This window comes from Coccinella septempunctata, chromosome 5, assembly GCF_907165205.1.
Source record: "Coccinella septempunctata chromosome 5, icCocSept1.1, whole genome shotgun sequence".
NCBI lineage: Eukaryota > Metazoa > Arthropoda > Insecta > Coleoptera > Coccinellidae > Coccinella > Coccinella septempunctata.
This window is the reverse complement of record NC_058193.1, coordinates 15,636,432-15,708,520: the sequence shown is the minus strand read 5'-3', so window position 1 is coordinate 15,708,520 and position 72,089 is coordinate 15,636,432. Positions and strand designations below refer to the sequence as shown.

The 72,089-nt window shown below is 39.1% G+C and overlaps 4 protein-coding genes across 4 annotated transcripts; 3 read left to right on the top strand and 1 right to left on the bottom strand.

Annotated features, from left to right (window-relative positions):
• The first annotated feature begins 27,889 nt into the window (after positions 1-27,889).
• Positions 27,890-30,178, top strand: LOC123314042. The gene is made up of 2 exons (XM_044899154.1): positions 27,890-28,335; positions 29,475-30,178. Exons 1-2 carry the CDS (start codon positions 28,203-28,205, stop codon positions 30,176-30,178), a joined length of 837 nt encoding a protein of 278 aa, XP_044755089.1. The 5' UTR covers positions 27,890-28,202.
• A 2,301-nt stretch (positions 30,179-32,479) lies between these two features.
• On the top strand, positions 32,480-46,556 carry LOC123314040. The gene is made up of 2 exons (XM_044899153.1): positions 32,480-32,802; positions 46,402-46,556. The coding sequence occupies exons 1-2, from the start codon at positions 32,562-32,564 to the stop codon at positions 46,554-46,556; spliced, it is 396 nt and encodes a 131-aa protein (XP_044755088.1). The 5' UTR covers positions 32,480-32,561.
• LOC123313143 (protein ANTAGONIST OF LIKE HETEROCHROMATIN PROTEIN 1-like) lies at positions 43,243-45,613 on the top strand. The gene is made up of 2 exons (XM_044897882.1): positions 43,243-43,690; positions 44,750-45,613. Exons 1-2 carry the CDS (start codon positions 43,253-43,255, stop codon positions 45,566-45,568), a joined length of 1,257 nt encoding a protein of 418 aa, XP_044753817.1. The 5' UTR covers positions 43,243-43,252; the 3' UTR covers positions 45,569-45,613.
• A 2,985-nt stretch (positions 46,557-49,541) lies between the features above and the next one.
• On the bottom strand, positions 49,542-61,897 carry LOC123314039. The gene is made up of 4 exons (XM_044899152.1): positions 61,553-61,897; positions 61,388-61,471; positions 61,079-61,211; positions 49,542-49,867 (listed from the first exon to the last, which is right to left on the bottom strand). The coding sequence occupies exons 1-4, from the start codon at positions 61,895-61,897 to the stop codon at positions 49,542-49,544; spliced, it is 888 nt and encodes a 295-aa protein (XP_044755087.1).
• Between the last annotated feature and the right edge of the window lie 10,192 nt (positions 61,898-72,089).

The window sequence follows — 72,089 nt, the reverse complement described above, 5'->3', positions numbered from 1 at the left end:
TAATGAAGAATTCTGTACACCTCCAGAAATAAGACAAGCTGCTGATGTTGCCATATAAATTATTGCCCGAAAATTTAAACTAAAATTTTTATAGCATTGTTATGGGTAAGTATTGAGATTTGTCAATAAAGTTCTTTCTCTGTACTTGTATCTTAGTATTTATTGTTAAAGTCGTAGATAAAGTATAGTATTCAACTTGCAGCACTCGCATACGGCTCGCGCTGCAAACTTTATCTGCGTGAGTTATGACCTACATTACCGCTCGTTAAATAATATTATATTCTATTTCAAAATTTCAAGTGAAGATGGGTCACTTGTCAATTTTCAGATTTTTCCGACCACTTCAACCGCCTGACTGACGACTATGTAGTCCATTCAAGAATGAATGAAAGTCCAGATACAGCTTAATATCTGTTCACAAAAAATCTTCAACAATTTCTGTAGTTTCATTCACAGAACTGAAATATATAAATTCAACCCAGAAAGGTATATGAAAATATTCGAATTCAAAGTATATCAATCAGCATTCAAAATTGATTCAATTATATTTCCAATTTGTTCCATTTAAGTAAGGATATAAAATGCGGTAACAATTAAAATTATCTTCAGTCGGTGCATAGATTCACATACAGGCTGTTTCCTAATTATGTCAATATTTATGGGGGTGGTTCTTGAACCAACGGGCTTTAGCCCGTTTCAAGAAAAAAACTTCATATGAACATATGTCCTAAAATCTTACCTTTTGAGATACCGGCTGGTAAAGTTTTCAAAAATAAATCATTTGTTTCAATATACAAAAGTTGTCCAACTCTATGTCATCAGTCAATAAATACGAAATTTTCAATACATTTTGTTATGTGACAATATAATATGGAAGTCTTTAATCCTTTTGATGTATCCACTCGATTTAAATTACATGCCCTAACAACTAATTGGTGAAATAATATATAGTCCATCCAAGAATAATTGACATCCCAATAGCATTTGAAAGTCCAGACGTTGTTGTGTCCTGTTCCATCACACGGACCTCGGACGCTCTACTTTTTCTCTCTCACCTATCAAACAGCTAAAATTCTGAAACTTTGTAGCTTGGCAAGAATATTTTATGAACGATTTTTTGCGGGCAAGCCTATATGATTAGTTTAGTAATTAAAATATGCTACCTATGACATCAATTTCGGTTGGTTATCAGATCAATGTAGTTACCTATATTGACTCACCTGTTCACATCCACTTGCCAGGTAGCCATGAACAGAAATGAGTAGGCAAGCCTATCTAGGCATATTCTGTGTGTTAAAAACTATCAATTGAGAAAAACTCATTCGGTTATCAAAAGAGTGAAGGTGATGAAAAAAAATTGATTAAAATTAAAAATAGCTATGAACACTTTTAGATAGGCAAGTTATCATAGGCATATTTGTTTTTAAATTATATTTGATAGAAAATATGTCTCACCGAGTTATCAGATCGGTGAAAATCGATCTCCCACGGTCTCCTCTACTACTTGAGTTGACATCAAAACTTCTGTATCATAACATTTCACAAAATTATTTGACAGAATATATAGAAAGTTGTTTCTAAAACCTAAACGATGTATATAAAGAGATTTTCACTCGTATAGAATAGCAGGTACTGCTACTATATATTAATATGCTTATACTTGTACTTATAACTTTCTGCCTATAAAATATACAATATACAAAGGATGACGGAAATAAGTATGTTTCAATTTGAATATTATGTATAAGATATTAGCATAGCGGAGGTTTCGTCCCCCAGGCCTGATTTTATTGATATCCACGTAATTAAATACATCAGTTAAATGCAAAGTGGTTTAAAATATAAGTATACTTATGTATATCGTCGCTCAGATGTGACAGCCATGTATCTCAAAAAAGCACAATTTTCAGGAAATGAAGAAAACTTCTCATATTTAAATCAATTATCTGTTTTAGTTCAAATTTTGATATGTGGTTTTATATGTATTACCAAAGGTACCTTGAATAATTGGGTGTGCATATTGTGATAAAAACGGAAATATTTTGAAAAAAAGTTGAGATACGAGGTTTTCAAAATAAATCTTGATGGTTTTAATGAGATACGTGTTTATTGAATGAAAACTAGCGAAACTTCATTTGGAATTAATGTGTATTAACTCGTGAACAGTCTTGTAACAAACTAAAAAATAAAATTAAAATAAAATATACTTCTCTCTTTCAACTAAACATGGAAAAAAACATCATTCGTGTTTCAATGAATCATAAAAATGATAATGATAGTTTTAGTGTCTGGAAATATAATGCAAGGAAGGTTTTAGCGGCATGCAGACAGGAATTGAATTCTCTGGGTGGTACTTTTTTTTCAGAATTCAATTCCTGTCTGCATGCCGCTAAAACCTTCCTTCATAAAAATGATGATTGTCCCTATGAATGAGAGATTTGAGTGTTTGTAAGTTATTATACTTGTCACGAGATATAGGCAAGGCATTATCATAATATAATTTTTCTACAAGCGTGCGCGTTCAACCTTTTTCCCGCACGCATTCCAAGTTGCAAAGAGTCACTTTCCCAAAACGTGCGGGAAAAACGCCTGCTATTTCTTTCCCGCACGCATTTGCGTGCGGGAATGGATTAGCAGGGGTTTTTCCCGCACGCAAATATTATAGAGTAAATTAAATTCTATCATGTTTCTATGCACAGAACGTCAACGATGAGAAACCCGTAGTAACGACATGCAGAATAATTACGTCTGTCATTATAAATATATGAATTAATCAAATGAGATATGACCTGTTTCGTGAAATGGATATATTTATATATTTCAAGCGCTTGTAGAAAAAATAATGTTCCTAACTCTTGCGTAAAGTGTCTTGCCCGCACGAAACTGCCGTTGCCCGAACTCTGCTTCGCATCGTTCGGGCAACGGCAGTTTCGTGCGGGCAAGTATCACTTTCCGCACTTGATAGGAAAATAACTATTCTTGCTGGTTCCCATATTACTCAATAACAACTTTCGCGATGGATATGGAGTCCAGTTATCATCAAAGTCTAATTTATATTGAATACCATCAGTTCTCTGATAGCTGTAACGCAAGGGTCGCCTGTCCTTTTTCCAGGGCATATGGAGTTGAAGTACTTCAGACTAGAGAAATTTAGGAAAAATGTGTGATCGACGTATTTGACCTTGTATGGACCCTGTTCATAGAGCGCTGTTGGATAATCTTTGGTAATACAAGCTTGTGTCCCCTTTATTTGACCACTGATATTGGATGCTCCATCATATCCCTGTCCTCTCAAGTTTGAAACATCAATATTGCAGTTTTATACTGATCGAATGGAGACGATCAGTTAGCTTTTCAAAGCTTAAGGGGCCCTGAGTTTTTTGCTCTGAGCATTTGCGATTTGTCATGATCACCCTTCACAGCAATTTCTTTTTTCAATCATGAATATGGCCAATGGGATAGATAAATGAGGATACTGAAGATGCTGACATACAAAACCAAAAACATTCGTAATTTCACAAAAATTTTTTCTTCTTCCCGTGAAGTACCTTCCCATAAACATTTCCGGTCTTTCAGAAATATCTTCTTCTTCTTCATCTTTCAGTAGGTTAGTGTTGGTGTTCGTGGACTGTATTAACTTTATGAAAACAAAACAACTCTTTTCACTTAAAGGGTAACTTTATTGTTTTTCGAACTGAACGCTTTTTTACAATCTGGACTTGCTCTTTAACATCGAGAGAGTAAGTGAATGAATGTGTAGTAACTGTGAACACTGACTAGTGATTAAGTTCGTAAATGACTAAGACTAAAGTAAAGGGAAGATTCCTTCCGAGTGGATGTTCCATAGCTCTAAGAAAGCAAATGATGCGGTAGATGGCAGGTCCAGCTCATCACGGTAGCGCTGTGGCGTGAACAGTTAGGTTTACCTGTTTAAACACTCTAATTCCTCATTCTGGAACTTCCCGAGATATAGAGGTCCAGCTGTCTGACCATTGGGTTTATTGTCCCTTGCTATTTTCGAAAATCTGTTATCTTCCATACATGATGAATGTGCGTTCCATCCTTCTCCGTCTTCGTTGTCTTGTCCAGCTAACCACGTCCGGTGTGTCACAGATCTCTCGTATCAAACTATTCCTTTTCCTATCCACCAGTGCGTAGCCAGCTATCATTTTCAGGGTCTTCATTTCGGATGTTCTTAATAATCTCTTTGTGATGGACGTGTCAGCTCTGATTTCGACGGAGTATGTCATTACTGGGCGGACGCAGGTTTTATAGATTCGAGTTTCTGCCTCAGTAGACATGAATTTTTTCTTCCATACAATTTCTTCGAGAGCTCCTGATATTCAATTGCCCTTGGTTACTTGTGTTTTTACCTCCTTGGTTACATTTCTATCGCTCGTGATGTCTACTTTCATTTTGAGGTTGAGATTCACCTCCTATACTTCGTAACTTAGTTACAAAAACTACCATACTATGAGGACAAGATAAATAGATATGTCCTTAAACATTGACTCAACGTTCATTTCATCGTGGAAAATAATGAAAACTGACACCTTTACGAGAAAGTCGTATACGGACATTTGCTCAAATGATTCTAATTATAAACACTTCACTAACCTTTCCTTATTATCACGAGATACATGAAGATATTTTCAACAGATCTCATATTCGAACACCAAAATATTCTCCGTTCCTCGTTGTAAACAAACAAGAATACATAAATTTTTTATTTACAAAAATTTATACCAGGGGGCGTACCGCTTGATAGGAATTCCCAATATGCCTGTTATGGGAAACGATTATGGGTCAGCCAATAGGTGAAGGTGAAGTACAACCACTGTTAGTCCGAGAGCTGGCAGCAAAAAAAACTACCTCATAAGTTACCAAAGGTTTGGATTGGCATTTTGGTTCAACTTTATAATGCTAACTTGAAACCGTCCGTCTGCCGTGCGTGAGTGGTCGCCTTATTGGATAAAAAAAATTTTAAAGACGAGAAAACATCGATTAGAACCTTCTAATTGAATGATTGGATATTCGTGCGAATAATGGCGGGCGAAGATGACGCGTTGGAGAGTGACTCCGTCGGAGTTAGCAAAGAAAACTTATTTAAAGGCGCTCAGTGCAAAGGAAAGGTAGTGGAACCGGTGGAGTGTTATAGATGCTCGGATATTTTCCACCCAAAATGCATGGATCGGGCCGCAAACCAAAGATCTACAAGCTGCAAGCATGAAGAGGGCAACATAAAAAAACTCGTAAGAGAAATCAGCGAACTTCAAAAACAGAACAGCATTATGAATATTGAGGTAATATACCTCAGAGAACTACTTAAAGAATCCCAGGAAAAGAATAAAATTCTCATGGAAAATAACGCTCTTCTGAAAAACCAAAGTGAAGAAGTTAAAAAACACCATAAATCTGTCAATGTTGAAAATGTAAACAAAGACGAAAAAAACACTTATCAAAGACGAGGTAAAGAGGATGAACAGAAAGAGAACACAAAGAATGACAGAAACAACTAAATGTCATATGCCGATAAGACAGAACATAGAACAATATCTTGTAATGAACCCCAGTTTTCTGAGGAAAATTGGAGTTCATCTTAGTGCATTTTTTCGTTTTAAATTTCTGTCTTTGAAAATATTTCAATTCTCGAATATTCCGTACGTTCATTCCGACAGGCAGAGTAAATGTAAAAAACCGCTTATCTGTATTTCACGTTGTTTTTCTTACATGCCGCTGAAGATTTCGACGTTTTTCATCTGTTGATATGCGATAAACCGGAGCTGACGACGTTTTTCAGTCTTGTCGCATTCTGGAATTTTCAGATTTTTACCGTGAGAGGGGATATGCCTATAAAAGCAAATTTTCCCCCCGCGACGGTCACTTTTCAACTTTTCGACTGTTACTTCAGTTCTTCGGCTGACTTTTGAATTTTACTTCAGTGCTTTCCTTTCGCTTAAGTATTTTTTCGCTTTCTAACTTCGGTTATAAATTCAGTTGATTTTCCGTATTCTTTCGCCGTTGAAGAATAATCATTTTGTGTTATTTACATCAGTGCTTAGAGTTAATTTTTTTAGTTTTTTCTTTTAAATCCTTTGAGTTTCGAGTGCTTGAAACAAAGGAGGTAGGTCCCCGTCTGTACCGTTCAGTTTCTTTGTTAGACCTACGCCGTTACTTCTTTAACTTTGACACTGCTGTACTGTATCGTTTCCTGTTGTATTTTATCGTTCTTTACCCTGTCCGCGTTCCGCGTCATAAGTGTTAAATCCGAAATCTCTTCTTTTCTGTCAATCATGGTGTGCTATAACCCTTGGGGCAGAGAATAAGAGATACCGCACGTAGTCAGTGAGATCCCGTAGTTGCGTTAAAAATAGACATTTTCTTCGCTGTCAATCATGGTGTGCTACAACCCTTGGGGCAGCGAATAAAAGTCTCGAACAGGTCCGCCCTAGCCCTTGGGGTACTGAAGGGAAAGTTCCGTCAACCCCCTGTCCGCGTTCCGCGTCATAAGTGTTAAATCCGAAATCTCTTCTTTTCTGTCAATCATGGCGTGCTATAACCCTTGGGGCAGAGAATAAGAGATACCGCACGTAGTCAGTGAAATCCCGTAGTTGCGTTAAAAATAGACATTTTCTTCGCTGTCAATCATGGTGTGCTACAACCCTTGGGGCAGCGAATAAAAGTCTCGAACAGACCCGCCCTTATTGTGTTTCATTCCCGGAGAAATACAACTACACACCGATACCGTATAGCAAGTCCTTAGCATTCGTCAGTTCTGGTTGGCGCATTTTTATTGAACCGTTAATTTTTCACTACACCCGGTATAAATTTCATAAAGTGCTCGTGACCGGATAAGATTTCCCGAATGTATTTTCACTGATAGAATCACTCATATTTTATATCTCACGTATCTCCCTTGTACATATAACTAGTTTCCGAAGGTGTGAATAAACTTTTACATAATTCGATTTTGACTTCTTCGTTGTCGCTACTACCCTAGACAACACCGAGCTCTGTCTCCGGCTAGCAGCTACTCTGGTAGGTTTGCTATTCTTCCTATTGAAAAGAATAGCTGGCGCTCGAGATTAAGGCTTCTCCGAGAAACGCACGTTACAAAAATGGCGCCCGAGCAGGGACTGTGCAAAATCTAGAAGGAAACAACAGAGGTGAGAAACATTAACCGGACAGTGAGTGAATTCCCGAAACAGTGAGTAAAATCTAAGAACAGTGAGTAACTATTTCTTGAACCGAGAACTGTGAAAAATAAACTTGAACTGTGTTTTATTACCTGCCACTCTGTATTGAACTGTTATACTGTGAATTGAATTGGACTATATTCTGAAAATTTTCCTATTGTTGAAACCTATTGGAAATTGTTTAATTATTCTTTTTGCCGATAACTTTATTGAGTTATTGAAAACTGAACTGTTGTTGCGCCTTAATATCAGTGAAAATTATTTCCGATTTCTTATGATTTCTGATTTATTGAATTGAACTGTTTTAATTTCGTATTGAAGGTGAGTGAATTTCCGAACATTGGAAATTTATTGTCACAATTGGTAAAATTTAATAGGTTTTATTCACCTATCAGTTTAATAGTGAATCACCTATTACCCTGTTGATAACTTGTTTACCTGCAATTATTTTCTTTTGACTTGTACTGTTGAAACTTACCAATTATTTCTGATTTTTCTGAAAACTGAAATTCGATTATTGCGATTTATTTTCTGGATATTGAACTTGAAAAACTGTTTGGAAATTAACCTGTGCGTTCTGGTGCGGTTCGAATTTCGGGAAATTTTCCGGACTATACGAAACGACTTGCGAGTGTGTACGGTATTTCGCGAATATTTTCGGACTTTAGTGGGACTGATTGACATTTTTTTTTCGAGTAACATTGGACTTGTAAAATTTTTAGTGTGATACATCGGGACTTAAATTATTTTAGTGCGCCGGGACTTGAACTTAGATTTTTTTTTTCTGATACGCCGGGACTTAGACTTTAATTTTTTTTTTTTTTTTTGGGGTTACACCGATACCCACTTCGAACTTAAGTGAATAGGTTGGCTAACGATTAACTCACCGGGTTGGACTTAGAACTTAAACAGATTGTGAAAGACATACCGAGTGTGAAAGATTGGTGCGTTCTGAATCGGACTTAGTTGAAAATAATATGTCGAACATGGATGTAAACCGGTTACTCAGTGATGAACTTACATACGAATTACAACTGAGAGGACAATCGATACCGGGTACCGTGATGACTAAACGGAGTCTGTTACGACAAGTACTTCAATCTAATGAACCTCTATTACCCCCAACATCGTTGAATCCCGCCTCCGAAATTGAGATTTGCCAAAATAAACTCACCGATTTGGTGGAATCCCTTCAGAACTTCAATCATGAGAATGCAGCTAACGAATTTTCGCGAATTTACACCCGATTAATACACATACAAGGAAGGCTGGACTTTATTGTTACTGCAGACACAACACAGTTACAACTAGTTGGACAAATGAAGGCAACTACAGCTAAGGCGTTGGAAACACTAGAGGAGCTACGTCAGAAGAGTAATCGTGAACAGCCGCAGCCATCTAACCGACATCAGAGGTCTCTCTTAGATGTGGAGGTGCCCAGTTCACCTGGAGTGTCACCGATCCAACCGGAACGGATTTCAGGGCTCCGAGAGCCATCGCTTATCGACTTGGGAGATGGTGTCGATCCTCCTGTAGCGGTCGATGTCTCACATACTAGAACACCTGTAAGGAACCCAACATTAGAACAGGTCATGAATGAGACAAGACAGACATGTACAGCGTTACTGCGACAGTTACCAGCGATACCTCTCACGCAGTCACAGTACTGTAGAACAACAACACCTGAGGGTCTGACACAGGGTAGATGGATTAATTCTACCCGAAGGGTGTCTTTTCCACACTTACCTGCACCGTGGATAAGTCCTGACCGACCAATTGTCACTACACCTGCCAGATCAGAACCGGAGTCCCGATCAACAATACCAACTATCCCGGTACACAAATGGAACATTTCCTTTGATGGCACTGGAAGTGTGACCGGATTTCTTGAAGAGGTGGAGAGGCTGGCTGAATCCCGTAAAGTGTCCCTGGAACAAGTTTTCGAATCAGTTTATGAATTACTACGAAAAGATGCAAGGGATTGGTTTATTCCCAGGAGAGGTACTTTCGAGGACTGGGAGGATTTCAGCAACCAACTGAAAGAAGCGTTTCTGCCTGTTAACTATGAGGAGAATTTGTTGGAGGAAATAAAAAGACGAACACAAGGTCCTGAAGAAAAGCTGCTTCTGTATGTTACCCGGATGCAGAACTTATTCCAGAAACTCACCTATACAAAACCATCCGAGGTGGAGCAGATCCGACTCATCCGACAGAGGTTGATTCCGCCCTTACAGCAGGCCTTGGCCTTCCAGGAGACCAAGACGTATGATGAACTTCTCCGTAAAGGAAAAGTTTTTGAACTGGTCCAATGGCAGATGAGCCAGTACACCCGGCCACCCTCAAAACCAGGTTTCGTGGAGGAACCTCACTTAACGTACACTCCCCGCCAACTGAACCGATATCAGGCGAGTTTTTCTGTGGATACCGGAGAACAGGTACAAACAACTGATCATAGGAAATCAATCCCGCTTTCTCCGCAGGGGGAAAGCCGTCCAAAGTCACACCGATCCAGAGAGTCAATAGTCCGGCAACAGGAATCACACCGTCCAACTTCTGGAGACAGGTCCGAAGGTAGATCCGGAAATTCAACACCGCCACCCCGTCGTCGAGCCGAAAATAGCCACGCTGACCGGACCCAATCATCATCAGGGAGGAGAGTGTCCTTCCAGACACAGTGTTTCCGATGTGGTGGATATGGCCACATGCGTCGAGAATGTCGCAGGCCACCGAAGATATTCTGTTCTCGATGTCAGAGGGAGAACATTCTCTCACGAGACTGCCCGTGTTCGGAAAACTAAAGGGGAGATTGGAGACGGAGTCGACCACATCTCCCGGAATCTTGACTCCACTGACACCGACCACCTGTAATGATAACCGACCGTTAATAGAAGTCAAAATAGCCGGCGAACACTTCCGAGCACTGATAGATACAGGAGCGACCAGGAGTTTTTGCAGTCAGGCCGTATCCGATCAGTGTGAAAGTAAGGGAATCACAGGACAAACAATGCACAACAGTTTTGCAGTAATAGCGAACGGAAAAACCACCGTCACGCCGAAACTGTACACCACCACCGTGCAAATTTCCGATTATACACTGCCTGATTTGAAATTCTTACTGGTGCCAAGCTTACCGGTAGACATTATTCTGGGGATGGATGTTCTGTCGACTTTCAAGTTTTCCGTGAATCTCAGTACCGCCGAGTGCTTCCTGGAGGGCCGACTGATCTCGAAGCCGATGGCCCCCGTCGAAACCGCCGCAGAGGTTCACACCGCCGAAGAACACCTATTGGAACTGACAGAATCTCAGAAACAAGAACTGGAGGCATTTCTGACCGAGGAATTAAAGAAGTTCGAAGACCTGTATGGTACAACCGACCTGATTGAACACAAGATCAAACTGAAACCGGGCACCGAACCGATCAAACAACGGTACAGACCCCTAAATCCGAAAATGCAGGAGATCTTCAATCAGGAAGTGGACCGTATGTTGGCTGAGGGAGTGATTGAACCCTCCAAGTCACCGTGGAGTTCACCTGTTGTATTGGTCAAGAAGAAAGACGGAAAATACCGTTTCTGCATCGACTTCCGTGCTGTTAACCAAGTGTCTGTGAAAGATGCATACCCGTTGCCGTACATTTCTGGGATTCTGGACAAACTCCGAAAAGCGAAGTACATCTCCACACTGGACCTGAAACAAGGATACTGGCAGATACCATTAGCAAAGGAGAGCCGTCCGATTACTGCATTTACCGTCCCCGGAAGAGGTCTGTTCCAATTCACCGTGATGCCGTTCGGTTTACATGCAAGCCCAGCCACCTTCCAGAGGTTCCTAGACACCGTCATTGGCCCAGAAATGGAACCGGAAGCGTTCGCTTACCTGGACGATATAGTTGTCCTGGGGGAAACTTTCGAGGAGCACCTGGAGAACTTGAGAGAAGTATTCCGACGGTTGAGAGAAGCTAATCTTCGTCTCAACCCCGACAAGTGTGACTTTGTGCGAAAATCCCTAAAATACCTTGGACATGTCGTCACCTCCGATGGCATCTGTACCGATCCCGACAAAGTGTCTTCGATAGTGTCTTTACCAATACCGAAAACCGTCCGAGAACTTCGTCGATTCCTTGGAGTTGCCAGCTGGTACCGTCGTTTCATAGAGAACTTCTCCGATTTAGTTTCTCCGTTGACTCGATTACTGCAGAAGAAACACCGTTGGAAATGGGGAGAAGACCAGCAGAAGGCCTTCGAGCTTCTGAAACAAAAACTCACAGAATCTCCGATACTGGCTTGTCCAGACTTCACCCAACCGTTCGTTCTGCAAACCGACGCCAGTGACATGGGCCTTGGAGGTGCCCTAACACAAGTGATCGATGGAGAGGAGAGAGTAATCGCCTATGTGAGCCGAACACTAAACCCCGCAGAGAAAAATTACTCCGTGTCAGAAAAGGAATGTCTCGCCATAGTATTTTCCATAGAGAAACTGCGACCGTACCTAGAAGGATTCCATTTCACAGTAATTTCCGATCACATGAGCCTGAAATGGCTAAACTCCATCAAGTCACCGTCCGGAAGAATTGCTCGATGGGCCGTTTTCCTTCAGCAATTCGACTTCGAAGTCCAGTACCGTAAAGGATCGATGAACAATGTAGCCGACAGCCTGTCCCGAAACCCGTTGCCGTCCCTAGATTCCGTATGTTTGTCCGAGATGGAAACAACCCAGTGCAAATGGTACAACAAAAAGTTACAGGAGGTGGAAAAAGACCCAGCAAATTTTCCTGACTACGCCGTTGAAAATGGAAAACTGTTGCGACATTTCTGGGACTCATCCGACTTCACAGAAGATGGAACCGGCCAACCCTGGAAACTCTGTGTACCATCCGAACAGCGAACAGAAGTACTGCAGGAAAACCACGACTCAGAACTAGCAGGTCACATGGGGATTGCTAAAACGATTGCACGGATAGCCAGAAATTATTACTGGCCAGGGATGTTTAGAGACATTGCGAAATACGTGAGGAACTGCACATCGTGCCAAAAGTACAAAGTCTCGCAACAGAAAACCCCTGGTAAGATGCAACCACACCGAATGGCGGATGCGCCGTTCCAAGAAGTATCCACGGACATAGTTGGACCATTGCCACGGTCAAAAAAGGGAAACTCCTACATCGTGGTAATGCAAGACCGGTTCACAAAGTGGGTAGAGTGTCGTCCGTTGCGGAAAGCTACCGCCAAAACTGTTTATTCGGCCCTCTACGAACAAGTCATACTGAAATACGGTTGCCCAAAACTAGTAATATCCGACAATGGAGTACAATTCGACAGCAGACTATTCAAGAACAGTCCCCGAGAGCTGAATATCGCTCACCGTTTCACACCACCGTATACTCCTCAGTGCAACCCTGTAGAAAGAGCTAACCGTACCCTAAAGACCATGATAGCACAGTTTTGTGAAGCCGATCAACGAACCTGGGATGAAAAGATAGGAGAGTTAACGTTTGCCATCAATACCGCTAAACAGGAGTCTACTGGATTTACACCGGCATTTTTAAATTATGGGAGGGAACTAGAAGTCCCGAGGGCGATTTATTCGACAAACCCCCACAATGAAGGAATGAACGGAGAATCCAACCGTACAGAAGAAGAAAATAGAGACATGACTTACCGTACTCAACAGATCAAACATCTCCAGGAGGCTTATGAGTTCGTCCGTACCAAACTGTACCGTGCCTTCCAACAACAGGCTCACCACTACAATCTTCGACGAAGAGAAATCCGATACCATGTGGGAGATACAGTTCTACGCCGGGACCGTCCTTTATCCTCTGCCGTTGACAGTTTCGCCGCCAAGTTGGCTCCGAAGTTTTCCGGTCCGTTCACCGTTGTTAAAGTCGTTTCACCTGTCGTCTATGACCTGAAAGATACAGAGGGTAGAAAAATCACTAACATACACATTAAAGATTTAAAACCATTTCATGCATAATAATATTATTGACATAATCCGTTAACCGTTCTATAGAAATAACCTCTGAAAGGAGGAAATCCGTTATTTTTTTTTTTGTTACCGAATATATATTATTTTTCCGTTACCGAATATACATATGTATATAATTTTTCCGTTACCAATTATATTATTATTTTCCGTTTACCTGTTTATCTGAATAACTGCAGTTGCTCAACTAACCAGAACCAGTGCATCCAGACAATCTGTCTCCAAGAATCAACGGATAGAACCACCCCGGAAGAAGTTGAACAAGTTCCGCATGTCAACCAGTAGGGAGTTAGCCCTCCGTGCCTGTCCAAGAAGCCAAGGCCGCCTGCAAGGAGAAATCACGTAAATTTGAAGCACGTTATTCAGCATAATTATAACCGATTACACCGTAACAATTCCGTTCAAATTCCGTACATGCACCACCGTTGACCGAAATACTGTATCTACAGATTTTCATCCGTTCAGCATGCAATTACAAATCAAACCTGTTAAAACTGTCCGAAAAATCTGTTACTTATGTAAGAAATACCAATAAAGGATACTGTTTCACCTTGCAACTGAGTATATCCGTCTATTAATCCAATAGATCTAACCAATTTCTATTCTGAACCGAACCGAAATTATTGTACCGTCAATTTAACACTGTCTACCTGAAGAAAATACCGTCTACCTGAAAACAGAAAGCAGAGGAAAACCGCTCCAGGAAGAAAAGTGGACCACGAGGAACGATGAAGATCGGAGAATTATTGTTAGAAATTACCCACCTGCAAGTCTCCTGCCGGCTCCGAGAGTCCCAACGTCCGTATAGCCAGGTCGAAAGGGGTGAACCGGTCCATTCAGTCCATTGAGCCCCACGTACCGGAGGTTTTCCACCTGTTGCAGATCCCACGAATCCTGGGTAACCTACAAAACCACGATGGAATTCAAACACCCGCCAAACACAGTTAAATTAGGTACTCACCGGAGGGATGAAGCATGGCACGCTTCCGACCAGCGATGAAGATGAATTTCCACATAGAGAGGGAGGATTTTCCACGGTTATACACCATTTATCCACGGAACGCTGAACAAAGTTCTTTGACAAGATGGCGGAGACCTGCGCCGAAATGACTGACGCTGACGTTTCTGCGTGCGCATTGGAACTACCATTCCAACCATAGAGAAGATAAGTACTATCGAATACAGCTATTGTAAACTGGTCACGAGTATATAGGTGGCGCGCGCGAAAGTAAGGTACTAGGGGTAGATAGAGTCGTGAAATTAAGCTCACAATTTCATCGTAAGTTAATTTCTTCCGAGATGGAGGGGGTGTAATGAACCCCAGTTTTCTGAGGAAAATTGGAGTTCATCTTAGTGCATTTTTTCGTTTTAAATTTCTGTCTTTGAAAATATTTCAACTCTCGAATATTCCGTACGTTCATTCCGACAGGCAGAGTAAATGTAAAAAACCGCTTATCTGTATTTCACGTTGTTTTTCTTACATGCCGCTGAAGATTTCGACGTTTTTCATCTGTTGATATGCGATAAACCGGAGCTGACGACGTTTTTCAGTCTTGTCGCATTCTGGAATTTTCAGATTTTTACCGTGAGAGGGGATATGCCTATAAAAGCAAATTTTCCCCCCGCGACGGTCACTTTTCAACTTTTCGACTGTTACTTCAGTTCTTCGGCTGACTTTTGAATTTTACTTCAGTGCTTTCCTTTCGCTTGAGTATTTTTTCGCTTTCTAACTTCGGTTATAAATTCAGTTGATTTTCCGTATTCTTTCGCCGTTGAAGAATAATCATTTTGTGTTATTTACATCAGTGCTTAGAGTTAATTTTTTTAGTTTTTTCTTTTAAATCCTTTGAGTTTCGAGTGCTTGAAACAAAGGAGGTAGGTCCCCGTCTGTACCGTTCAGTTTCTTTGTTAGACCTACGCCGTTACTTCTTTAACTTTGACACTGCTGTACTGTATCGTTTCCTGTTGTATTTTATCGTTCTTTACCCTGTCCGCGTTCCGCGTCATAAGTGTTAAATCCGAAATCTCTTCTTTTCTGTCAATCATGGTGTGCTATAACCCTTGGGGCAGAGAATAAGAGATACCGCACGTAGTCAGTGAGATCCCGTAGTTGCGTTAAAAATAGACATTTTCTTCGCTGTCAATCATGGTGTGCTACAACCCTTGGGGCAGCGAATAAAAGTCTCGAACAGGTCCGCCCTAGCCCTTGGGGTACTGAAGGGAAAGTTCCGTCAACCCCCTGTCCGCGTTCCGCGTCATAAGTGTTAAATCCGAAATCTCTTCTTTTCTGTCAATCATGGCGTGCTATAACCCTTGGGGCAGAGAATAAGAGATACCGCACGTAGTCAGTGAAATCCCGTAGTTGCGTTAAAAATAGACATTTTCTTCGCTGTCAATCATGGTGTGCTACAACCCTTGGGGCAGCGAATAAAAGTCTCGAACAGACCCGCCCTTATTGTGTTTCATTCCCGGAGAAATACAACTACACACCGATACCGTATAGCAAGTCCTTAGCATTCGTCAGTTCTGGTTGGCGCATTTTTATTGAACCGTTAATTTTTCACTACACCCGGTATAAATTTCATAAAGTGCTCGTGACCGGATAAGATTTCCCGAATGTATTTTCACTGATAGAATCACTCATATTTTATATCTCACGTATCTCCCTTGTACATATAACTAGTTTCCGAAGGTGTGAATAAACTTTTACATAATTCGATTTTGACTTCTTCGTTGTCGCTACTACCCTAGACAACACCGAGCTCTGTCTCCGGCTAGCAGCTACTCTGGTAGGTTTGCTATTCTTCCTATTGAAAAGAATAGCTGGCGCTCGAGATTAAGGCTTCTCCGAGAAACGCACGTTACAAAAATGGCGCCCGAGCAGGGACTGTGCAAAATCTAGAAGGAAACAACAGAGGTGAGAAACATTAACCGGACAGTGAGTGAATTCCCGAAACAGTGAGTAAAATCTAAGAACAGTGAGTAACTATTTCTTGAACCGAGAACTGTGAAAAATAAACTTGAACTGTGTTTTATTACCTGCCACTCTGTATTGAACTGTTATACTGTGAATTGAATTGGACTATATTCTGAAAATTTTCCTATTGTTGAAACCTATTGGAAATTGTTTAATTATTCTTTTTGCCGATTACTTTATTGAGTTATTGAAAACTGAACTGTTGTTGCGCCTTAATATCAGTGAAAATTATTTCCGATTTCTTATGATTTCTGATTTATTGAATTGAACTGTTTTAATTTCGTATTGAAGGTGAGTGAATTTCCGAACATTGGAAATTTATTGTCACAATTGGTAAAATTTAATAGGTTTTATTCACCTATCAGTTTAATAGTGAATCACCTATTACCCTGTTGATAACTTGTTTACCTGCAATTATTTTCTTTTGACTTGTACTGTTGAAACTTACCAATTATTTCTGATTTTTCTGAAAACTGAAATTCGATTATTGCGATTTATTTTCTGGATATTGAACTTGAAAAACTGTTTGGAAATTAACCTGTGCGTTCTGGTGCGGTTCGAATTTCGGGAAATTTTCCGGACTATACGAAACGACTTGCGAGTGTGTACGGTATTTCGCGAATATTTTCGGACTTTAGTGGGACTGATTGACATTTTTTTTTCGAGTAACATTGGACTTGTAAAATTTTTAGTGTGATACATCGGGACTTAAATTATTTTAGTGCGCCGGGACTTGAACTTAGATTTTTTTTTCTGATACGCCGGGACTTAGACTTTAATTTTTTTTTTTTTTTTTTTGGGGTTACACCGATACCCACTTCGAACTTAAGTGAATAGGTTGGCTAACGATTAACTCACCGGGTTGGACTTAGAACTTAAACAGATTGTGAAAGACATACCGAGTGTGAAAGATTGGTGCGTTCTGAATCGGACTTAGTTGAAAATAATATGTCGAACATGGATGTAAACCGGTTACTCAGTGATGAACTTACATACGAATTACAACTGAGAGGACAATCGATACCGGGTACCGTGATGACTAAACGGAGTCTGTTACGACAAGTACTTCAATCTAATGAACCTCTATTACCCCCAACATCGTTGAATCCCGCCTCCGAAATTGAGATTTGCCAAAATAAACTCACCGATTTGGTGGAATCCCTTCAGAACTTCAATCATGAGAATGCAGCTAACGAATTTTCGCGAATTTACACCCGATTAATACACATACAAGGAAGGCTGGACTTTATTGTTACTGCAGACACAACACAGTTACAACTAGTTGGACAAATGAAGGCAACTACAGCTAAGGCGTTGGAAACACTAGAGGAGCTACGTCAGAAGAGTAATCGTGAACAGCCGCAGCCATCTAACCGACATCAGAGGTCTCTCTTAGATGTGGAGGTGCCCAGTTCACCTGGAGTGTCACCGATCCAACCGGAACGGATTTCAGGGCTCCGAGAGCCATCGCTTATCGACTTGGGAGATGGTGTCGATCCTCCTGTAGCGGTCGATGTCTCACATACTGGAACACCTGTAAGGAACCCAACATTAGAACAGGTCATGAATGAGACAAGACAGACATGTACAGCGTTACTGCGACAGTTACCAGCGATACCTCTCACGCAGTCACAGGACTGTAGAACAACAACACCTGAGGGTCTGACACAGGGTAGATGGATTAATTCTACCCGAAGGGTGTCTTTTCCACACTTACCTGCACCGTGGATAAGTCCTGACCGACCAATTGTCACTGCACCTGCCAGATCAGAACCGGAGTCCCGATCAACAATACCAACTATCCCGGTACACAAATGGAACATTTCCTTTGATGGCACTGGAAGTGTGACCGGATTTCTTGAAGAGGTGGAGAGGCTGGCTGAATCCCGTAAAGTGTCCCTGGAACAAGTTTTCGAATCAGTTTATGAATTACTACGAAAAGATGCAAGGGATTGGTTTATTCCCAGGAGAGGTACTTTCGAGGACTGGGAGGATTTCAGCAACCAACTGAAAGAAGCGTTTCTGCCTGTTAACTATGAGGAGAATTTGTTGGAGGAAATAAAAAGACGAACACAAGGTCCTGAAGAAAAGCTGCTTCTGTATGTTACCCGGATGCAGAACTTATTCCAGAAACTCACCTATACAAAACCATCCGAGGTGGAGCAGATCCGACTCATCCGACAGAGGTTGATTCCGCCCTTACAGCAGGCCTTGGCCTTCCAGGAGACCAAGACGTATGATGAACTTCTCCGTAAAGGAAAAGTTTTTGAACTGGTCCAATGGCAGATGAGCCAGTACACCCGGCCACCCTCAAAACCAGGTTTCGTGGAGGAACCTCACTTAACGTACACTCCCCGCCAACTGAACCGATATCAGGCGAGTTTTTCTGTGGATACCGGAGAACAGGTACAAACAACTGATCATAGGAAATCAATCCCGCCGACACCAGTCGACCAGACACGACTTTCTCCGCAGGGGGAAAGCCGTCCAAAGTCACACCGATCCAGAGAGTCAATAGTCCGGCAACAGGAATCACACCGTCCAACTTCTGGAGACAGGTCCGAAGGTAGATCCGGAAATTCAACACCGCCACCCCGTCGTCGAGCCGAAAATAGCCACGCTGACCGGACCCAATCATCATCAGGGAGGAGAGTGTCCTTCCAGACACAGTGTTTCCGATGTGGTGGATATGGCCACATGCGTCGAGAATGTCGCAGGCCACCGAAGATATTCTGTTCTCGATGTCAGAGGGAGAACATTCTCTCACGAGACTGCCCGTGTTCGGAAAACTAAAGGGGAGATTGGAGACGGAGTCGACCACATCTCCCGGAATCTTGACTCCACTGACACCGACCACCTGTAATGATAACCGACCGTTAATAGAAGTCAAAATAGCCGGCGAACACTTCCGAGCACTGATAGATACAGGAGCGACCAGGAGTTTTTGCAGTCAGGCCGTATCCGATCAGTGTGAAAGTAAGGGAATCACAGGACAAACAATGCACAACAGTTTTGCAGTAATAGCGAACGGAAAAACCACCGTCACGCCGAAACTGTACACCACCACCGTGCAAATTTCCGATTATACACTGCCTGATTTGAAATTCTTACTGGTGCCAAGCTTACCGGTAGACATTATTCTGGGGATGGATGTTCTGTCGACTTTCAAGTTTTCCGTGAATCTCAGTACCGCCGAGTGCTTCCTGGAGGGCCGACTGATCTCGAAGCCGATGGCCCCCGTCGAAACCGCCGCAGAGGTTCACACCGCCGAAGAACACCTATTGGAACTGACAGAATCTCAGAAACAAGAACTGGAGGCATTTCTGACCGAGGAATTAAAGAAGTTCGAAGACCTGTATGGTACAACCGACCTGATTGAACACAAGATCAAACTGAAACCGGGCACCGAACCGATCAAACAACGGTACAGACCCCTAAATCCGAAAATGCAGGAGATCTTCAATCAGGAAGTGGACCGTATGTTGGCTGAGGGAGTGATTGAACCCTCCAAGTCACCGTGGAGTTCACCTGTTGTATTGGTCAAGAAGAAAGACGGAAAATACCGTTTCTGCATCGACTTCCGTGCTGTTAACCAAGTGTCTGTGAAAGATGCATACCCGTTGCCGTACATTTCTGGGATTCTGGACAAACTCCGAAAAGCGAAGTACATCTCCACACTGGACCTGAAACAAGGATACTGGCAGATACCATTAGCAAAGGAGAGCCGTCCGATTACTGCATTTACCGTCCCCGGAAGAGGTCTGTTCCAATTCACCGTGATGCCGTTCGGTTTACATGCAAGCCCAGCCACCTTCCAGAGGTTCCTAGACACCGTCATTGGCCCAGAAATGGAACCGGAAGCGTTCGCTTACCTGGACGATATAGTTGTCCTGGGGGAAACTTTCGAGGAGCACCTGGAGAACTTGAGAGAAGTATTCCGACGGTTGAGAGAAGCTAATCTTCGTCTCAACCCCGACAAGTGTGACTTTGTGCGAAAATCCCTAAAATACCTTGGACATGTCGTCACCTCCGATGGCATCTGTACCGATCCCGACAAAGTGTCTTCGATAGTGTCTTTACCAATACCGAAAACCGTCCGAGAACTTCGTCGATTCCTTGGAGTTGCCAGCTGGTACCGTCGTTTCATAGAGAACTTCTCCGATTTAGTTTCTCCGTTGACTCGATTACTGCAGAAGAAACACCGTTGGAAATGGGGAGAAGACCAGCAGAAGGCCTTCGAGCTTCTGAAACAAAAACTCACAGAATCTCCGATACTGGCTTGTCCAGACTTCACCCAACCGTTCGTTCTGCAAACCGACGCCAGTGACATGGGCCTTGGAGGTGCCCTAACACAAGTGATCGATGGAGAGGAGAGAGTAATCGCCTATGTGAGCCGAACACTAAACCCCGCAGAGAAAAATTACTCCGTGTCAGAAAAGGAATGTCTCGCCATAGTATTTTCCATAGAGAAACTGCGACCGTACCTAGAAGGATTCCATTTCACAGTAATTTCCGATCACATGAGCCTGAAATGGCTAAACTCCATCAAGTCACCGTCCGGAAGAATTGCTCGATGGGCCGTTTTCCTTCAGCAATTCGACTTCGAAGTCCAGTACCGTAAAGGATCGATGAACAATGTAGCCGACAGCCTGTCCCGAAACCCGTTGCCGTCCCTAGATTCCGTATGTTTGTCCGAGATGGAAACAACCCAGTGCAAATGGTACAACAAAAAGTTACAGGAGGTGGAAAAAGACCCAGCAAATTTTCCTGACTACGCCGTTGAAAATGGAAAACTGTTGCGACATTTCTGGGACTCATCCGACTTCACAGAAGATGGAACCGGCCAACCCTGGAAACTCTGTGTACCATCCGAACAGCGAACAGAAGTACTGCAGGAAAACCACGACTCAGAACTAGCAGGTCACATGGGGATTGCTAAAACGATTGCACGGATAGCCAGAAATTATTACTGGCCAGGGATGTTTAGAGACATTGCGAAATACGTGAGGAACTGCACATCGTGCCAAAAGTACAAAGTTTCGCAACAGAAAACCCCTGGTAAGATGCAACCACACCGAATGGCGGATGCGCCGTTCCAAGAAGTATCCACGGACATAGTTGGACCATTGCCACGGTCAAAAAAGGGAAACTCCTACATCGTGGTAATGCAAGACCGGTTCACAAAGTGGGTAGAGTGTCGTCCGTTGCGGAAAGCTACCGCCAAAACTGTTTATTCGGCCCTCTACGAACAAGTCATACTGAAATACGGTTGCCCAAAACTAGTAATATCCGACAATGGAGTACAATTCGACAGCAGACTATTCAAGAACAGTCCCCGAGAGCTGAATATCGCTCACCGTTTCACACCACCGTATACTCCTCAGTGCAACCCTGTAGAAAGAGCTAACCGTACCCTAAAGACCATGATAGCACAGTTTTGTGAAGCCGATCAACGAACCTGGGATGAAAAGATAGGAGAGTTAACGTTTGCCATCAATACCGCTAAACAGGAGTCTACTGGATTTACACCGGCATTTTTAAATTATGGGAGGGAACTAGAAGTCCCGAGGGCGATTTATTCGACAAACCCCCACAATGAAGGAATGAACGGAGAATCCAACCGTACAGAAGAAGAAAATAGAGACATGACTTACCGTACTCAACAGATCAAACATCTCCAGGAGGCTTATGAGTTCGTCCGTACCAAACTGTACCGTGCCTTCCAACAACAGGCTCACCACTACAATCTTCGACGAAGAGAAATCCGATACCATGTGGGAGATACAGTTCTACGCCGGGACCGTCCTTTATCCTCTGCCGTTGACAGTTTCGCCGCCAAGTTGGCTCCGAAGTTTTCCGGTCCGTTCACCGTTGTTAAAGTCGTTTCACCTGTCGTCTATGACCTGAAAGATACAGAGGGTAGAAAAATCACTAACATACACATTAAAGATTTAAAACCATTTCATGCATAATAATATTATTGACATAATCCGTTAACCGTTCTATAGAAATAACCTCTGAAAGGAGGAAATCCGTTATTTTTTTTTTTGTTACCGAATATATATTATTTTTCCGTTACCGAATATACATATGTATATAATTTTTCCGTTACCAATTATATTATTATTTTCCGTTTACCTGTTTATCTGAATAACTGCAGTTGCTCAACTAACCAGAACCAGTGCATCCAGACAATCTGTCTCCAAGAATCAACGGATAGAACCACCCCGGAAGAAGTTGAACAAGTTCCGCATGTCAACCAGTAGGGAGTTAGCCCTCCGTGCCTGTCCAAGAAGCCAAGGCCGCCTGCAAGGAGAAATCACGTAAATTTGAAGCACGTTATTCAGCATAATTATAACCGATTACACCGTAACAATTCCGTTCAAATTCCGTACATGCACCACCGTTGACCGAAATACTGTATCTACAGATTTTCATCCGTTCAGCATGCAATTACAAATCAAACCTGTTAAAACTGTCCGAAAAATCTGTTACTTATGTAAGAAATACCAATAAAGGATACTGTTTCACCTTGCAACTGAGTATATCCGTCTATTAATCCAATAGATCTAACCAATTTCTATTCTGAACCGAACCGAAATTATTGTACCGTCAATTTAACACTGTCTACCTGAAGAAAATACCGTCTACCTGAAAACAGAAAGCAGAGGAAAACCGCTCCAGGAAGAAAAGTGGACCACGAGGAACGATGAAGATCGGAGAATTATTGTTAGAAATTACCCACCTGCAAGTCTCCTGCCGGCTCCGAGAGTCCCAACGTCCGTATAGCCAGGTCGAAAGGGGTGAACCGGTCCATTCAGTCCATTGAGCCCCACGTACCGGAGGTTTTCCACCTGTTGCAGATCCCACGAATCCTGGGTAACCTACAAAACCACGATGGAATTCAAACACCCGCCAAACACAGTTAAATTAGGTACTCACCGGAGGGATGAAGCATGGCACGCTTCCGACCAGCGATGAAGATGAATTTCCACATAGAGAGGGAGGATTTTCCACGGTTATACACCATTTATCCACGGAACGCTGAACAAAGTTCTTTGACAAGATGGCGGAGACCTGCGCCGAAATGACTGACGCTGACGTTTCTGCGTGCGCATTGGAACTACCATTCCAACCATAGAGAAGATAAGTACTATCGAATACAGCTATTGTAAACTGGTCACGAGTATATAGGTGGCGCGCGCGAAAGTAAGGTACTAGGGGTAGATAGAGTCGTGAAATTAAGCTCACAATTTCATCGTAAGTTAATTTCTTCCGAGATGGAGGGGGTGTAATGAACCCCAGTTTTCTGAGGAAAATTGGAGTTCATCTTAGTGCATTTTTTCGTTTTAAATTTCTGTCTTTGAAAATATTTCAACTCTCGAATATTCCGTACGTTCATTCCGACAGGCAGAGTAAATGTAAAAAACCGCTTATCTGTATTTCACGTTGTTTTTCTTACATGCCGCTGAAGATTTCGACGTTTTTCATCTGTTGATATGCGATAAACCGGAGCTGACGACGTTTTTCAGTCTTGTCGCATTCTGGAATTTTCAGATTTTTACCGTGAGAGGGGATATGCCTATAAAAGCAAATTTTCCCCCCGCGACGGTCACTTTTCAACTTTTCGACTGTTACTTCAGTTCTTCGGCTGACTTTTGAATTTTACTTCAGTGCTTTCCTTTCGCTTGAGTATTTTTTCGCTTTCTAACTTCGGTTATAAATTCAGTTGATTTTCCGTATTCTTTCGCCGTTGAAGAATAATCATTTTGTGTTATTTACATCAGTGCTTAGAGTTAATTTTTTTAGTTTTTTCTTTTAAATCCTTTGAGTTTCGAGTGCTTGAAACAAAGGAGGTAGGTCCCCGTCTGTACCGTTCAGTTTCTTTGTTAGACCTACGCCGTTACTTCTTTAACTTTGACACTGCTGTACTGTATCGTTTCCTGTTGTATTTTATCGTTCTTTACCCTGTCCGCGTTCCGCGTCATAAGTGTTAAATCCGAAATCTCTTCTTTTCTGTCAATCATGGTGTGCTATAACCCTTGGGGCAGAGAATAAGAGATACCGCACGTAGTCAGTGAGATCCCGTAGTTGCGTTAAAAATAGACATTTTCTTCGCTGTCAATCATGGTGTGCTACAACCCTTGGGGCAGCGAATAAAAGTCTCGAACAGGTCCGCCCTAGCCCTTGGGGTACTGAAGGGAAAGTTCCGTCAACCCCCTGTCCGCGTTCCGCGTCATAAGTGTTAAATCCGAAATCTCTTCTTTTCTGTCAATCATGGCGTGCTATAACCCTTGGGGCAGAGAATAAGAGATACCGCACGTAGTCAGTGAAATCCCGTAGTTGCGTTAAAAATAGACATTTTCTTCGCTGTCAATCATGGTGTGCTACAACCCTTGGGGCAGCGAATAAAAGTCTCGAACAGACCCGCCCTTATTGTGTTTCATTCCCGGAGAAATACAACTACACACCGATACCGTATAGCAAGTCCTTAGCATTCGTCAGTTCTGGTTGGCGCATTTTTATTGAACCGTTAATTTTTCACTACACCCGGTATAAATTTCATAAAGTGCTCGTGACCGGATAAGATTTCCCGAATGTATTTTCACTGATAGAATCACTCATATTTTATATCTCACGTATCTCCCTTGTACATATAACTAGTTTCCGAAGGTGTGAATAAACTTTTACATAATTCGATTTTGACTTCTTCGTTGTCGCTACTACCCTAGACAACACCGAGCTCTGTCTCCGGCTAGCAGCTACTCTGGTAGGTTTGCTATTCTTCCTATTGAAAAGAATCGCTGGCGCTCGAGATTAAGGCTTCTCCGAGAAACGCACGTTACAATCTATTCAGAAAACTGATACGTCAAATGGCGCTGAAATAGGTTATATTATATATAATATTATATTATATATAATATATATATAATATATATATATAATATATATATAATATTATATTATATATAATATAATTATATAAACATAAAACATCAACAAAACAATGAACACAAACAAGCTTCAAAGTCTCAGGACACTGAATGGAAGACAGTTGTCCGCAATAAAAATAAAATAAAATCTAAAAGCAATAAAGTTGAATCGCAGGAATGTGGACAGAATGAATGACTAATCAGTTATGGTTTTGCCAACGTTTCGGAACTATTTTGTTCCTTTCTCAAGGCTAGAAAAAGTATTTTATTAATCATACATAAAAGAAACAAAACAATGTGTATACCTCATCATACAACTAATAAAACTTGTGTTTAAAATTAATAATTAGGAATCAAGAACGAACAACGGTTCTAACATATGACAGTCAATTGAATAAAAACAAACAATGAAAACGAAGTTACATATTCTGTGGTACGATAAAAATATGTTGACACATCTCCACATATTCAGTCTCAGCCAAATTAATTTAATTTAAGGAATTATACAGTGTGGAATAAAAATATAAAGGTTAATACACATACCATGACAAACACGAAACAACATGTGGAGAAAAACAATTCAGAATTGTTATCTATTAGGTGTTTTCATCCTCGATATCAAGTAATCATAAACAGTACTCAAATTATTTGTATCCTCCCTGTAATTCACTGTATCATTTCTTCTTATATGTATCATTTCACTCAAAATTCGTCTGGAATAATGTTGTTCATAATCCAGAATAGATACATTTTCAAAATCAAATCTATGTCCCTCTCTGTGTGTGTTGTGTAAGGGCAGTTTTATTTTCGGCTTCTAATTGTCTGCCATCATTCTTGTGTTGTCGTATTCTGTCCTTCAAATATTGTTTTGTTTGGCCCACGTACACTTTGTTACACATGGAGAAATATAAGACAATTCACAGAACAGAAATTCGAGTTTTCTTTCCAAAGAATGAAAAACATCAACAAACAAAAACTAACTAGACTACAACACATGCAGAACCAACCCATTACAATTAAAGAATGTGAAAAGTTCCTCGTTAATTACACTGGAGTAGAAATCCCTGAAGAAGCTCGTATCATATTAGGCATGGGACCAAAACATGGCATAGTCCCAAAAAATGTTCCGATACCAGAACTAATCAAGGATGTTGAATGTTTTATACAGGCAATACCACTCGAAGAAAATGAGAAGAATGGAGCCAGATCAAGATGTGCCAGAATAATTCAAAATTTTATTGATAAACCAAAAGCTCCAGACCCCCTCAAAATGTATTATCATATAACATCAAAATTTATCAAAGACAACCCTGACATTTTGGTAAGTAAATCAGATAAAGGTAATACAACAGTAGTTATGTACAGGGAAGAATATACTCGAGAAGTGAACAATTTACTAAGTGACAACCATACATACAGTATCTTAAACAAGGATCCAACAAAGAAAACCCAAGACAACATCAACAAATTTCTGAAAACACTCAAAGATGAGAAAATGATAACAGAAACACAATATAAAGAACTAATCAGACACAACAGTACACCTCCAAAATTATACTGCTTGAGAAAAACTCACAAACCAGTTATCAGTTTCAGACCTATTGTAAGTTGCATAGGTTCGCCAGGTTATAATGTAGGCTCATTTTTACACGGAATTTTAAGTAACGTCTTCGAAATTTAAAGTAAAGAACTCGTTCTCCTTTGTTGAAGAACTGAAAAACATCCATGTCCCAGATAATTACAAGATGGTGTCTCTCGATGTTGTATCCTTATTTACAAACATCCCAAAGTCGTTGGTTGTCCAGAGCATTAAAAAAAGATGGCAATATATAAGTTGCTTCACTGAATTGGATAAAAACAGTTTCATCAAATTGGTTGATATTATATTCGATAGCAGCTACTTTATTTTCAACAATATTTTTTATAAATAGTTAGATGGAACAGCGATGGGATCCCCTGTCAGTCCTGATATTGCTGAGTTGGTTATGTTGGAGGCATTTGAGTATGTTGTCAGTAAGCTGAATTTTTATATCCCTATCGTTGACGACACATTTCTACTCTTACCGGAAGACCACATAGAGTCAACACTTACTCTGTTCAACTCATTTCACGAAAAACTAAAATTCACTATTGAAGTAGAAAATAATAACAGCCTACCTTTCCTAGATGTTATGGTGATGAGAGAAAATAACAAAATTATTACAGATTGGTACGCTAAACCATCTAATTCTGGCAGATGTCTTAACTTTCTTTCTAATCACAGCTTCCAACAAAAGAAAAATGTAGCTACCAATTTGACTCATAGAGTTCTTTCACTAAGTCACAAAAAGTTTGAGAAGAAGAATATTATAAAGATAACAAACATACTTTTAAGCAACAACTACCCCCCTTACTATATCAAAAAAGTGATTAACAACTACAAACAAAAACGAGATCAAGTTTGTCTTACCAATAATGATAGGAACGTGAATACAGTAGTTAATGCAACAAACAACATGCACATTGGTTCACAACCTGAGATGAATGTAAAACTAAAATATTTCAAGCTCGCGTTCGTCCCTGGATTATCTTAGGGTACGTTCATACCGAAGATGCCTGGATGAGCGCGGTAGAGGTCGCGGTCGCGATCTTTACATCGATTTCAAAACAAACCTTCATATTCTAATGAGACCGTACATACCAAGGAGGTTTCACCCGTTCACCCTCGCCGCTTATCATCGCGGTTTACAGCGATGTCGATCGCTCATCCATATATCTGGATGAGAGATGCCTGGATGAGCGCGGTGGAGGTCGCGGTCGCGATCTTTACATCGATGTCGAAACAAACCTTCATATTCTAATGGGACCGTACATACCAAGGATGTTTCACCCGTTCACCCTCGCCGCTTATCATCGCGGTTTACAGCGATGTCGATCGCAGAACAAAATAATTTGATTTTATATGGCGATCGAGCTATTGCCGCGAGGTACATTGCACGCTTATTGGCGCTCTTCAAATCACGTGACATTCACCAGGGTAACGTATTTATTTTTCAGTTCGTTTGTCAGCCGTTTGGTTCATTTCGGTTATTTCGATTTGTCTTCAGTTACGTTATTTGTCTTCAGTTACAATGAATAAGGATGAACTAATAGATTTGGTCTTTAGTATTCCTGCTATATGGGATAAGCGACATAAACAACATCACAACAGGCATGTTCTGGCAAGGGAGTGGAAGAAAATAGCAGCAACATTTAAAGTGACAGGTAAGTATATTGAATAACATAGAATATTTTATGTAACTATAACATTTTTTATAATATTCAAATCATTTTCAAACTCTGTACAGTGTTATGTATTATTATCATGCTTACATATTATTAATGTGAATTTAAAGGATTGACGTCAAAATACTCGGTAAATTTTTGCCGAATTATTTTTGCTCTGTTAGTTGAAGCATTATGCGATCTAGACCTTTGTAAATTACACCTTTCTGGGATTGGTGGATAGTCTGAAATATTCATAAGATATGACTCTTTATCAATAATGATGTTATGTAGTATACAGATTGCTTTAATAATACTATCCGCAGTATCTTCGTGTGTTTCAATTACACAACTCAAAATTCTCCATTTCGCAAATAATATTCCAAATGCACACTCAACACATTTTCGAGCGCGAGATAATCGCCTATTGAAATTTTCTTGTGAGGGGTTCAACATTTGTCCGGAATAGGGTTTCATTAAGTTTTCTTTTAGGGGATAAGCTTCATCGGCAATAAAAACATGAGGTAGTTTATGGTTAGAATGAGGTATTTTTTTTTCCTCTGGGATTCCTAATTTGTTTTTTTCTAACAATTTGGAAAGTTTTGAAGCCTGGAATGTTCCTCCGTCACTCTGCTTCCCGTAGCCACCGACGTCAATAGAAATAAATCTATAGTGGTCATCAACTAGCCCTTGTAAAACTATGGAGAAGTAATGTTTGTAGTTGAAAAACATGGAACCTGAGTGAGAAGGACACTTTATTCGAACGTGTTTGCCATCTAACGATCCAATGCAGTTTGGAAAATCCCAAAGTCTTTCATATTCTTCAGATATCCGTAAAAAGTCAGCCGTTGTGGGTTGTTTCATGTGAAGTGGCTGGAACACTTCCCATAGAGCTGCGCATACTTCCTTAATAATTTTTCCCACTGTCGAGATTCCCATCCTAAACGAGAAGGCCAATGATCTGAAACTGCATCCTGTTGCAAGATATCTGTAACAAAAAATAAGTTTAAACAATAAAAAACTTTACGAAGCGAGTATAATTAATATTTTTTGCACTCTCATAAATTAATGCTCCATCTAATTATGATATTTTTTGTTGTCGTGAAAACACGGACTTTCAATATTGTTTCTTGTTACAGAAGCAGAAGCACGAAAATATTGGAAAAATATAAGACAAGAATATGGGAAACAAATAAAGAAAATTCAGGGTCGGTCAGGAGATGGGGCGGAAAATGAAATTGTTTGCCAGTGGCCTTATTTTGAAAAATTACATTTTCTGCGCGATCAGTTCACGCCTCGTCACTCATCTACAAATTTAATGCACGAAACACAGGATTCAGAGTATTCAAATGTGGAGGAATCTAATAGTGACGCTGAACAGACAAATGTGATGAGTCCTAGTTCAGAATCACATCAAGATGTGGTTGCACCTGTAAATCAGGCTTCTTCAGGTTCAAAATACTCTATATCTCGAACAGGTTATAAACGGCGACTAACGCCACAAATAGAAATTGGGAGACAGCTAGTTGATATTGAAAAAGAAAAACTAGCCTTACGGACGAATAAAATATCCCGGGACCCCAATGATGAAGATATAGGCTTTTTCAATTCCCTTCTCCCTTACGTGAAAAAATTGGCTCCTCGAGATAAATTAAAATTCCGGATGGATATGCAGAACCATTTATTTGGAATACTCTATCCTTCGAATCAGGCCCATACTACAACTCAGATAGAACACGCCCCACATACCCAATCTGGTCTTTCTCGGTGTGAACCACACTGGAATACGCAGTCTTTCCTGCCGTATGAATTACCCTCCTCCATACCCACGGATCAGACCTGAGCAGATTTAGAATCTTCGAATAACTATACACGTTTAATTTAAACTAAATTGCAATAATTAATAATGTTAATCAAAAATGTTAATTAAAAATATATTTTCACTTACCTTATTGTCACTACTAGTTTTTCTTCAGCTAAAATCGGGTTCGTATGATAGTTATTATAATTGCAACGTTCAATTTTCATTTTTATGTTGTCATATATATACTGGAATGAATCTAGACTCATTCTCATATAGGCATGAAATCTGCCAGAATGATTTCGAAGCTCTTTAAACAAGTGATGGTATTCCCCCAGGTATTGTCTTCTTTGGTTTATAGGATGGGCACTAAACCTGCGATTTGAAGAATTACATATCATCCACCACTTTTCTCCTGCAGACATGCAATCACTATCATCACTACTGTTGCTTCTGTACATTATTAAATATTCAATGAAAAAACTTCCGGATTACGTCAGCCTCTTCTAAAACCTCAAATAATACTAAAAAGCTGAAAGCTTTGACTGAAAGGAAAGCATCTTTGACATGTACAGCCAGGCATCGATGTAAACCTCGACCGCGACCGCGACCTCCACCGCGCTCATCCAGGCATCTTCGGTATGAACGTACCCTTAGGGTACGTTCATACCGAAGATGCATGGATGAGCGCGGTGGAGGTCGCGATCGCGGTCGAGGTTTACACCGATGTCTGGCAGTACATGTCGAAGATGCTTTCCTTTCAGTCAAAGCTCACAAACGAACTGAAAAATAAATACGTTACCCTGGTGAATTTCACGTGATTTGAAGAGCGCCAATAAGCGTGCAAGGTACCTCGCGGCAACAGCTCGATCGCTTATAAAATCAAACTATTTTGTTCTGCGATTGACATCGCTGTAAACCGCGATGATAAGCGGTGAGGGTGAACGGGTGAAACATCCTTGGTATGTACGGTCTCATTAGAATATGAAGGTTTGTTTTGACATCGATGTAAAAATCGCGACCGCGACCTCCACCGCGCTCATCCAGGCATCTTCGGTATGAACGTACCCTTACAGATTACATAATATATTCAAAGATTTTGGTTGCATGACATCATTCTATAACATCCTTGATAATAATAAAAAATTCTTCACCAACATAAAAAATAAAACCCCTCCTAATATGCAGTCCAATCTGGTGTATAAGATCCCTTGCCAAGATTGTAACAAAGTGTACGTGGGCCAAACAAAACAATATTTGAAGGACAGAATACGACAACACAAGAATGATGGCAGACAATTAGAAGCCGAAAATAAAACTGCCCTTACACAACACACACACAGAGAGGGACATAGATTTGATTTTAAAAATGTATCTATTCTGGATTATGAACAACATTATTCCAGACGAATTTTGAGTGAAATGATACATATAAGAAGAAATGATACAGTGAATTACAGGGAGGATACAAATAATTTGAGTACTGTTTATGATTACTTGATATCGAGGATGAAAACACCTAATAGATAACAATTCTGAATTGTTTTTCTCCACATGTTGTTTCGTGTTTGTCATCGTATATGTATTAACCTTTATATTTTTATTCCACACTGTATAATTCCTTAAATTAAATTAATTTGGCTGAGACTGAATATGTGGAGATGTGTCAACATATTTTTATCGTACCACAGAATATGTAACTTCGTTTTCATTGTTTGTTTTTATTCAATTGACTGTCATATGTTAGAACCGTTGTTCGTTCTTGACTCCTAATTATTAATTTTAAACACAAGTTTTATTAGTTGTATGATGAGGTATACACCTTGTTTTGTTTCTTTTATGTATGATTAATAAAATACTTTTTCTAGCCTTGAGAAAGGAACAAAATAGTTCCGAAACGTTGGCAAAATCATAACTGATTAGTCATTCATTCTGTCCACATTCCTGCGATTCAACTTTATTTAAAACATGGACGTGAATATTACAGAATCTAAGAGCAATGTAATATGTACAGGCATTAAAAAAATAAGCAATTCTATAATAAAAGGAGCTGCAAAAAGAAAATGGATCTATGTGGGCAGGATTCAAGGAAAGGATGTTTCGGAAAAGCAAATAAAAGACTACCTTGAAGAGATAAATGACAAGGATGAAGAAATAGAAGTAAAAAAGCTAAATACACAAGGCAACAACTCGGCTTTCAGTGTTGGGGTGCAAACAGACGAATTATTTAAATTAATCTGCAGTCCTGAAAATTGGCCTGAAGGTATTGTGGTGAGGGAATTTTCGTTTCGGAACTTATTTCAAAGGCCCGGAATCAGAAAAGAAGAACTTGTCTCCTCCCAGTGCAACTAAACGTACAGGTCCTGTTTCGGTCCTCCACCAAAATGTCCAGTCTTTAACTAATGCCATCGATAACTTAGAAGATATGGCACAATTATATAACTTGACAGCAATATGTTTGACGGAACATTGGAAAGAATATGAACAGTTAAAGAACCACAATATAGAAGGTTTTTGTATAGCCAGTGCGTATTGTCGTAGTGTATACAAACATGGAGGAAGCGCCATTTATATAAAAGAAGGTATCCAATATCAGGAAAGAAGGGATCTTGTTAAACTGTCAATTGAAAAGATCCTGGAAATCTCTTCCATCGACGTGAAGATAGGTAATAAACATCTTACTATATTATCAGTGTATACTACTCCAGGAGAAACAAAAACATTTCTCAAAAAATTCGAAGAACTTCTCTCCAAATGATCTGTTTGGAAAACAAAACTGTGATCATAGCAGGTGATTTCAATATAAATTTACTCGACAAATGTAACAGAAACACAATCCATTTTATTGACCTATTGGATTCATATGGAATGAAAGCTAGCATTAACGAACCAACAAGAACTACCTTATTCAGTAAAACCTGCATAGATAACGATGAAAGTATTGTAGCGGGTTGCTAGGACAGGTGTAGCAGGTAAGTATATACTAGGAGTTCACCTAACGTTTCGCCAACTTTATTTTGGCTTCATCAGAGGCTGAAAATACGGAAATTACAAATTTGCAGAAATTCAACATGTACAACATTAAAATTTAAGTCATTAAAGCATACAATATTAAAATACACGACAACACAATTACACAATTATATCAAAATAACATCTTCACAGGCACAACGGTATTACAAGGTTTTATTGGGAAACACTTACAGTCTCTTATTTTTCACCTTTGTCAAAATTCTTAATCTCGGAATCATGAATCGAGTACACGGAGTAAGTTTTATATTAATTTAAATTAAGGATTAATTTTTCATCACTATGCAGTCAGACTACGTTCTACCTAATGAAATGTCATTATTAGGTCGTTATTTAAACAGTTGGCTGTTGTCATACGATCAGTACACCGTCGCTTCCACTTCCGCCCGCTGGATGCCGCCCACGTATGTTCGATCAACCCCTCACTATCTTTTTCTATTTAACACACTTTTCTCTTCTTTATATTTTACTATATGAAATGTCAACTCAGTAGGACTTTATACAATGTGTTCAACTTCGCTGTGTCTGTTTTGAAGTTGCAGCTGTTTTTGTCTTTGTGAATCTCCAATATTTCCAAGATTTCTCTCTTTTCTAGGACGTGTTCCGATGCCATTACCTTCACGTTCTCGAAATCAAACTCGTGTTGGAAGTCCTTAGCGTGCTTTGCGAGTGCTGTGGTTTCTTTATTGTTTTTAATGTCATTAGCGTGTTGTTTCGCTCGCATGTAGCAGTATTGGCTTGTGTTACCTGTGTATGTTATAGGGCATTGCTTACAGGATATTTTGTAAACTACATCTGATTTGTGCCTGTTATCTGTTTTAGATTTTAGCTTTGTGTATATTTGATTGTAGTTATTCTTCTGGTTATATAAGCCTAGTTTTATTTTATGTCCCTTCAAAGCTGTTTGTATTTTCTTGTCAACTGTGCCCACTGCAGGAAATTTATAATATTTGACATCATCATCTTTGTACTTTATCTGATTGCTGGAGTAAAAGATCTTGTTAATGAGCTGTTCTGGGTAATTATTCATTTTCAGTAATTTCTTGATTTTATTAAAATTATTATGGTGGAATTTTTTGTCACTGAGTTTAAGGATTCTGTATTTTGCGCTGGTAATGATAGAGACCTTGTGAGACATCGGGCAAGTGGAATGGAAATTCAGAACTCTGCCGGAACTGGTAGGTTTCATATATAGGTCAGTAACGACTTTATTATCCTCTCTTATCAGCAACAGGTCTAGAAAAGGTAAACTGTTGTTTTCTTCCAGCTCCATTGTGAATTGAATTTTGGCATGAATGGAGTTGAACAAGTCCACTGTCTTTTGGATGTCATCTTTGTGAACTATAAGGACTGTGTCATCTACATAGTATCTGATCCATTCAATTCTGATGTCCTCTTTGTTTTCCAAGGCTTTGTGCACTATGTAGTCCATTATGAGATTACCCAGGCTTGGACTACTTGGACTTCCCATACTGCATCCATCCAGTTGCTGGAAGTGTTCACCCTCATATTGAAAGAAGCTATTCTCAAAAATATGTTTTATAAGTTGTCGGAACATACTTTTTGAGGAAATGGTTGTATACGCTTTTAATGTACTCCATTTTATGTTAATTATTTCAATTATTAGATCTTTGCAAATTGATGGAAAGAGGCTCACAACATCTAGAGACATCAATATAAAGTTGTCAGGTATGTTGACTCGTGTTATTTGATCTCTGACATCACAGCTGTTCTTCAGATTATAGGGTAATGTGCTGCCTACTTGTACAAGGATGTCATGTATATATTTAGAGATGTTATATGTTGGAGATCCTATTGCTGACACGATCGGACGGAACCTTAAGGGACCTTTTTTGTGTGTCTTCGGCAGGGCGTAGATTTTAGCTGGAATGCTATTGTACCTTTTCAGTTTTTTGGACTTGTATTCACTTATGTGTCCTTGTATGTGCAACTGAGATATTAAGTTGTTAGTTAATCTTTGTGTTTTCAGAGTAGGATCGTTATTTAGTCTTCTATATGTTGCAGGGTCATTCAAGATGTCATGCATGTTGTTTTTGTACATAGTTGTTGTCAATATAACGCTGGTTTTATCCTTGTCCGAGTTGGTAATTATTATTTCTGGGTGTTGTTTCAAGAATTGTCTGGTTTTTTTCAATTCTCTATTGATTGGGATTATTTTATTTTTATTGTTATTATTTTAATGCTTCTGATTATTGATGGCCGTGATTAGTTTAGCTCGGATTTTGTTTTGTTCCGTGTACTCTATGTCTGACCTCAGCAGTATGTACTCAGTATCCTTGATTATAGTTGGGATCATCTGTTCAAACTCTGTTTTAGTCAGAGGATATGCAAATTTGGGACCGAAACTTATGATGTTCAATACATCTTTTGGTATTTTAATGTCGGTCATGTTTTTGACACAGTTATTCAGTTCTTGTTTTGTAAATGGTTTTTGCATTTCTATTAGGTTCTTGAGTTTTTTTTGATTACTAATTTTTATTCTTTTAAAGATCTTATCTGCATGGGTGTCTATGGTCAGGTGCCAACTTTGCAATAAGTTGGAAGGCAAGATGTTTTTCAATTCATGTGATAATTTGTTTATTTCCTTGTTAATTTGTGTGTGTTCTCAGTGTGATATTTTTATTTCAATGTTTAACAATGATTTTCTGAAACTATTGTAAGTTTTATCTATGATATGATGGAAATGTCTTGTAAACGAATTCAGGTTAAAAATACATTTAATGTTACTAACTATATGTTTCGGATAGACACCGTTCTGTCTGCACTTCATAAGCAATATTTTCTGATTAGTGATGTGTGCACCTTTGTTCTTAAGGTTAGTAAGGCTCTTCATCATTCCACAAACTTCCTCTCCATATAGTCTTCTAAGATCCGGATATGTCGCCATAGGGGTGTAAGGGGGAAGGATGCGTTTTATAGCCTCTCCTCTCAAATGCCAACCTCACCTACTCGCGGTGCACCCTGTTCTTACGAACGAGGCTCTGGCGACCGAACATGAGCGGTATAACTCTGTTTCCCACAATTACGTAGCCTAAACATTGGCTTGAGCAGGAAATGGCTCTCTGCGTTGCTCAAGTTACGTCTCAGACCTTGTCGTCTCAGGATACCTGTGCCACAAGATAATCTAGTCGTAGCCGCAACCAAAGTTGCACTGACAGCGTTACCAGTGCAGCTTTTGAACACCTTCTAACGCAGCTCCTACAAAAAGATGGATCAGTCGAACAGGACAAAATTCGTATCCGGAGGTAAAATACCCTCCCATTCGGGTCTCCGGGGGAGGGCGCCTGAGCGAGTGAATCATCGAATAAACACCAATGAAAAGCACATAGCTTTTGCAGCATGGAACGTCAGAACCTTGCTAGACAACCCCAAGGCCGACCGACCAGAGAGGCGTACTGCCCTAATCGATAAGGAACTGCAACGAACATCCATTGCAATAGTTGCTTTAAGCGAAACACGCTTTTCGGACGAAGGTAGCTTGGTAGAACAAGCGTATACTTTTTTCTGGAAAGGCTTGCCGGAAGGCGAAATCAGACAACATGGCGTAGGCTTTGCCATTAGAAACGACCTGGCCGCCAAACTTACCGAAAATCCAGTTGGTATCTCAGAACGTTTAATGACCCTACGTTTTCCTGCAGCGAATAACACGTTTGTGAACATCATTGCAGTATACGCACCCACTTTGAACTCCTCTGACAACTTAAAGGACACTTTTTACGAAACACTCGTTGATGCATTAAGTAAAATCCCAAAACGGGAACGAATTATTCTCCTTGGAGACTTCAACGCTAGAGTGGGCAGAGGTCAAGACTCAGAACTATGGCCGGGAATAATAGGGAAACACGGCACAGACAGCATCAATTCGAATGGAGAACGTCTGCTGGCTCTTTGTGCAGAACACAATCTGTGTATAACGAACACCTATTTTATTACGAGACCCAATTCAAGGGGGACCTGGCGCCACCCGCGCTCAGGGCATTGGCATACCCTCGACTATGTGATCGTGAGAAGGAAAGATCTGAAAGAGGTGTTGGTCACTAAACCCAGAGCAGATCTGGAGTGCTGGACTGATCATAGGCTGGTAATCTCGAGAATGAAAATCTCAATGCGCCCAAAATACCAACGCAAGCCGAAGTATCTAAGAGAGCGCCTTCAAATATCCAAACTACAAAACCCTTCTACAAAGGACAGATTCGCAGCTGCCGTCAAAGATAGCCTAACACCATCGGAGTATAACGACGACATTGAGACTCATTGGCTCCGTTTCAAGTCATCCCTTACAAATACAGCGAAAGAAATACTGGGCACAGAACGCTCCCGAAAATCCCCAGACTGGTTTGCCGACAGCGAAACTCATATCGCACCCCTTTTGGACGCAAAACACAAAGCGATGAAAACCGCAATTAACAAGCCTGGCGATGTTGCAGCCCAAATAGGTTTCATAAACATAAAACGCGAGGTCCGTCAAGAAATAAGAAAAATCAAGGACAGCTGGTGGAAAGAAAAAGCTAGGGAAATACAAGCTTACGCCGATAACCATGACTACAGGCGTTTTTTCGAAGCTATTAAAACTGTTTACGGTCCAAGCAGAAAAGCTAGCTTTCCTATAAGAGATGCTCATGGAGCTATTCTAACTGATGATAGAAAAATTCTCGAAAGATGGAAGGAGCATTACTCACAGGTCTTGAATCAAAATAACGACTCGGATTTATCCATTTTAGACCTGCGTCCCGCGTATAGTCCGATGACATCGCTTGATGACGAAATTTCAATGTCGGAAATCATAAGCGCGATTAAAAATATGAAAAATGATAAGTCACCTGGTCTAGACGGCATTCCGGCGGAGATATTCAAAGCCTTGGATGAGGACATTGTCAATAGTCTCCTAATACTATTCCGCAAGATCTGGGAACAGGGAGATGTGCCACAAGACTTCAGAGACGCTTTAGTTATCAACCTCTATAAGAACAAAGGCGATACGTCGAATTGCAACAATTACAGGGGCATATCGTTGCTTAATGTGGCCGGTGAAATTCTCTCGAAGATTATGGCTAATCGTCTGGTTCCACTCTTAGAGAGGCTTTTACCTGAATCCCAGTGCGGCTTTCGACCAAATCGAGGTACGGTGGACCTAATTTTTACACTGCGACAGCTACAAGAAAAGGCCCGTGAACAACAATCAAGGATTTATACAGCCTTCATCGATTTAAGCAAGGCATTCGACTCGGTGAATCGGAGAGCGCTCTGGAAAATCATCGCGCGTCTAGGAGTACCCGAAAAATTCCTAGCAGTGTGTAAAAGCCTTCATACCAACAACACCGCTAGAATACAGCATAATGGCTCTACAACCGACCATTTCTCAACCAACTCTGGAATAAAACAAGGCTGCGTATTAGCGCCTTTACTGTTCAATATTTTCGCCATAGCTGTGTCGATAATTGCTGACATGAGCATGCCCGTAAGAGGTGTTGGGATAAGATTCAGATTTGATGGAGGCCTGTTTAACCTGAAGCGCCTCAGAGCAAAAACCCGTACCAAGTTTATCACGGAACTTCAATATGCAGACGACTGTTCACTCATCGCTAGCAGCTCAGAGGATCTACAGATAATGATGGACACTTATAAACATATATACGAAGCTTTAGGCCTTAGACTCAATATTGACAAGACCAAAATCCTGGTTAGTCCGCCAGAAAGCCTTCAAACAGATATCAGCCTGGACAATGAAACTCTAGAACAGGTCGAGCAGTTCAAATACTTGGGAAGCTTCATAAATACTAGGGCTAACCTTGACACGGAAATACACAACCGTATCAATTCGGCATCACGGGTATTCTGGAAGCTGTAGGACAGAGTGTTCCAAAATCACGACCTCAATCTGAAGACCAAGACAGCTGTTTACAGAGCAGTGGTCCTCCCAACGCTTCTTTACGGAAGCGAAAGCTGGACTTCCTACAGGCGACATATTGAACAGCTTGAACAGACGCAGCAACGTCATCTAAGACAGATAATGCACATCAGATGGTTCCACAAAGTTTCGAATGCAGAAGTCTTGCAGCGCGCGAGTTGTACAACAATTGAGACTCAAGTAACGAGGGCCCGACTCAGATGGAGCGGCCACATTCTGAGGATGCAAGACACAAGACTCCCCAAAATAGCTCTATACGGCGAACTCACTGAGGGAGCCCGGAAACCAGGAGGCCAGTATAAGCGGTTTAAGGATACACTACATCAATCCCTAAAATCAGTTAATGCTAATCATAACTGGGAACAACTAGCGTTAGACAGGTCACAGTGGAGGTCTTTGGTCCACAGTTATAGTGGAGAATCGAGAAGGATACAGCGGCGGCCAGATCTGGTTGGAGACTATCCATGCCCTGAGTGTGGAAGGATCTGCAGGTCACGGTTGGGTTTCTTTAGTCACAGGAGGGCACACAGTCGCAACTAGCACTATTTTTTTTTTTTTTCTTTTTTTCCTTCTTCTTTTTGTAGATTTATTCCCGGTAACGGGATACAGCAATGACAATGACAATGATGTCGCCATATCCTAGAATTATATGTCTGTATGTTTCGCGTCCCCAATATTATGATGAAAGTATTGTAGCGGGTTGCTAGGACAGGTGTAGCAGGTAAGTATATACTAGGAGTTCACCTAACGTTTCGCCAACTTTATTTTGGCTTCATCAGAGGCTGAAAATACGGAAATTACAAATTTGCAGAAATTTAACATGTACAACATTAAAATTTAAGTCATTAAAGCATACAATATTAAAATACACGACAACACAATTACACAATTATATCAAAATAACATCTTCACAGGCACAACGGTATTACAAGGTTTTATTGGGAAACACTTACAGTCTCTTATTTTTCACCTTTGTCAAAATTCTTAATCTCGGAATCATGAATCGAGTACACGGAGTAAGTTTTATATTAATTTAAATTAAGGATTTATTTTTCATCACTATGCAGTCAGACTACGTTCTACCTAATGAAATGTCATTATTAGGTCGTTATTTAAACAGTTGGCTATTGTCATACGATCAGTACACCGTCGCTTCCACTTCCGCCCGCTGGATGCCGCCCACGTATGTTCGATCAACCCCTCACAATCTTTTTCTATTTAACACACTTTTCTCTTCTTTATATTTTACTATATGAAATGTCAACTCAGTAGGACTTTATACAATGTGTTCAACTTCGCTGTGTCTGTTTTTAAGTTGCAGCTGTTTTTGTCTTTGTGAATCTCCAATATTTCCAAGATTTCTCTCTTTTCTAGGACGTGTTCCGTTGCCATTACCTTCACGTTCTCGTGCCAACTTATTGCAAAGTTGGCACCTGACCATAGACACCCATGCAGATAAGATCTTTAAAAGAATAAAAATTAGTAATCAAAAAAAACTCAAGAACCTAATAGAAATGCAAAAACCATTTACAAAACAAGAACTGAATAACTGTGTCAAAAACATGACCGACATTAAAATACCAAAAGATGTATTGAACATCATAAGTTTCGGTCCCAAATTTGCATATCCTCTGACTAAAACAGAGTTTGAACAGATGATCCCAACTATAATCAAGGATACTGAGTACATACTGCTGAGGTCAGACATAGAGTACACGGAACAAAACAAAATCTGAGCTAAACTAATCACGGCCATCAATAATCAGAAGCATTAAAATAATAACAATAAAAATAAAATAATCCCAATCAATAGAGAATTGAAAAAAACCAGAAAATTCTTGAAACAACACCCAGAAATAATAATTACCAACTCGGACAAGGATAAAACCAGCGTTATATTGACAACAACTATGTACAAAAACAACATGCATGACATCTTGAATGACCCTGCAACATATAGAAGACTAAATAACGATCCTACTCTGAAAACACAAAGATTAACTAACAACTTAATATCTCAGTTGCACATACAAGGACACATAAGTGAATACAAGTCCAAAAAACTGAAAAGGTACAATAGCATTCCAGCTAAAATCTACGCCCTGCCGAAGACACACAAAAAAGGTCCCTTAAGGTTCCGTCCGATCGTGTCAGCAATAGGATCTCCAACATATAACATCTCTAAATATATACATGACATCCTTGTACAAGTAGGCAGCACATTACCCTATAATCTGAAGAACAGCTGTGATGTCAGAGATCAAATAACACGAGTCAACATACCTGACAACTTTATATTGATGTCTCTAGATGTTGTGAGCCTCTTTCCATCAATTTGCAAAGATCTAATAATTGAAATAATTAACATAAAATGGAGTACATTAAAAGCGTATACAACCATTTCCTCAAAAAGTATGTTCCGACAACTTATAAAACATATTTTTGAGAATAGCTTCTTTCAATATGAGGGTGAACACTTCCAGCAACTGGATGGATGCAGTATGGGAAGTCCAAGTAGTCCAAGCCTGGGTAATCTCATAATGGACTACATAGTGCACAAAGCCTTGGAAAACAAAAAGGACATCAGAATTGAATGGATCAGATACTATGTAGATGACACAGTCCTTATAGTTCACAAAGATGACATCCAAAAGACAGTGGACTTGTTCAACTCCATTCATGCCAAAATTCAATTCACAATGGAGCTGGAAGAAAACAACAGTTTACCTTTTCTAGACCTGTTGCTGATAAGAGAGGATAATAAAGTCGTTACTGACCTATATATGAAACCTACCAGTTCCGGCAGAGTTCTGAATTTCCATTCCACTTGCCCGATGTCTCACAAGGTCTCTATCATTACCAGCGCAAAATACAGAATCCTTAAACTCAGTGACAAAAAATTCCACCATAATAATTTTAATAAAATCAAGAAATTACTGAAAATGAATAATTACCCAGAACAGCTCATTAACAAGATCTTTTACTCCAGCAATCAGATAAAGTACAAAGATGATGATGTCAAATATTATAAATTTCCTGCAGTGGGCACAGTTGACAAGAAAATACAAACAGCTTTGAAGGGACATAAAATAAAACTAGGCTTATATAACCAGAAGAATAACTACAATCAAATATACACAAAGCTAAAATCTAAAACAGATAACAGGCACAAATCAGATGTAGTTTACAAAATATCCTGTAAGCAATGCCCTATAACATACACAGGTAACACAAGCCAATACTGCTACATGCGAGCGAAACAACACGCTAATGACATTAAAAACAATAAAGAAACCACAGCACTCGCAAAGCACGCTAAGGACTTCCAACACGAGTTTGATTTCGAGAACGTGAAGGTAATGGCAACGGAACACGTCCTAGAAAAGAGAGAAATCTTGGAAATATTGGAGATTCACAAAGACAAAAACAGCTGCAACTTCAAAACAGACACAGCGAAGTTGAACACATTGTATAAAGTCCTACTGAGTTGACATTTCATATAGTAAAATATAAAGAAGAGAAAAGTGTGTTAAATAGAAAAAGATTGTGAGGGGTTGATCGAACATACGTGGGCGGCATCCAGCGGGCGGAAGTGGAAGCGACGGTGTACTGATCGTATGACAACAGCCAACTGTTTAAATAACGACCTAATAATGACATTTCATTAGGAAGAACGTAGTCTGACTGCATAGTGATGAAATATAAATCCTTAATTTAAATTAATATAAAACTTACTCCGTGTACTCGATTCATGATTCCGAGATTAAAAATTTTGACAAAGGTGAAAAATAAGAGACTGTAAGTGTTTCCCAATAAAACCTTGTAATACCGTTGTGCCTGTGAAGATGTTATTTTGATATAATTGTGTAATTGTGTTGTCGTGTATTTTAATATTGTATGCTTTAATGACTTAAATTTTAATGTTGTACATGTTAAATTTCTGCAAATTTGTAATTTCCGTATTTTCAGCCTCTGATGAAGCCAAAATAAAGTTGGCGAAACGTTAAGGCGCGTATACATCTGAGCAAAATAGCCGAATGAGCACGCCGCACCGAATGAGCGTTTATGCGGACAATTTTTGGTTTCCGACGCACGAACAGCATGAGCATGTGTTCGGAGCCGCTCCAACGGATGTGTCAGTTCCGTGCTTACGAACGATGGAAAACTTGGGTTGTGCTAGTGCCTCTTTCATTATTCTATACGAGTTGCTGAAGAAAAAGAGACGACGGCGTTCTAGATTGTCTTCACAATTATATTTACAAAGAAGTCGAGACCGTAGCCTCAACAACACATTTTTATTGCGCGACATTCAAAGTGAGGGAGACGGCAGACGATTCAAAAATTTTACAAGAATGTCAGAAGCAGATTTTTCATTTCTCCTGGATGCGATTAAAGACAAGATATCCAGACGAGATACTGAGTTCCGAATGGCAATCCCTGCGGAAGAACGTTTAGCGCTAACACTGCGGTTCCTTGCAAGTGGCGATTCATTTACAAGTCTCCAGTATATGTGGAAAATATCCAAACAATTGATATCCAGAATTGTTCCAGAAGTATGCGAGGCTCTTGTTGACGTTTTAATGGAATATATTAAGGTAAGTTTATATCAAATATTTTATTAAAAAAGTAAAAAGCCTTACAGAACTTTTCTTTATTATAATTATATTAAATAAAAATAAACTCTTAGTTAAATAAAAATAAACTCTTAGGTGAATGAAAATAAATTCTCAAAAATAAACATAACTCTAGATAACAAAAGGATATAAAATGGGAAACGGAAACAAAATACAAAATCCTACAACGAAAATGTTACTTACTAGGACCAGTTTCACAATCATAGTTCTCAAAGTATGATGTTAGGTTGGAATCTGAATTATATCGGGAGCTCTGAGGAGTTGATGCTCTGGATAGAGTGGGATTATGCTGTGGGGATTGAGCTGCTTCAATTGGGGAACGAGCAGAAAATTTTTGGTATGACGAGAGTCTCGTGTGAGTAAGCTGGGATGGTTGTGTGTTTGTGTGTTGCGAGTGTTGAGCGGGTTCAGTTGGGAAATATGAAAAATGTGGGGGAAACTGTGGGGACGGGGTGAATTCAGTTGCAGCACTATGTGGAGACTGAGCGATTAGGGCGAAATTATCTCCAGGACCACGGTCATTGTAGCGCATCATTTCTATTTCGAATATCACAGAACTTATTCTATGTTTTGCAACTGCACGAAGTTGGTGATCCAATTCACGAATCTCAGTCGCAACATAATCTCCAAACGTAGTGCACTCATCCTTTGGTTTAGAAGATGCCGCTGCAGCTGTTTGCAGGTAATCGAAAGCGAGTGCAACCCTGGAATCTGTCTCATTTCTTTTCCGTTTGACGGGGTGGAGATGTTTCGGTGATTTGAATACTTTAGTTTGTCGTGGCCTGCGTATGACTTCAGGTTGGGCTTCGATGTCTTCTAGCAGTACGGACGAGTCTGTGTTTTGTATTGCTTCTACGTCTCCTTCGGGGCTGTTGCTGTCATCTTCATTGTTCTCCACCCGCAGACTCTAAATAACAAAACATACATATAATTAAATGATAATATTGGAACGAGTGGCTGAATAAATACGAAAAATAAAACGTTATGCAATGTATGACAACAATTTTCTTCTCTTTACAGCTGCCATCGTCACCTGCAGAGTGGGAAGAGATCGCCCAACAATTCGAAAATGTATGGAATTTTCCTAACTGTTTAGGCGCTATCGACGGTAAACATATCGTTATACAAGCGCCAATAAAAAGCGGCAGTGAATACATAAACTACAAATCGCAATTCAGTATTGTACTAATGGCACTGGTAGATGCTGAGTACAATTTCACCTTCGTGGATATTGGTTGTCAAGGACGAATCTCAGATGGAGGTGTTTTTAACAACTGCAAACTGTATCACAAAATTGAAGACGGTTCCTTGAATATTCCTGCACCTAAACCCCTTCCTGGAAGATCCCTGAAATTGCCATACGTGTTTGTCGCAGATGCAGCATTTCCATTAACAGAAAATATTATGAAACCATACAGCGGCTATCATCCTAAAGATACAGCAGAAAGAGCTTATAATTATCGGCTTAGCAGAGCACGCCGCATAGTGGAAAATGCGTTTGGAATCGCTTCCAGTGTGTTTCGCGTTTTGAGGAAACCTCTTCTTTTAAAACCAGAGAAAGCCACACTGATAGTTATGACGGTTGTGTGTCTTCATAATTTTTTGCGTAGAAGTAAAACTTCAAAACATTTATACTCTCCAGTTGGTTCTTTGGATACCGAAAAAGAAGGAGAACTAATTCCAGGAACGTGGCGAGCTGAAGAAAAGGAACTCGCATCTCTGCTACCACTCAAGAACATACCTCGCAGAAACAAAGAAAGTGTAGCCGCAATAAGGAACGAATTTGCCAAATACTTCAAAGAATCGGGAGCACTAACATGGCAAAATAAATATATGTAATCATGTATAGCATGTATGTACTCGTATTTGTTGAGTATCACACATTTAAATGAATTTAATAGCATACTTACATTCACTGTTCTTCGGGGTTCATCCCTTTCGCCCAGAAACCGGAAGCTGTCGTAAGCGAACCATTTTGAAATGTAAACTTCATCGGTACCTGCGAGTAAAAAAAAACACGCATTTTCTAAAAAGTTATTTTTCGAATAATTTCAGACTCACCTTTTCCCGTCCCAATATTTTTCTTTACTTTCGCTTTTTCGCGCCGGTACGATCCCTTCAGACTGTCTATTTTTTTTTGTATTTCACCTACGTCCTTTTGAAAAATTTGTGAGATTTCGCGCCAAGCGTCTTCTTTTTTAATTTTGTTGTAATAATTTTCGTGGGTTACTCTCCACAAAATTGGGCGGTTTTCATATTCTTTTATTAAATTTAAACACGTTTCTTGCGAGAAATCCATATTGGAGCGTGCGCGTTCGCTTCGAGGCAAAGAAGTCAACTAAACCCGTCCACACTGAGCACGAATTCTCTTTGATGGACCGACAAATTGCGGATCGGATCCGCGCCACATGAGCGCGTTCGGTGCGGTATGTTTGGTCCGTCCACATCTGCATGCTCATTCGGCGCGAAGTGCTCATTCGGCTGTTTTGCTCAGATGTGTACGCGGCTTTAGGTGAACTCCTAGTATATACTTACCTGCTACACCTGTCCTAGCAACCCGCTACAATACTTTCATCATAATATTGGGGACGCGAAACATACAGACTGCATAGATAACATTCTCATTAACCAACAAGACTTCAAATCAAAAGTAATTGAAACCCATATTTCAGATCACGATACAGCACAAATCATAACAATAAACGAGCAGATGCAGCAAGGCCAAAAATGTCAATATAGAAGAATTATAACACCAAATCACATGCAAATTTTAGCTGACAGTCTAAAACTTCAGGACTGGAGCATCTTATACCTGAGGATGAAATAAATGAACAATGGAATACCTTCACAAATACATTCAAAAGCCACTTGAGTCAAGCATGTCCTATAAAAAAAATTCAAGCTAGTAAAAAAAATCTCCCTAAACCAAACAATGAAAAAATAACAAATTGTAAAATCAGACTTGATTTATTGCACACATGTAAATCTTTTAATCCTGTCTTTATGGAGGCATATAAGGAGGTTAAAAAGGAGTATGATGAATTGCTCAGAAACAAGAAGGGCAATAAATTCAAGCAACATATACTAAATTCTGACAACAAAATGAAAACACTTTGGAGAACAGTAGGAAAAATAAAAGGTAATAAAAATTATAATACAGACATCCCTGGAAACCCCATAGAAACAGCTGACAAATTTAATGTCCACTTTGCAACGGCAGCAGAAGAAAAAATTAAACATCAGAAAAATGTGCCATTTCAACACGAAATTGAAAGAAATAATATTACCTTCAGATTCCATCCAATAACAGAGGAAGATACATTGAAATTAATAGGAAGGCTCAAAAATAAGAACAGTTCAGGAATAGATGACGTCCCAATAAAAACGGTAAAGTACTGTATGAAAGAAATAGCTGCTCCACTTACCTACCTTATTAATAATTCCATGAAGTATGGTATATTTCCAGAATCTTTGAAGCAAGCACTTATAAAGCCGATATACAAGAAAGGAGAAGAGACCAACCCCGAAAGATATAGACCAATTAGCCTGCTTCCTACCTTTTCAAAAATATTGGAGCTAGCCATTTGTGAACAACTAGTTACTTTCCTCACCCACGAGGAAATTTTGAAATCAGCACAACACGGATATGTTAAGGGAAAATCTACAACTACAGCAGCATTCGAATTCATCCAAGACGCATTGAATGCTTTAGAGGACTCTAAAATCGTAATGGCTCTGATGCTAGATCTATCTAAGGCCTTTGATACCTTAACACATGATTACATACTGGCAAAAATGGACTACTATGGAATAAGAGGAATAGAGAATGAATGGTTCAGATCCTACCTATCTGACCGTAAACAACGGGTAGTTATTGAGGCTGATGGTACAAAAACTATATCGGAAGAGGTATGCATACAACTTGGTGTACCACAGGGGAGTATTTTGGGTCCTATATTCTTTATCATCTTCATCAATGACCTATCCAACAGAATACAGCAACATATGATAAATTATGCTGATGATTTCAAGTTAACCTTGAGTGCAAATACCATCCCCGAAATTTTAGACCTAGTGAAAAACGCTCTAGAACAAACTATGCAATGGTTCCAATCCAACAGGCTATGTATGAATGTAGAAAAAACTTGTGCCATTCTTTTAAAGACTGCTCAGGCTTCACAGACACTATCTCACATCCAACTCGATAACAACAAAGTTACTCTTCAAAACACTGGACGCTTTCTAGGTCTCGTGATAGATGAAAATTTAAACTGGAGAGAACATATATCAAGTTTTTTGTTAATCTATGTCAAGTCGACCATGAATGTGAATGTTCAAGTGGTGCATCTCTCTCAGTCTAACTTTTTGCATTTGTCTTTCATGATGAACCATATGAAATATGGATTAACTGCATCATATAGGCCTCCTTCTACTGACGTAAGACTTTATATTGAGAAATTGAATGAATATTTGATAAACTTGAGTTCTGGGGATGTAGAAATTTTTTTGGGTGAAATTAATATTAATATTGGGGATACAAATAACTTGGATGTATTAACATGTGAAACTTGTATGGGACAAAATGGTTACATTTCTGAGATAAATTCTCCCACTCGGGTAACTGATAGTTCCGCCACTATAATAGACCATATATATTATTACGTGAAACGTAAAAATAGTTTTCGAAAGAATTTTTCAGTTAGTTCTGGTATTATTAGAACTTCGATTACGGATCACTGGGCGGTTTTTTTATCCATTAAATCTAGGATTATTGATAGTCATAATTCACAAGCTTTTAAAGCGGTGCAAACATTTCTAGACAAGGATAAATTGTTGTGTTGGATGATTCTGACCCCCAGACGGCTTGTTCTAACTTTGTGTGTTCTTTAAAAAAATATATAAAGGAATCATCTTATACAAAAAGTGAGACAGTAAAAAACAGCCTTGGATCACGTCTGGGCTAATAACATCTATAAAGCGACGAGATAAAATGAAATTATGGCTGAAAAAGAATTTTACTGTTGAAAATAAGCGCAGTTTTGCGATTTATAGGAATTCACTGAATAATTTGTTGAGGAAAGCTAAAGAATCTTTTTATGCAGAACAGTTCAGATTGGCAGGTAAAGATGTTAAGAAATTTTGGAAAACTCTGAATCATTTAAATAACACAAATACTGTTAAATCCGGTATCGCTAATGAAATATGTGATGAGGAAGGTCATATTATTACAGGATTGAAGGGAAAGGCTGAAAAATTTAATGATTTTTTCGTCAACATAGGTAAACGCTTGACACAAGATACAATTAGGTCCTCCAGTGCTGTTACTGCGCATGTTCCTCCAAGTCGGTCCTCTATGTTCATCAAACCTGTCGATGAAAATGAAATTGTGTGCATTATTGCTTCACTTAAAAACGGTTCTTGCCCTGGACCCGATGGTATTTCATCATTCCTTATTAAACATATACATTCATTTATTTTGAGACCTCTAGTTCATATTATAAATCTGTGTTTTTTTAATGGTATAGTACCGACAGAGTGGAAGGAGTCTCATGTTACTTGCGTTTACAAGTCGGGGGATAAAACTGAAATGACGAATTACCGTCCAATCTCAGTAATAAATAATTTCGCTAAGATCTTTGAAAAATGTCTAAAAAGAAGATTAATATCCTACTTTGAAGAGAATAAATTGCTGAGTGACAGATAATTTGGGTTCAGGGAAAATATGTCGACAACTGATGCGATTCAGGAATTTATTGAAGGTGTCATTCAACCTATGGATAGGGGTGATAAAGTACTGGCGGTGTTTTTAGATCTAGCCAAGGCCTTTGACACGGTGAATCATGGGAAGCTTCTTGATCGACTGGAAAATCTTGGTGTCAGGGGTGTTGGCTTGAATTTGTTTCGTAGCTACTTGGAAAATCGAACTCAGCGTGTCAAGATGGGGAGTGCATTGAGTTCTCCACTGGGTGTTGATGTTGGCGTCCCACAGGGAACCGTACTTGGCCCGATCCTCTTTCTGGTTTTCATTGACTGGGTCCTTCGTGCTGCCGGTCTTGACATGATTGCTTATGCTGACGATACTGTCGTAACTTTTAAAGGGAGCACATGGGATGAAGTTTATAACGGTGCTGTGATGGGCTTGAAAAGAATTTTTGCGTTGCTGTCAGTGTCTTCGTTAAGTTTGAACAACCATAAAACAAAATTTATCACTTTTTCCCTTAAAATAACTGAACAACCAGAATTTGAAACGATATTTCTGCATGAGGATAATTGTGACCAGGTGTGCTGTCAGTGCACTGGCATCAACAAAACCGAGTCAATAAAGTATTTGGGGATCTTAATAGACCAACATCTTAGATGGAGTGAACATATAGCTCACCTGGTGAAAAGGATAAAAAAACTATATTATGTTTTTTATAATGTTCGTAATGTCTTGTCACGTAAAGTATGTTTCCAGGTGTATGAAGCTTTGGTATTATCATTGTTGAGGTATGGTATTGTGGTGTGGGGTGGCTGGTGAAATTAACATGAGAGGTCTGGACATAGTACATAAGGCCATAATAAAAATAATTTTGAAAGTTGGGAGAAGATTTGGAACTGACAGACTGTACGTAGAATCTCAGCAATTAAGTATTAAACAACTATATATATATGAAGTGATTCTGAATCAGATGAAAAAGGGAAAAAATCTTGTTCTGCATGCAGTCCAAACGAGACAGGTTGTGCAAGGGAATCTTGTTATACCATTATTCCATAGAAAACATTTACAGAGTAGCCATTTGTACTATGGTCCCAAATTTTATAATCTTCTCCCTCATGAATTGAAGGCATCATCTAGACAAAGGAGTAGAGTTTATAAGAACCAACTCCGTACATATATAAGATTAAACTCAAATAGATTCGAGGATGTCATTTCTGCATAGTAGGTATTCTAGTGTTTTTTTGTATTTTGGCAATTCTCATTTTCTGTTTGTTTTCGATGGAGAGAGTTCATCATCGGTTCTTGCAGAACTTGACAGTATACAAGCTTGCTTAGACTGCAGGTTCTGCAACTCAATTTTGTGAATTCTTATTTCAAATGTACATTTTCTTTATGATGAATAAAATTGAATTGAAAATTGAATTGAATTGAAATTGAATTCTATGTACGAAACTTACTTCCATCTGCTACTCACTAGGAGTCTTAAGAAATTACTTGGACCTATCATCCATGAAAATGATTTATCGGGCGACATTTGAATCAAGGCTAAGGTATGGCATTTTGTTCTATGGAAGTGCAAGCACCATGGGTCGTGTTCTGATGATACAGAAAAGAGCTATTCGGACGATTGTGCAAATGACCAGCAGAGAATCGTGTAGAGGAATATTCAGACAAAATAACTTGCTGACTGCAATTGCAATTCATATACAGGAGTGCCTTATTTTTGTATTCAAAAATAAACATTACTTCCAAACTAAATCGGTAACAACGTACAACACTAGAACAACAAAGTTGAAATATCCAAAACATAGACTAACACTGACCGAAAAGGGACCAGAATACAGTTGCATTAAATATTACAACAAGGTTACAGATCACATAAGAGAAACAACAGCACTTAAAATTTTCAAAAAACAAATCTTCAAACTGTTGGTACAAATAGAACCCTATACTGTTGATGAATTTCTGATGTATGAGATGGGAGATATCTCAAACTGTTAATTACATACCTTGACACTATTTCATTTCAAGAAGTAATGTATTATTATAATTATGTTGCTACTTAATTTGAAATAAAGCTTATTATTATTATTAATGTTTTGTCAAAATGGTCTAGCATCTTAACTGAATTGAAATCGTAAGCGTCTGCCATCAGGGATGGTCGCTATTTTGAAACAGACGCTGTCAAACATAGCAAAAAGACGCCATCAACTTCCTCATAAGTTACCATTTTCATTTTGTGTCAAATTTCCAGTTTACATATCACTGATCGAAGTTCAGAAAGAAAACATTGGCAGACGGTCGCATTCGGATGACGGCCCTAACCCTTTACTGCATGATATATTAAATAAGTGAAAAATTATTTTCTTTCGAAATATATGGTTTTATTAAGGGTTCAAAATTAATTATAATATTTTTTTTTATCAAAAAGTACCTATTTTAAATTTTTTTTTTCAAAAACCATATATGGTTTCGTGTGCATTGAAACTTCAAACCCCTTGGACATATATGGTTTCGTATGCATACAAAGCCAAATGATTAGTGATATCAAAAGCTTATTATATTTGACGATAATTAAGTATTGAAGAATGTTATACAGAATTATAACATGAAAATACCTTATATTTGGGACATTTAGTATAAGTTTTTATTCACAAACTTGACAAATTTGACGATTTTTCTGTCACTTTGGCAAGTGTCCAATATTGTCAGTCCTCACAGAGGTCAAGGGTAGATGCTGATGCTTTTCTCATTTTCTTCCTCTGAGTTGCTGTCCTTGGTCTTCAAGAAACTGATGTACTTTCATGGCGGCTCGTTGATGGTCATAGACATATAGACATGGACTGTGCCTTCTCTTTCTATCTATGCATGAAATACGGTCAAAAAAACTGACAGAGGGAAACTGAACATCGGGTATGCAGTTGTCTTTTTCTAGAATTTTGATTGATCCACACTCCCCTCTATGTGAAAAAAAAATGCCCGACGATCATTTCTCTCTTTTTATAAAAAAGCCAATTTCATGCTGACATATTGCTCAGTCCATGTCTCTATGCCTATGTTGATGGTGAACTGGTCACTGAATTAGCCAATGGACGACCCCGTTTACGAGGAAGAGTCTTTTGCTTTGCGCAGGTATTCCGAAACGGCTTGTTTGAAGGCGAACAGAGATAAATAAGAGGTTTTTTTTCGCCACAAAATCCACGCAGGGTCTACTTCACCACTAAGAAAGAATAAGACAGCCTAGCATGAAGAAAAGGTGAAGCAAATTGAAGCGAAACCATATCCGCGTGCGTAATTGATAAAATCATGCTTGTGTGCATACGAAACCACATATGTCTAAGCGAAGAAGCGAAGAATGCATACGAACCCAGATATGGTTCCGAAACAATTGGTGTTGAAAATAGGTGAAATTTAATAGAAAGTGAAAATCTGCAAAAGTGCATACGAACTAACAAGACATTTTTTGTTGCTCGAAAAATTCACCTTTTCATTTTTATTTCTTTTTGCAAAGTTGAGAATCGCACCTGCATGTTAACATTCACTCACAATGTCTGGAAAAGTGAGATTATATCCAAGTGGCATGTGATCATGGACAAAATGGATGTGTTTTGTTATTGCTAATGATATAACAAATATACTCCGTTAGCATACATACGTTAATTTTTCATTTTTTTTCATAATAAATAAACTGTAAACATGTCAAACCATTTATGGTTTCGTATGCGGTAAAGGATTTTAAAGTATTACTACCTGAGGTAGGTAGTACGCGTAGATTTTCGACCTACGAACGATGACTTCTATTCTATAAATGTGTAAAAGGTCTAGTATAATTATTCGAAAAAAGAACATGAACATAGAGGTCGTTATGTAGAACTTTCATGTAAAAAATGGGTAATAGTAAGTTTACACATGCATGGATTTACCGGCGCCAGTCCAACTTTCACGCCAGTAAGCGTTTACACTGTTTCCAGTGTTTTGCACGCCAGTTGCTAGTATCGATACTCTCGTTATAGTAGGTACCTACATCATGTCACGAAAGGAGCTTGTAAAAAATTGTCGAAAAATTGCAAAATCGATAATTGATAGTAGGTATGATTGAAGATTTAGAACGGAAGAAACGACATAAAAGAAAAGGTCGCTTATGGGTGCGCAAATTGGATTTCCTAGAGACCAATGATGGTTGCTTCAAATTCTCTTTTAAAAGAACTTTCAATGGAAGACCCCCAAAGCTTTCGAAATCATTTAAGAATGAAACAAGAAGGATTTAATTTTCTTTTACAACGTTGATTGTGTTTCAATTTCTGTAGACTGTGTCTCTCTAATTTGTACTACTTGATGCAAAATTCTATTAGCTGTTTTAAACCATGGTAACTTTGGTGTGTATAGCTCATCAGTAACTGCGCCAGATTTTTTTTTCTCTATTTTTCCCAATTCTGACGTATAAGTATTCCTTATACTACGTATTTTGGCTTTAACTTCCGATGCACCAAATCCTTCAATATTCATTAATGGTGCTATCTGTAAATAGCCATTTTCCCTAGCATCTTAATTTTTGTACATTCCAGAATGCACGTCCCACAAACAAGGAACTTGTTCATACAATTCTAAAAACTGTATTATGGTTTCTGATTTCCATTTCTTCTCTCTTTTGTTCATCGTTAAAATACAAAACTCACAAAAGAACCAAAGTAAACTAAACAATATTCATTGGCGTGCACAGAATGTGTTTACATTTGCAAGTTGTAATTTCACTAGCGCAAGGAAAGATACTGGCGCATCAATTTTGGAAGCAACCAAAATTTTCAATCCATGCATGCCTAGATAAAGTTTGCACGCCAGTGAGTGTTGTAACGTGGTTTACTCGGAGAAACCTAATCTCGAGCGCCAGCTATTCTTTTCAATAGGAAGAATAGCAAACCTACCAGAGTAGCTGCTAGCCGGAGACAGAGCTCGCTGTTATCTAGGGCGGTAGCGATAACGAAGAAGTCAAAATCAAATTGTGTAAAAGTTTATTCACACCTTCGGAAACTAATTATATGTACAAGGGAGATCTGTGTAGGTATGAAATATGAGTGATTCTATAAGCGAACATACATTCGGGAAATCCTATCCGGTCACGAGCACTTTATGAAATTTATACCGGGTGTAGTGAAAAATTAACGGTTCAATAAAAAATGCGCCAATCAGAACTGACGGAACGAATGCTAAGGACTTGCTATACGGTATCGGTATGTAGTTGTATTTCTCCGGAAATGAAACACAATAAGGGCGGATCTGTTCGAGACTTTTATTCGCTGCCCCAAGGGTTATAACACGCCATGACTGACAGCGAAGAAAATGTCTATTTTTAGCGCAACTACGGGATTTCGCTGACTACGTGCGGTATCTCTTATTCTCTGCCCCAAGGGTTATAACACGCCATGACTGACAGAAAAGAAGAGATTTCGGATTTAACACTTATGACGCGGAACGCGGACAGGGGGGTTGACGGAACTTTCCCTTCAGTACCCCAAGGGCTTACGCGCCATGACTGATAGCGAAGGAAAAAGTCAGACTCGCGAAACAGGGTAAAGAACGATAAAATACAACAGAAAACGATACAGTACAGCAGTGTCAAAGTTAAGGAAGTAACGGCGTAGGCCTAACAAAGAAACTGAACGGTACAGACGGGGACCTACCTCCTTTGTTTCAAGCACTCGAAACTCAAAGGATTTAAAAGAAAAACTAAAAAATTAACTCTAAGTACTGATGCAAACACAAAATGATTATTCTTCAACGGCGAAAGAAATACCGAAAATTAACTGAATCTATAACAGAAGTCACCACGTTAGAAAGCGAAAAATCGAAAATACTGAAGCGAAGTGAAAGAACTGAAATAAAAGTCAAAAGTGACCGTCGCGGGGGAAAATTTGCTTTTATAGGCATATCCCCTCTCACGGTAAAAATCTGAAAATTCCAGAATGCGACAAGAATGAAAAACGTCGTCAGCTCCGGTTTATCGCATATCAACAGATGAAATCTTCAGCGGCATGTAAGAAAAACAACGTGAAATACAGATAAGCGGTTTTTTACATTTACTCTGCCTATCGAAATGAACGTACGGAATATTCGAGAATTAAAATATTTTCAAAGGCGGAAATCTAAAACGAAAGAAATGCACTAAGATGAACTCCAATTTTCCTCAGAAAACTGGACTTCATCACAGTGTTTACATATGCATTTTAAAGTTACTGGCGCGCCAGAAGTCACCGGCGCCAGTAAATCATTGCATGTGTAAACCTACTATAATTTAAAATGACTTTAGCCTTGCGGCTTTCACACTCCTCTCCAGAGGAAAATTCACTTATCCCAGATATCTCAGATATCAAAAGGATTAAGCTCTGTTGGAGCCCTTTCTAGGTTTTCGGGCTCGTGGTGGTGGTCGGGTCCGGGTCGCTCCTCGGCTCCCTGCTGTAAGTTGGATTCCTGCACTTCCTGTCGGAGCAGACGGTGTTCCTCTGCACTCCCCATGTACTTGCGTACAGTTCTCGCCGTTCCCAGCAGTACCGCCTTCTGCATGACTCTATAGATATTTTCGTCCAGCTGAAGTTTCCTCAAGTTCTCTAGTAGTTTCTTCGGTATCAGGCCTGTAGATGATATGACAATAGGGATGGTCTTGACATCTGTCAGCTTCCACTGTCTCCTGGTTTGCTCCTCGAGATCTCTGTACTTTGAAATTTTTTTCAGTGTGCCTATCTAGAAGATTGTTATTATTTGGAATCGCCACATCGATGAATAGTGCTCTGTCCTCATCCTCATTGAGCAATATGAGGTCTGGTCTATTGTGGGTTATTTTCCGGTCTGTGAGAACCGTGCGATCCCAGTATAGCTTGTGATGTTCATTTTCCAATACAGCATCTGGATGGTAATTGTAATAAGGAACCTTTTTCGAACTTAAAAGTTGGTGTTTAAGTGCCAATTCTTGGTGAAGAATCTTGGCAACGGCATCATGTCTATTTTTGTACTCCGTGCCCGCGAACTTCTGACATCCCCGGTGATGTGCTGGATAGTTTCATGTGTCGCACAGCCATAACGACAGCTATCATCCGCCACTGAGGCATCCTTGGCGATATATTTCATATAGTTCCTTGTTGGAATCACCTGATCCTGCATGGCTAGCATGAAGCCCTCTGTCTCAGGAAACAACCTTCCGGAAGTCAACCAATAGTTCGACGCAGATATGTCGACGTAATCATGGTTGACCTCGTTCTGATGCCTTCCATGCAAAGGTTTGCCAATCAGTTTCTGCATTTTACTTTCTGCCGAGTGTTCGACGGTTTCCAAGTGGTCCTGCTGTAGCTTTAACGGTGTAGAAGTATCAGCAACACAAACTACTTGATGGAGTTCTGATGAAGTAGCCTTGCTCAGAAAATATTTTCGAAGTCCCTCAATTTCTTGGGTCATACGGTTGGACAAATCAACAATTCCTCTTCCCCCAAGATGTCGTGGCAGCTCGGTCCGTTCTATTGAGCTTTTGGGGTGATGTTTATTGTGTTTAGTCAGCATCGTCCTTATTTACCGAATGAGTAGTTCAGCGCCGAGCAAGCGTAGGTATTGATAGCTATTATCAGATTCTTGCTGTTAAGGCCAGTTCTCATTATCCTTCTCAATCTTCGGGTGAACTCCTCCGTTAGTTCTTTCTTCATCTGTCTCTGATTGATTTTTCTTGCCTGTTTCATGCCCAGATACTTGTATGTGTCTCCTTCCTTCAATGCTTCAATTTCTGCACCTTCCTTGAGTTTGAACGTACCATCTCCTATTTTTCCTCTCGTTATGTTCAGCAGTCGACATTTTTCTAGATCAAACTTCATTTTGATGTCTTCCGAGAATCCTTCCCCCATTTTCAGCATCAGTTGCATTTGCCTCTTGGTAGATGCGAAGAGTTTCAAATCGTCCATGTAAAGGAGATGATTCAGTTTTATCATAGTTCTACTGCCGCTCTTGATGGCAAATCCGTAGTCCGTAGAGTTCAATCTATGAGACAAGGGATTCAGAGCCATGCAGAACCACAGAGGGCTCAGCGAATCCCCTTGGAAAATTCCGCGTCTTATTGGAATAGGTCCTGTTGTAATGGAGCCATCTGCTGCTTTCATTTGAAGACTAGTACGCCAGGTTGACATGGCGTTTTTCAGGAACTTAACAATATTAGGATCCACCTTGTAAATGTTCAAGATAGTCAAGAGCCATTCGTGAGGTATGGAATCGAATGCTTTCTTGTAATCTATGTACGCAGCGTAAAGATTTCTTCGCTTGGAGAACGCTTGATTGCAGATAACTGAATCAATTATTAGCTGTTCTTTGCACCCCCGGCTCTCTTTGGTGCATCCTTACTGTTGCATGGCGATGATGTTATTCCTTTCGCAATGGTTGTGAATTCGATTTGAAATGCACGATGTGATTAATTTGTACATCGTTGGAAGACATGTTATTGGTCGGTATTTGGATGGGTCTTCTGTATTCCTTTGGTCTTTAGGTAACAGGTGCGTTGTGCCATGTGTAAGGAATATTGGCATTCTTTCAGGATTTTCAATGACATCATTTATTGCGTAGGTCAATTTGTCATGCATGATCCAAAGTTTCTTGATCCAGAAGTTCTGTAATCCATCAGGCCCAGGTGTTTTCCAGTTGTGTAGTCCTCTGATAGCTGATTTTACTTCTTCAATTGTGATCATGTCATGTTGCATAGGCTCATATTTTATAGATTCAGACTTTTCATCTTCAATCCATCCGGTATCTCCATTGAACTGAGGTTTCGTTGATAATTTTTCTGTCCAGAATTGCTCAATGGATTCCTTTGGTGGTAACTTTCCATTTTCTCCATCAGACGATGTGAGTGACCGGTAGAAAGTTTCTTCCGACTTTTCGAATGAATTATTGTCTCTTTTCCGGCTATAATTGTTTCTGTATCTTCTCAGGCGTTCTGCATACAGAATTAGCTTTTGCTTCAGAGTGTCGAGGCAGTGGTGAGCTGTAGCATTCTCCGTCTCTCGTTCTGTGTGTGTTCTGTTTCCATCCATGACTTCTTTGGCAGCTTTCACAACCTTCCTTCCGCGATTCCCGTTCAAGTACTCCGTCAGTCGTCCAATGTCTCTTCTTAGTCTCTCTGTTTTGTGTTGAAGACGTTTCTGCCATGGTGGCGCATATAATTTGTGTAATTTTGGACCATCGTTGTTCGTTCGGCGAATTTTTGCCCCTATGATTTTAGCCGTCGTTAGCGCTGCACAGTAAAAAACTAGATGAAGATATTCCAATGAACTCCCATTCTGTAGGTACTCAGGTAAAACGTCCTTATTCAAGATGTCGATTATGAGTGACAGTTTCTTGGATGTATTGAGTCGGGGAGATGCTATTCGATGAAGAGGATCTGTTCCTTCCAGTTCGGCAAAGTATCTCCTCATCTCAGAGTCAACTTGTCGGTGGAGCTCTTCCCTATCGTCCTGGTGTTCCGGCTCACTTGGGTTGCAAGATGGACTTTCAGTGTCAATTTCTTCTGGCTGTTGTTGCCCAGGCATGTGAATTTCATCAGAGGTGTTGGTGTCGCTCTCTGTTACTGGCGGACGATGAAGTTCTTGTTTAATTGCGTCGATTCTGGCCATTGGTATTAGTTCATTTCTCAGAATTACGCGGTACTGGTCTGCCACCCGTTGTTCAGTGACATTCAGATTTGGGTAGGCGTTGCAGAATTCCTCATGGAGCCTTTTCCTATAGTTGCTCGTGTTCTGCCCTAGTCTCGTGATGGAGTTATATATGCGCACAATAGTTTCATTCATGGACGTTGTCCACTTCATGCGCTTTCTGACTAACCCCGCTTGGGTGAGCACTGGCTATTCAGCCATTCAGGATATTCATCCTGCGCAGCCCCTTCAGCGGTTCGAGTCGGCAATTGAATTGGACTCGTTGGTTGCTGTTGTTGCTTTGGAGCTGTAGCTTCTTTTGCAGCAGGAGCCCGCTTCCTCAACATCCTGCCACCGACGTCCCGCATGCTGTCATGTCCAGCGCCGGCTCCAGACATGCCCTGACGATCCCCAGGCAGCGACTTGTTTCCGAGGCTTCTCGTAATCACCATTTCCATGGATTTGTGCTCCCCTTTCTCGGTTTGGGGGGGGGGGGGGGTAGAAAAATGGGAGCAGAAAGAGCACCCCCATAAAGGATGTGAAAGAGAGAGTATAAAGGAATGGGACGGCGGACAGCAGGCGTGGCTGGCTGCACCGACTACGTCGTTACGTAGACGTACCCGGCAGGCCATCTACTTGATAGCTGCCAGGCAGGCCAGACAATAATAATGTAATAATAATAATGTTTATTTGCAACAACATAAAATGTACAAAACATAGGTACATACAATATACGATGTGATAATTACGTCCAAATAAACGGAAAATATTATTAGCCCATTAGAACATCACTGTTGTGCATGGGCAATACACTTTTTATATGTTTAGAATCTTAGACGCCTATTTCTAGCGTTCGTGGTGCTTGCACCTATCTCATGTTACAACAAACACATAATTATACAACAAAATATATTTTTATGCTCTTTTTAAATCATTGCGGCTTTCGTGTGAGTGTGAGTTTCAGTTATTCTCAATCAGCTGTTTTGTCTCGAACCTTCCCAGAAGAATGATATATTTTTTAAATAGAGATTTTATCATGTTTTCCGAGTTTATCCTATTTAAATACATTTTATAAATATCTGGTAAAGAATTGTAAACTTTCAACGCAACATTTGAAAAACAACGATGACTGACATTCCTATACAGTACTGTGACCGTGACGCTATCTTTTTCTTTGTATCTTGTATTGTAGTTGTGACTTACTTTTTCTAAAAGATTCTGTAACGAGAGGGTAGTTTTCAAACCTACCCCCTCATTTTAGAATAATTATTTCAGTTTTCATTTTAAATGATTTCGTTTTGAATTAATTTTCCGAGAAATATTTTCAATTTCCAATTCAGGATTCCGACATCGTTCGGAATTGTAAACATACCGTACCGTTTTTATTCCGTTTTTATTCCCTAAAAACGATGTCGTATAAAACATCCTGAATTGGAAGATAACCGAGTTTTTTTTGTTCGCTAGCACAGATAAGTCGAAATTAAGACGTTTTCATCGACGCAAATTTACCGAATTTCGACTGTCGGGCACATCTGATTTCCGCACCCCCCCTGTGGGTATAAAATCAGATGTTCCCCCGCAGGCCACTTCACTTACGATTTTTACTTGATTGTTTCACTTGTGCTTAATTGACGATAAATTTACCTGCCGTTCACGTTTAATAAGTGCCGTCCGCCGTTAAAGACTTAGAGTTGCTTTTCATTTTTTTTTTGGTTTCGATTCAGAGTATACTTTATTTTCCTTTATTTTTTTTCCCTTCACCATAGTGGGTGATTATAAAATTGACGAGTGCAAGTGGCCAAGCCAAAGGTAAGACGACACGCCGTTATTTTCTTTTATACAATATTGGAACTTCAGCCTCCCTTCATCCCTTCCTACCCCGGTTTCAGTTCCACCCCTACTGCTAAAGCACCCCGCTGGCGTGGATACTCAGGGGGTGCGGAGGCACTTTGGAGTGGCTAACCCTCTTTCCTTCCCCGTTGTTGCGACGCTCACTACAGTTGCTCGAAGAGTGTGTGGAACTTTTACCGTACATCATTTTGATAATTCGCTTTTGCATTACATCAAGCGGTCTTAGATGGGAATATACAGCACCACCCCAACCCAATATAGCATATCTGCCTGGTACCTGTAAGATTGCGTTACGTTTAATTCGATTTCTCCGTGAGTATTTTTTATTGTTAAGTGATTATATTCAGGTTGGCCCTTTATGTTGTTTGAGAAAGGCATAAAGAATGATTTTGTATAATTCACTGTTAACATTTTATGACTGAAATAATCAAATATTTTAGACAGGTCTTTTACCGCTGTATCTTTCAGACTCTCCCACGTATCATCTGTAAATAAAATAGCAGTATCGTCCGCAAAACTTAATAAATCACCAGAAATCTGTGAAGTTAGAATATTATTGAGATATATTGTAAATAGTACTGGACCCAAGACAGTTCCCTGTGGTAACCCAAAACTAACCACTGCTTCATCACTTAGGATCTTGTTTACTTTAACTACTTGTCTGCGGTTTGATGAATAATCTGCAAAAAGATCATTTGACGCCCCCCGTACCCCCACATCCTCCAAGGCGCACAACATCTGCATATGGTCTACAGTGTCAAAGGCCTTAGCAAGATCCAGGAACACGCACAGGACAGGTTTACTAACTTCTAAGCATTTAGTAAATCCATCAACCAACTTAGCGACAGCATCTCCCGTACACAAACCTTCTCTGAAACCATATTGTTTCTCAGACAGTACTTTATTTTCATCGAGAAACTTAACCAATTTTCGCTTCAAAACTTTTTCAAATATTTTAGCCATGTGTAATTACTGAGATTGGTCTATAATTATTTATATCTTTTGCATCCCCTCTTTTATAGATGGGAGTGATCATAGCTTTTTTAAAATCCTGCGGAACTTTATTCGAAACAAAAATCGTATTAATTAAATGACATAATGGTGATGCTATAATACCAGCGGTTTTCTTAAAAATTTCCGATTTCAAACAGTCAAAACCTGGAGCTTTCCTGTCTTTGAGAGAGTTTATGACTGTTTTAAGTTCTTTTTCATTTGTAGGAGAAATGAAGAAAGTGTTTTGATTTATTCTGGAAGAATTATTTTTATTATTATTATATTTTGTGGATGTTCTTCAGAAAACAGGTGCCAAAATACAGAAAATTTCAGCCGAAATGAAACATACATTGGAAATCTGAGTAGCTACCAAAAAAAAATAAATAATTGTTTTTTAATAACAAGTATTAAAATTAAAATGCTAACCCAATACGTTAATTATTAATTCAATTAATCTTCATCACTTCTCGCACTCTGGAATAAGAACTTGTCTTTTTTATATCTGTAGTGGGGTCTTCACGAATTTCTTGAATTGTAGAAGGGCTCTGTTCGTAGTTCGATAAACCATTTCAGTTCGTATCTTCCATCAACTAGAAGCCAAGCATATTTTCCAGATTAGAAAAATTCGGATGTTCTGAAATTAAGCTTTAATTTTTATAATTTTGTTTATTCTTATCAATATGACAATGTGACTTTTCAACATAATCTTTTCTGCATATCGATTGAAATTCAATCTGAGAGGACTCTCTGCATCTTCTGAGTGATCGCATCTATATTCAATATTCCATAAATGATAACAGAAATTCGGACTGAATGAAAAAGTGTATATTTTGATGTTACCTAAATCATTCATAACTTGGCCAACGTTTCAGACACTATTTGTCCTTTCTCAAGGCTGCAATAATACAAATTCATAATTCATACATCCAGAAGAACTTATACTCAGCTCTTTATGATATTTCTCTTGGCAATGAATCTATTTTTCGAAGGTGGATCAAGATATATTGTTTCTATCAAATTATTAGTTTATCTTATCTTTCTTATGTTAGAGAATCGTTGAATCTGTTCCTTCATCACAAATGGCCATGGCAGTTACAACGCATTAATCCACAAAACATTACAACTCAAAATTATCAAAAGGCAAGAAATTATAAAATTAGATCGAAGTCAGGAGTTAAAATTATAAAAGCTACAAACCTCCAGTCAAAGTGTCACTGAACCAAAATGGCTAAACAATCACAGTCTAATTTAAATATATTCCCCTCTGAGTAGCCCTACCACTATGTATTATCGAGCTGTTATATATCACTTTAAGATGTTGGGTGTCTTCTCTGAAGTCACCGATAAACAGTACTTACGATTCTGCAGACTCAATACTCCTTGCAGACGTTGTATGGTTTCTCATGTTTCCACATCTACTATTCACAAAAATAAAATCTTTCTTTGAGATTTTGCTTGCCACTTTCATGGTTACAAAACAGTACTATGAAAACGCGTCTATATCAGTCAAACTATTGAATAAACAGAATATATTGAATGATCCTAGTAAATATCTATTCTGATAAGTTCAGTATTATTCAGTTATTGTGATGATTTCTTTGGGTGTAACGGATCGATTGATACAAGAACACATTTCGGTTTTAAGTTCTGCTTTTATTTAAAAGCGCTGGAGCCCTGAATATGCTTTTAAATAAAAGCGAAACGTCAGCTAAGTCATCTTAGAAACAAAGATTTTCAACCCATCCTTCACACCCAAAGAAATCATCACAATACAACTGAATAATATTGCACATGATAATTGCATAAGCATGTCAAAACTAGTACCTACCGCTAAATTTGTCCATATAAGAACCTTGGAAATATCCCTCGTAGATGAAGTATTTCACGGTGCAAGTAGTGAAGAAGATAAGGCCATTAATAATCAAAGAAAAGAAAAATAGTACTGTACAGGGTAGGCAAAATTGGTGATACCTGAACTACAACTTTTTAACACAACGAGATAGAGGAAAATGAATGTATTATTCATGTCTTCTTTTTTTGAGAAACTAATAATGCTATCAACTGCATTTCCCTTTCTTTTTTCGTTTTTGAGTTATAAGCCAAAATTTAAATTTAGGCGCTTTGAACTTTGGTTATTATCTCCGTTTCTGTTTGTGCTAGGATGTTGAAATGAAGACATTACACTTTTTTTATAGCAATCCAGTAGCGTACTATGATTTTTCGTACAGGTTTATTTGCTGAGCTATAACATAAAGTTGTATTTTTCTTAGGAAAACAGTAGTTTAAAATTACTAAGAAAGAATCGCCATTCATTTACCGTTTCAGAAATATATCATACATCGACCTCAGTCTTTGTAAGTCATTTTAAACTTCTGTTTTCATAAGAATAAATATACAGGGTTGGGATAAAGTTTGGCACCAAATTAATATCTTTAAAACAAAACGGGCGATATTTTTGAAATTTGGCAGCTGAGTGTAATGGACCACAATTTATTTATTTATTTATTTATTAGAAATAAGGAATACAACGGACTATTTAAAGTCCACTACTGTATCCACATGTACATAAATTGAGGTATAACATCATATAATAATGAATAAAAGAAAAACAACTCAATTGAACTCAATCCAAAAATGAAACATCAAGAAAGAGAGAGAAGGAAAAAAAATAGCATAGTACAAAAAAAAACATATATATAATCAAAGAAAACAAGAAACGATACATTCATCGAACTATTATAATGAATAATGATTTTTCAAGGATTTCTTTAACTGTTTAGATTTATTGGAAAATAAATTGAAATGATCATTCACACCGTTACACAAATGAGTCAGTCTCTGAAGTGGCGAATTCTGTGCGCATCTGGTATTTCGAAACTTGAGATGGAAAATATCTGGACGTCTGAGTCTCCTATCGGGTACATTAATATCAATTTGACGTAAAAGGTTACTATCATGAAGCTCGAAGTTAAGGAGTTTGACGAAGAATAAGATGTCATTAACCTTCCTGCGATCCTCAAGACTGATCATGTTGAAAAATTTGAGCCTGATATTATAATTTTCAGTATTTCCAGGAACAAGGCGAAAAGTACATTTAAAGCTTAGAAATCTGAGAAACCTTTTCTGAACATTTTCAATGCGATTAATGTATGTCAAATACTGGGGGCACCATACAGTTGAAGCGAAGTTTAATTTGGAGAAAATGAAGGAGTAGTAAAGAGTTCTTAGAGTAGTCAAATCACTAAATGGGCGACATTGACGAATCAAGTACCCAAGCAGTCTATTAGAGGAATTGACTACTGCCTCCACCTGAGCGTCAAAAATCAGTTTAGAGTCGAAAATTACTCCAAGATCTCTAACTTGGCTTACTCTACACAGTTCTTCACCACCAAGACAGTACGGGTATTTTATAGGGTACTTATTTCTTGTAAATGTAATAACCTGACATTTTGAAATATTTAAGACCAGATGATTTTCACGACAAAAACGTATTAGGTTATTAAGCTCACGCTGGAGCTGAACACAGTCCTCAAGGCTCCTCACCCTCATAAACAACTTAAGGTCGTCAGCAAAAAGTAAAAATTTGCAACTCTCGAAGCATTTTGATATATTGTTTATATAAATCAAAAAAAGAAGTGGCCCAAGATGGGACCCTTGAGGAACCCCAGAATTGGTTTCGAAAACTCCAGAGGAATAACCACTAACTGACACAAACTGTCGTCTCTTCGTCAGATAGGATTTGAACCATCGCAACACGACACCACACACACCGACACCAGCAAGAGCCGATACGAGCCGTTCAATACTAATTTTATCAAATGCCTTACTGAAGTCAGTATATATGGCATCGACTTGAATGCGAAGGTCCAAGGAATCATGGAGAAACTCAGCAAAATCAACAAGATTGGTCTCAACCGATCTCCCCTTCAGAAATCCATGCTGTTCCTGGATTATTTGGTCACCAACTAAATATGAAAGTGAAGTATAAATAAGCTGCTCAAACACTTTTTCAAAAATACACAATTTGCTTATCGGTCTATAATTCATTACGTTACTTCTGTGCCCACTTTTAAATATGGGAACAATACATGACTCCTTCCATCTGTCAGGAAACACACCACTTCGTAAAGACTGATTAAAAATTAATGCTTCTGATGAGCATATTTTCATTAATGAGATAATAATAATTTAATAATAATTTATTCGTCCTTTGAGTTACAATACGTATACTTCCGGTTTAACCGGAAATGACAAAACTTTTTTTTATTTAAATGGGACACCCTGTATATTTCTGCAGATTCTGAAAGTGCACCTTGTTTCGGATCTGTCCATATCGGGTTCCATGTAAAAATTATCTGTGAAAAGAAGAAATTCAGTCTTTTTGTAATTGGAGAAAAAATCCATTCAAATAAATAAATCGTTGTTATTTGTATCAATAGTGAGAAATAAAACGAAATACTTTGTATTAGATAACTCTTTCTGCTTTTCATGACGTATTTTTTATGAAAATCTATAAAAAAAAAGAAATATTACCGTCCGTTCCGTTTTAAATATATTAATTTGGTGCCAAAACTTATCCCAACCCTGTATTTTTATGAAATAGCTTAGCAAATATACCTGTTGGAAAAATCATAGTACGCCACTGGATTTCTTTCAAAAAATTGTCTCTATAATGTTTTCATTTCAAAATCCTAGCTCAAACAGAAACGGAGATAATGACCAGAGTTGAAATTTTAATTTTGACCTATAACTCGAAAACAAAAGAACATAAAGTAATGCAGTTGATGGCATTATTAGTTTCTCGAAAAAAGAAGACCGTAATGTGCCATGCATTCTCCTCTATCTCGTTGGGTTGAAAAAGTTGTAATTCAGGTATCACCAATTTTGTCCACCCTGTACATGTGTACAGTACTCCAAGCGTCTAACCGGGCGCGTCGGAAGAATGAATATGTTAGTTCATGATTTATGTTTATTGGAACGACAATCCCTCCGGAATTATTGTTTCCATTGATATTCATTGAATAATAAATAATCGACGCATTGAGTTAGCATTTTCAATTTCACCCTTTTTTAGATTATCATGTGTGTTTTATCTCTGCAATTTTTTGTTGTATTTTGGCTCCTGTTTTTCTAAACAATATCTACAAAATAAGATCAATTTTGAATTACTCATTTTATACATAAAATTTCTGCTTGACGACCTTCATGCCCGTTTGCACCGTTTCGCTGGTAACCATGGTTAAACTAATCGATGTTTAATATTTAAACGTTGCTTAGCGGTTGACGGTTTGCACCGTGGAATCATAATCGTTGTTTACTTTAATCATCTATAGGTTTGGCAACACCACTCTCAGCATAAAAAATTCAAAATTTCAGCCAAGCACATCATAGAAGATAAATTAAAAAAAAAAAAGAAGTCAAGGTTTTGGTACTAAACTTCTGTTGACAGGGTAGGAAATTTGAACATTTTTTTGGAGTTTCGGTTTTGTGTTTTGAATTTGAAGTGCGAACATGGGTAGCATCAACACATCCTATTACTCTAGGAAAAGAAGCCTTCTTGTGAAAGGACTGTTGAATTTGCACTATATCCTCATCTTTGGTCATTCAATGAATTCGGAATATAATTTGCCAATTGCTAATGGAACTGCAGCAATAATTCTTGATCCTTTCGAAACATCTACATTTATGAAATTATCAACAGAAGCCAACTGACCAGCACTAGCATAAAACCTCAATGTAACTAGCAAATGATTTATTGGGGCAACACTTTTATTCCTGAAATATCTATATTTGTATATAACTAATTATTGAATTCAAAATCATTCTCCATATATGGCAAAAAAATAACACGGTTTTTTTCTCGAAATGTTCTGAAAAAATTGAGGTCCATATATTCTTTCGAAATAATTTCTTCTACGGGAAAAATATCTGGGAAATCCAAAGTCGATATTGCCAAGTGCATCAAGATCATCATCAAGTAATATCTCATCTTTCAAATCATCCATTATCAATTCGAATTTTATATCAACACAAATAGAAAACACAGTTTTCAATCGAATTTGAAGTATTACTTCAATCAACGTTTTAATCGACCTTTAATCGAGCAAATTTCTGCGTTTAGTTTAAACAACATTTAAGGGCCTTATAGTCCGGGAGGTGGTGTCACTTTTTCATTAGTGATTTATCTGCAACTCAAATGTGATTAATTAGAAAGTTGCACTATTACTGTACTCGAAATCGAAAGTCAGTCAGTCAGCGACCATGGTGGGCGTGGGCGTGGGAGGCGGTGGAACTCGCCGGAAAAATCTCAAAAAAAAGTGATTGATCTCCACGTGAAACTTTGTATGATAATAATGTAAATTATTCATTATTATGAGTGAAAATGGGCGTCAGTCACTTTCCCGATGGTGGAAACATCGTCAGTCAGGCGGTTGAAGTGGTCGGAAAAATCTGAAAATTGACAAGTGACCCATCTTCACTTGAAATTTTGAAAAATGATTATTTTAATCAAATTGGACGTAAAAATGGACGTCAGTCACGTTTATAGTGGTGGATTTTGCGTCAGTCAGGCTTCCAAAGTCAAAGGCAGTGACCAGCTTTCTTTGGCGCGCTGCACCTTATGCAGTTCGAATGACGCATATTCCACCGGCATCGTGCCGGCTAACGATTATTTATCGAGTGTACATAACAATTACTTGTTTATACAGGGTGTTTCATCATAAACTGGACAGACATATATAGAGGGTAAATGACATCGGGAGAATCACTTTTGCCTTATGACATATACCCCGTTTTCGACGCATAAGCGAGAAATAAGGTGTTCAATGTCGTATTTGAGCAATATTCTATTGAGTGTGCTCAGTTATGTATAAACCACAAAGATGAAGAAATCCGAAAAAAAATTCAAAATGGCGGAAAACCTTCGATGTTCGTGATTTTTTTTTGTTTCAAAATTGAATTTCATTTTCTGAATGAACACAATTTTCGAACCTTGTAGTTTCCTACAATCAGGAAACATTTCGACAATTTCGAGTTTTTATTTCTTAGAAACGTGTCATAAGGCTTATATTCAAACTTTGGTCAAGTGATTCATGTCGTCCGTTTTTCAGGTAGTTTCGTATTCTTCCCTTCTCTTGTAAACTCATCCTCAATTGTCTTGTTCATATCCACCTGAACATCGGAAAATACAGGAAATGCTCTTATTTTCATGGGTACCAAAACATGACACACTGATCATACAGTTAAATATGAGTCCCCACCGAGTTATATAGGTATCAAATTATATAACCATTTGTCCAGTCGCTTGGAATCAATGAGTGGAAAATCTTTCAAGAGAGAAGTTAAGTTCCTTTTAACTAACAGGTGTAACTATAGTGTGGAGGAGTTCCTTAAGGACTTCATTTTTTGAATTTGTTATTTTTTTTCTCTTGTATTTGTCATATATATGACTTGTCCTATACATTTCTTGAGGGTCCAAAAGGATCAATAAATTTTATCTATTTATTTATATGATGAAACACCCTGTATGAACAAGTAATTGTTATGTACACTCGATAAATAATCGTCAGCCGGCACGATGCCGGTGGAATATGCGTCATTCGAACTGCATAAGGTGCAGCGCGCCAAATGAAGCTGGTCACTGCCCTTTGACTTTGGAAGCCTGACTGACGCAGAATCCACCACTATAAACGTGGCTGACGTCCATTTTTACGTTCAATTTGATTAAAATAATCATTTTTCAAAATTTCAAGTGAAGATGGGTCACTTGTCAATTTTCAGATTTTTCCGACCACTTCAACCGCCTGACTGACGATGTTTCCACCATCGGGAAAGTGACTGACGCCCATTTTCACTCATAACAATGAATAATTTACATTATTACAAAGTTTCACGTGGAGATCAATCACTTTTTTTTGAGATGTTTCCGGAGAGTTTCACCGCCTCCCACGCCCACGCCCACCGCTATTGGACTGACTGACGCGCGGACCTCATATGTACAAGTAGAGAACTACTCATCCTAAAAAATTCGTGTGAAGATCGATCACTAGTTCAAAAGTGACGCCACCTCCCGGACTATTATAATCAACGTTTAGGAACGATGCAACCCGGTTAAGGAATTAAACGTTGTTTAAGAATATAATCGTTGTTTAGACAAACGGTGCAAACGGCCATTAGGCATAGTTCAGATGATAGCGCGTAAACGCGCGATCCACAAACCGCGCGACTAAAACTACAGAGAAGTCTACGCGCGTTGTCGCATGACCATATGAATATTGTATGACTCCTCCGTATCTTTAGTCGCGCGGTTTGTGGATATCGCGTAAACTCGCGAATCTGAACTGAGCCTTATGTATCCGTTGTTGTTGCGAGTAATTACACAAGGCTTTTTACAGACTCATAGAATTGAAGCCAGCTGTTCGTAGGATGCGACCGTATGCCAAAGATTTTTCCATTCGTCCTCATAACTTACAATAATGAATGATCTGGCAATCAAAATTGATGTACCTTGTGAAGAAGTTGATGGCGCTTTTTTGAATACATGTTATTTCAAGAGACAATATTCAAATCAGGAAAAATCATAATTTGTTATAAACCGCGAGAAATTTTGCGAATCTACGCGTACTACCTACCTCAGGTAGTAATACTTCAAGGACGTCTGTCTTCAGAATGCGACCGTCTGCCAATGTTTTCCTTCTGAACTTCGATCAGTTAACTGAAAATTTGACTTAAAAATAGCGACCACCTCTGATGGCAGACGCTTACGATTTCAATTCAGTTAAGATGCTGGACCATTTTGACACAACATTCATCTCGGTAATAATTGGAAAGTTCTATTCGATTTTTTCTCATTTTTCAATTTTTTTTATCCAATAAGGCCACTCACGCACGGCAGACGGACGGTTTCAAATTCGCATTATAAAGTTGAACCAAAATGCCAATACAAACCTTCAGTAACTTATGAGGTAGTTGTTTTTGATCCAGGCTCTCGGACTATGTGTGCGAGTGCAGCTACTCGGTCAATGAAAGGGTTCAACCGTCATAAAATGCAGAGGTGGACTCAAAAATCCTCAAGAGATTGGGCTTGATTCCCTTACCAGAAGTATGCACGATCTTCAGCTATATTATTTCATGAACAGATATGTTTGTGTAAATGGTATATTGTGGCACCAAGAAGATATCGCTTCTTGTTCTGGCACCACATTTGGAATATTTCGATAGTTCTTTTTCGGATTTTACGAGAAAAGTTCCAAGGCTGTTGGCAATTTTTGATTTAAAAGTTTTGGTTTTTTTCTTGAATCAATAGGTTGTAGAATATATTTATGTTAATGCATGTTGCTCAACGCAGATATTTAAATAACTAAATAAATTTCGAGATTCGACTCCAAAGATCTTTTCGCACGTAATGGCACTTACGCTGAGGTGTAAACATCTGCGGTACACCCTATTTTCATGGCCGGCATATGTCTGATCTATAATTTTCACTCACCAACAAAAGAATTTCCAAAAGCTTGAGCTGGACCAATTGCAGAAGACTGCAATCGCAACTAGACTCATAGAACTTTCACAGTTGTCTGTTCAACTACGTATTTGTGAATTATGATCCCTCTAAGCTTGTTATCCAAAAATTTCACCAGATTTGTTCCATATTTTGTGTTGTGAAAACATGAATTTTATTTTATTTGTTGAATTTCTACCGCAAATCCTGAATGAATTTATATAGGAATTATTTACAATCGACAAAAATAACACATGTCTTGAAGACATACGTTCGGAGCGATAAGCAGAGGTTCTCGATTACATATATTGTTTCGAATGATAGAATTTTCATTCATTAAAGGGAACGTAGAAAAATCACTGTCTCATTGTATACTTTACAATTACGCTGAAATTTGTGAAAGTTGCTTTGGGAATAAAAATAGAAAGACATTGGTGCTCTTCATTTTGGTCTACCAAACAACTCTTTGGTTGAATTGCAAGAAGTAACCCATAAAATACCACTGAACAACCAGCATTGGTGCATCGGCCGGGAAACCAGTGTGTTGACCGAAAATAGGATATTCACTACCAACCCCATCGACTCATCGCAACAGGAGGGTACAACAAATTAATGGTAAACTACAGGCATTGAAAAACATCACTATCAAGGGACATTACCACCACA

Bases quoted from the DNA above. Each gene is read 5' to 3' on its own strand.
- LOC123314042 (XM_044899154.1), top strand. From the start codon at position 28,203: ATGAATAAGGATGAACTAATAGATTTGGTCTTTAGTATTCCTGCTATA. The intron at 28,336-29,474 runs GTAAGTATATTG...TTCTTGTTACAG, and splicing joins AGCAACATTTAAAGTGACAG to AAGCAGAAGCACGAAAATAT.
- LOC123314040 (XM_044899153.1), top strand. From the start codon at position 32,562: ATGGCACAATTATATAACTTGACAGCAATATGTTTGACGGAACATTGG. The intron at 32,803-46,401 runs GTAATAAACATC...CCCATATTTCAG, and splicing joins TTCCATCGACGTGAAGATAG to ATCACGATACAGCACAAATC.
- LOC123313143 (XM_044897882.1), top strand. From the start codon at position 43,253: ATGGAAAACTTGGGTTGTGCTAGTGCCTCTTTCATTATTCTATACGAG. The intron at 43,691-44,749 runs GTAAGTTTATAT...TTCTCTTTACAG, and splicing joins TTTTAATGGAATATATTAAG to CTGCCATCGTCACCTGCAGA.
- LOC123314039 (XM_044899152.1), bottom strand. From the start codon at position 61,897: ATGGCTAAAATATTTGAAAAAGTTTTGAAGCGAAAATTGGTTAAGTTT. The intron at 61,212-61,387 runs GTAAAAGACCTG...GCAATCTTACAG, and splicing joins AGAGTCTGAAAGATACAGCG to GTACCAGGCAGATATGCTAT. The intron at 49,868-61,078 runs GTGAGCGTCGCA...ATTCTTTTCAAG, and splicing joins ACACTCTTCGAGCAACTGTA to CCCATCACAGCACCGTTATA.